The sequence below is a fragment of the Manis pentadactyla genome, chromosome 3, assembly GCF_030020395.1.
Source record: "Manis pentadactyla isolate mManPen7 chromosome 3, mManPen7.hap1, whole genome shotgun sequence".
Classification (NCBI taxonomy): Eukaryota; Metazoa; Chordata; class Mammalia; order Pholidota; family Manidae; genus Manis; species Manis pentadactyla.
In genome coordinates this window covers 183,788,709-183,860,797 of record NC_080021.1, presented here as the reverse complement: position 1 = coordinate 183,860,797, position 72,089 = coordinate 183,788,709, and the positions used below count along the sequence as shown (strand labels likewise).

The 72,089-nt window shown below is 40.5% G+C and overlaps 1 protein-coding gene, 1 long non-coding RNA gene and 1 other non-coding gene across 8 annotated transcripts; 1 reads left to right on the top strand and 2 right to left on the bottom strand.

Annotated features, from left to right (window-relative positions):
* Positions 1-13,163: 13,163 nt before the first annotated feature.
* On the bottom strand, positions 13,164-16,435 carry LOC130683005 (uncharacterized). Its single transcript, XR_008996546.1, has 3 exons — positions 15,885-16,435; positions 15,308-15,738; positions 13,164-13,685 (listed from the first exon to the last, which is right to left on the bottom strand). It is a non-coding gene; the product is annotated as an uncharacterized LOC130683005 (long non-coding RNA).
* A 189-nt stretch (positions 16,436-16,624) lies between these two features.
* On the top strand, positions 16,625-32,652 carry APTX (aprataxin). 6 transcript variants are annotated; one of them, XM_036898088.2, is made up of 9 exons: positions 16,690-16,732; positions 23,156-23,188; positions 23,331-23,467; positions 24,786-24,832; positions 25,066-25,368; positions 25,977-26,036; positions 26,845-27,071; positions 31,529-31,632; positions 32,374-32,652. In XM_036898088.2, exons 3-9 carry the CDS (start codon positions 23,335-23,337, stop codon positions 32,526-32,528), a joined length of 1,029 nt encoding a protein of 342 aa, XP_036753983.1. In that variant the 5' UTR covers positions 16,690-16,732; positions 23,156-23,188; positions 23,331-23,334; the 3' UTR covers positions 32,529-32,652. The 6 variants fall into 6 exon arrangements, with proteins under 6 accessions (XP_036753982.1, XP_036753983.1, XP_057354737.1 ...); XM_036898087.2 differs by lacking the exon at positions 23,156-23,188 and having other exon boundaries at positions 16,625-16,732; XM_057498754.1 differs by lacking the exon at positions 16,690-16,732 and having other exon boundaries at positions 23,170-23,188; positions 23,333-23,467.
* A 33,267-nt stretch (positions 32,653-65,919) lies between these two features.
* Positions 65,920-66,026, bottom strand: LOC118918892 (U6 spliceosomal RNA). The gene has a single exon (XR_005027307.1). It is a non-coding gene; the product is annotated as a U6 spliceosomal RNA (small nuclear RNA).
* Positions 66,027-72,089: the final 6,063 nt, after the last annotated feature.

The window sequence follows — 72,089 nt, the reverse complement described above, 5'->3', positions numbered from 1 at the left end:
AACATCCAAAATATACAAAGAGCTCATGCAACTCAACAAACAAAAAGCAAATACTCCAATTAAAGTATGGGCAGAAGATCTGGACAGTTCTCCAAAGAAGAAACTCAGATGGCCAACAGACACATGAAAAGATGCTCCACATCCCTAATCATCAGAGAAATGCAAATTAAAACCACAATGAGATATCACCTCACACCAGTTACAATGGCCAGCATCCAAAAGACAACAACAAATGTTGGCATGTATGTGGAGAAAGGGTCACCCTCCTACTCTGCTGATGGGAATGTAAATTAGTTCAACTATTGTGGAAGCAGTATGGAGGTTCCTCAAAAAACTAAAAATAGAAATACCATTTGACCCAGGAATTCCACTCCTAGGAATTTACCCTAAGAATGCAGGAGCCCAGTTTGAAAAACACATATGCACCCCTATGTTTATTGCAGCACTATTTACCATAGCCAAGATATAGAAGCAACTTAAGTGTCCATCAGTAGATGAATGGATTAAGAAGATGTGGTACATATACATAATGGCATATTATTCAACCATAAGAAGAAAACAAATCCTACCATTTGCAACAACATGGATGGAGCTAGAGGGTATTATGCTCAGTGAAATAAGCCAGATGGAGAAAGACAAGTATCAAATATTTCACTCATCTGTGGAGTATAAGAACAAAGCAAAAACTGAAGGAACAAAACAGCAGCAGACTCGCAGAACCCAAGAATGGACTAACAGTTACCAAAGGGAAAGGGACTGGGGAGGATGGTGGGAAGGGAGGGATAAGGGGAAAAAGGGGCATTACAATTAGCACACGTAATGTAGGGTGGGAGGCACGGGAAGGCAGTATAGCACAGAGAAGACAAGTAGTGACTCTGTAGCATCTTACTATGCTGATGGACAGTGTCTGTAATGGGGTATGTGGTGGGGACTTGATAATGGGGGAATCTTGTAACTGCAATGTTGCTCATGTAATTGTATATTAATGATACCAAAATCAAACAAAAATTAAAAGAAAAAGAGCAATTCATTCTCTTCAGTCACTCTAAGTTAAAAGTCAACACTTTTATGTAAGGCAAAGACAGAATAGTATCCCTTTTAAAGTGTTAGGCCTTGTAGAGGGCTGAAGGAGTTCATGGAGTATAGCTGGTTACTGTTCCATTCCTCCTCTCCTCCCCTCCTCTCCCTTTCCTTCCTTTCTTCCTTTTCTTTTATTACTCTCTGTCTTTTTTAACCTCAAGGAAGATGTTTGAACTTTTTCATATTGTTGGAAAAATGAAAGGATGTGCAGTAAACATGTTAATTGCTGTCTTTTTGTATATTGTGGAATGCTTCATCCATGAGATCTTGACCTCTTTCTCAAGGTCCTCTGTATGCAGTTTTGTCAGTAGGAGTTTGTATATTGCTAGAACTCTTACTTAAGAAAAGAGAAAAAGTAAGGGAGTTCAAACTGAGGGTATTTAAAAATAATCTGCTGACCCAGCACACTTAATACAATGTGTCAGCAACTATTCTTTATCTCACCCTTTTCTCACACAAGCAGCCACACAACCCAGGGAAAGTCTAAGACTGGGAATCTACCTGCAAGACGAAATGAAGAATTAAGGAAGAAAATACTGCTGGACAGGTATGCAACTGCACTAAATGATTTTTAATATCCTTTCCAAACTGAGACTCTTGATTTAGATAATTTAAACTCCTATTCCTGATCTCATTTGTTTAAATAATCCAGTTAACATTTTGTGCATATACGTCTTCTTGATAAGTATTTCAATTCTTCCCCTCATTTTGTCAGAAATCTTCCAGTTTAAGTTTGATATTCCATCTGAATTTCCTTCTGTGAACATAAATTCTGTTGTAGATATGAATTGTTAAGCCTCATCTTTTTGTCAGAAAAAAAATCAATGAAAGGAAATCCTTGTTTAAGTAGCCTCAATCTGTTGTAAACAATTTTTATGGTATCCCATTACCCATGAGATAATGTTAAGTAGATTTTAACTCTGCAAGATTTTTTTTCACTATTTTGCACTAGGCAACAACTTAATTTTGTTTAACAGTTATTGCATTATGAATAAACTCTATAACATCCTTAACAAAAAAAAAGGACAAGACAAAAGCCAACTCAACCAAAGACCCTTATGCCAGGTCTCCTCTAATGCTCTTGACGATTTATAAGCCCTCTTATGTTCCCAAATCACTGTGTGGACACCCCTCTATCATAGCATTCCTGTAAATGTGTATAATGTATTCAGAGCATTGACAGCAATGTTTTCTTCCAGAAAGGACTCATAGCCATTTCCAAGGATACAAGAAAAACCCCAAAAAACAAAAAAGTCTCACACACACACACCAAAATGCCATAAATTGAAAGTGCATGGAATGAAGAAATAAAAACATGGGTAGAGATAATATGGAGCCTGGGACAAAGCTAAAAGTTCATGTAGGAATGACCTTCACACTTTCTACAGTTGGACCCACGAATTTATCTCTAAGCTTACAGCATCACTGGTCCCACAGTTCACGGTGTTCATTGATTAAAAACAAAATCCAAAAACCCCAAAATAAAAAAAGTGTTACTCTGATGAAGTAAAACTATTCCCTGAACTGAGATCAGATTGGACTGTCTCCCAGGGATGCTCATAAAGTGAACATTGTGTTGTAGGAGCAACAGTGTCCTTGACAGCATCTCTGACAAGTGCCCAGTTCACCAGGATGCCTCTCACAGCCTGGTTGTAGTGCACCGAAAAGTGATTCAGTGAGTTAAAGTAGTGTTTTAACCTGCAGTGCAGCACTGTCTCAGTGCTCATGGCTTCATAATGTTTATCTCCCTCATCTACCAGTTACTGGCAGACAGCAGGTGTCAAGAAGTATTTGTTGAATGAATGTCAAATCGGTAAGACCCAGTGTGAAGACTCCCTCTGGAAAGGGCCACGTGATTACCAAGACTTAAAATCCTGTTGCCCAACTCTGTACTTCTTTTGTAGTTATCAAGCAATACAGTCACGGAATGTTTCTTCTACTTTTGGATTAAACCACCATTTCAACATAGTAATGTTAAATTTCTCATGTTCTCCAAATATGGGAGTGAGGCCAGGGGTGTTTGTATGTGTGTCTATACACTTGCTGGCAGTGGTAGTGGTGGTGTTGGGTCAAGAAAGTACTGTACTCATCAAACTGGGAGGTCAGTTTGCAGGGGACCTTTAGAGTGCTCTTGGCTTAGACCCAGACTTCCATATCCAAGCTGTCCTTCAGAGCATAGGCAAGCATAGATGATGATGTGAGGGTGGGCCTTTGCCATCCGCTTCTGTACTGACCTTCAGGAAGGCTTAGTCACAGGCCACAGCACTGAGCTAGAAGTTATGAAGGGGTCGTTATAGTCCTGTAGGTTAACTGGAGTTGAGTTGAGCTCACAGGTTGTGTTTGAACCCCAATTCAGCAATTTTAGCTGGCAGAGTTACAGGCATAGGAGTAGGGCCTGGTGTATGGGTCTTTGCTCCTGGTGGGTATCACCACCTCTCATTCTTGACTGTCATCATCTTCTTGTAATTGACATTGTGAAGGTGTTTCGTAGCAGGACTTGGTCCCTATTTTTAGCTTTCTACCTATGTAGTCACAATGATGATTTCATCATGATGAAGATGCTCTTTATTTTCTTTTTTTTTTTTTTTAAATAATTATTTTTTATTGAAGGGTAGTTGACGCACAGTATTACATTACATTAGTTTCAAGTGTACAACACAGTGGTAAAACATTTATATACATAATTCTAGGTTCCAGCTATCACCCTACCAAGCTGTTACAATATATTGACTATATTCCTTATGCTATACATTACATCCCGGTTACTTATTTATTTTACCATTGGAAGTCTGTCCTTTTTTTTTTTTTTTTTGTGAGGGCATCTCTCATATTTATTGATCAAATGGTTGTTAAAGACAATAAAATTCTGTATAGGGGAGTCAATGCTCAATGCACAATCGTTAAGCCACCCCAAGCCTAATTTTCGTCAGTCTCCAATCTTCTGAGGAATAACAAACAAGTTCTTACATGGAGAACAAATTCTTACATAATGAATAAGTTACATAGTGAACAGTACAAGGGCAGTCATCACAGAAACTTTCGGTTTTGCTCATGCATTATGAACTATAAACAGTCAGTTCAAATATGAATACTCATTTGGTTTTTATACTTGATTTATATGTGGATACCACATTTCTCTCTTTATTATTATTATTTTTAATAAAATGCTGAAGTGGTAGGTAGATACAAGATAAAGGTAGAAAACATAGTTCAGTGTTGTAAGAGAGCAAATGTAGATGATCAGGTGCGTGCCTGTAGACTATGTGTTAATCCAAGCTAGACCAGGGCAATAAAACATCCACGTATGCAGAAGATTTCTCTCAGAACGGGGGGGTGAGGTTCTAAGCCTCACCTCTGTTGATCCCCAATTTCTCACCTGATGGCCCCCCTGCGACTGTGCCTGTCTTAGGTTGTTCCTCCCTTGAGGAATCTTACCCGTCTCTGGCTAACCAGTCATCTTCCGGGGCCATACAGGGAAATGTGAAGTTGGTAAGTGAGAGGGAAGCCTTATTGTTTGAAAAGGTTAGCTTTTTAATTCTTTGCATATTTATGCCCTGTGGCTTCTATGCCCAGCATTTGTCTTGAGGTATCTTTACCACTTGGAAGAATTATGATACAAGGTAAATTTCATATGAGGCACGAATTCTATTTAAGGGTTGTAATTAGGAAGGAAGAAGAAAAGCTATAGAAGTAGCAGGTGGAAGAAAACATGGGAAGATTGATTCTTTCTTTGACATATCTTCTTGTAGAGTAACTTCAGCATGTATAGGTTTTAAGCTACTACTTAAATTGCACACACACATTAACATAATAGGAGTATAGTTACATAACCAAAGCATATCTGTAATTACCAGCCATCTCCAGTGAAACCAAGAAAACCAGTTAGGCACCTTAGGCATTTGTGAAAACTTATCTATGATATGGTGGAAATTGTCCAACTGAACTTGAACAGTCTGAGAGAAATCAGACAAATTAAAACAACCCATTCCTGGGGACTGTTCACATGCCATATGTTCTTTTAACAGTAAATAGTCTGTAGTTGTAAGACTTTGGAGTGCTACAATTTGCACTTCTCCAAATTCTTGGCTGAGTTCCAACAGTATAGATCCAGTCAAATTTGTTGTTTTACTGTATGCACAGGTCAGCTTAGATATCTCCTTCCTCATTCCCATGGCAAGTCCAGGAACTGGTGGGATGAGTGCATCTACAGCTGTAGCAGTGCGTGGATCTTTGTTGGGGTTTTTTGATGATCATCTTCTGGCATGAGTCTTCCAGAGAGTGCAGATGTTGGAAGTTCTTTTTCATATCGTATCTTAGTTCATTTTCGGGGTAGCCCAATTAGGCTTTGATCCTCTGTATAAACACAAACAGACCCTTTGCCTACACTTTTATATGCCCTTTATACCCTTGTGTAGAACTCGTTGGAGGTTACCACACAGGAACTGCCCTTTTTTTTTCTTTGCTTTGTTTTTGGTATCACTAATCTACACTTACATGACGAATATTATGTTTACTAGGCTCTCCCCTATACCAGGTCTCCCCTATAAACCCCTTTACAGTCACTGTCCATCAGTATAGCAAAATGTTGTAGAATCACTACTTCCCTTCTCTGTGTTGTATAGCCCTCCCTTTTCTCCTACCCCCCCATGCATGTTAATCTTAATACCCCCCTACTTCTCCCCCCCTTATCCCTCCCTACCCACCCATCCTCCCCAGTCCCTTTCCCTTTGGTACCTGTTAGTCCATTCTTGAGTTCTGTGATTCTGCTGCTGTTTTGTTCCTTCAGTTTTTCCTTTGTTCTTATATTCCACAGATAAGTGAAATCATTTGGTATTTCTCTTTCTCCGCTTGCTTGTTTCACTGAGCATAATACCCTCCAGCTCCATCCATGTTGCTGCAAATGACTGGATTTGCCCTTTTCTTATGGCTGAGTAGTATTCCATTGTGTATATGTACCACATCTTCTTTATCCATTCATCTATTGATGGACATTTAGGTTACTTCCAATTCTTGGCTATTGTAAATAGTGCTGCAATAAACATAGGGGTGCATCTGTCTTTCTCAAACTTGATTGCTGCATTCTTAGGGTAAATTCCTAGGAGTGGAATTCCTGGGTCAAATGGTAAGTCTGTTTTGAGCATTTTGATGTACCTCCATACTGCTTTCCACAATGGTTGAACTAACTTACATTCCCACCAGCAGTGTAGGAGGGTTCCCCTTTCTCCACAGCCTCGCCAACATTTGTTGTTGTTTGTCTTTTGGATGGCAGCCATCCTTACTGGTGTGAGGTGATACCTCATTGTAGTTTTAATTTGCATTTCTCTGATAATTAGCGATGTGGAGCATCTTTTCATGTGTCTGTTGGCCATCTGTATTTCTTTTTTGGAGAACTGTCTGTTCAGTTCCTCTGCCCATTTTTTAATTGGGTTATTTGTTTTTTGTTTGTTGAGGCGTGTGAGCTCTTTATATATTCTGGACGTCAAGCCTTTATCGGATGTGTCATTTTCAAATATATTCTCCCATACTGTAGGGATCCTTCTTGTTCTATTGATGGTGTCTTTTGCTGTACAGAAGCTTTTCAGCTTAATATAGTCCCACTTACTCATTTTTGCTGTTGTTTTCCTTGCCCGGGGAGATAGGTTCAAGAAGAGGTCACTCATGTTTATGTCTAAGAGGTTTGTGCCTATGTTTTCTTCCAAGAGTTTAATGGTTTCATGGCTTACATTCAGGTCTTTGATCCATTTTGAGTTTACTTTTGTATATGGGGTTAGACAATGGTCCAGTTTCATTCTCCCACATGTAGCTGTCCAGTTTTGCCAGCACCATCTGTTGAAGAGACTGTCATTTCGCCATTGTATGTCCATGGCTGCTTTATCAAATATTAATTGACCATATATGTCTGGGTTAATGTCTGGATTCTCTAGTCTGTTCCATTGGTCTGTGGCTCTGCTCTTGTGCCAGTACCAAATTGTCTTGATTACTATGGCTTTATAGTAGAGCTTGAAGTTGGGGAGTGAGATCCCCCCTACTTTATTCTTCTTTCTCAGGATTGCTTTGGCTATTCGGGGTCTTTGGTGTTTCCATATGAATTTTTGAATTATTTGTTCCAGTTCATTGAAGAATGTTGCTGGTAGTTTCATAGGGATTGCATCAAATCTGTATATTGCTTTGGGAAGGATGGCCATTTTGACGATATTAATTCTTCCTAGCCACGAGCATGGGATGAGTTTCTATCTGTTAGTGTCCCCTTTAATTTCTCTTAAGAGTGACTTGTAGTTTTCAGAGTATAAGTCTTTCACTTCTTTGGTTAGGTTTATTCCTAGGTATTTTATTTTTTTTTGATGCAATTGTGAATGGAGTTGTTTTCCTGATTTCTCTTTCTGTTGGTTCATTGTTAGTATATAGGAAAGCCACAGATTTCTGTGTGTTGATTTTGTATCCTGCAACTTTGCTGTATTCCGATATCAGTTCTAGTAGTTTTGGGGTGGAGTCTTTAGGGTTTTTTATGTACAGTATCATGTCATCTGCAAATAGTGACAGTTTAACTTCTTCTTTACCAATCTGGATTCCTTGTATTTCTTTATTTTGTCTGATTGCCGTGGCTAGGACCTCCAGTACTATGTTAAATAACAGTGGAGAGAGTGGGCATCCCTGTCTAGTTCCCGATCTCAGAGGAAATGCTTTCAGCTTCTCGCTGTTCAATGTAATGTTGGCTGTGGGTTTATCATAGATGGCCTTTATTATGTTGAGGTACTTGCCCTCTATTCCCATTTTGCTGAGAGTTTTTAACATGAATGGATGTTGAAGTTTGTCAAATGCTTTTTCAGCATCTATGGAGATGATCATGTGGTTTTTGTCTTTCTTTTTGTTGATGTGGTGGACTATGTTGATGGACTTTCGAATGTTGTACCATCCATGCATCCCTGGGATGAATCCCACTTGGTCATGGTGTATGATCCTTTTGATGTATTTTTGAATTCGGTTTGCTAATATTTTGTTGAGTATTTTTGCATCTACGTTCATCCGGGATATTGGTCTGTAGTTTTCTTTTTTGGTGGGGTCTTTGCCTGGTTTTGGTATTAGGGTGATGTTAGCTTCATAGAATGAGTTTGGGAGTATTCCCTCCTCCTCTATTTTTTGGAAAACTTTAAGGAGAATGGGTATTATGTCTTCCCTGTATGTCTGATAAAATTCCGAGGTAAATCCATCTGGCCCGGGGGTTTTGTTCTTTGGTAGTTTTTTGATTACCGCTTCAAGTTCGTTGCTGGTAATTGGTCTGTTTAGATTTTCTGTTTCTTCCTGGGTCAATCTTGGAAGGTTATATTTTTCTAGGAAGTTGTCCATTTCTCCTAGGTTTCCCAGCTTGTTAGCATATAGGTTTTCATAGTATTCTCCAATAATTCTTTGCATTTCCGTGGGGTCCGTCGTGATTTTTCCTTTCTCGTTTCTGATACTGTTGATTTGTGTTGACTCTCTTTTCTTCTTAATAAGTCTGGCTAGGGGCTTATCTATTTTGTTTATTTTTTCGAAGAACCAGCTCTTGGTTTCATTGATTTTTGCTATTGTTTTATTCTTCTCAATTTTATTTATTTCTTCTCTGATCTTTATTATGTCCCTCCTTCTGCTGACCTTAGGCCTCATCTGTTCTTCTTTTTCCAATTTCGATAATTGTGACATTAGACCATTCATTTGGGATTGCTCTTCCTTTTTTAAATATGCTTGGATTGCTATATACTTTCCTCTTAAGACTGCTTTTGCTGTGTCCCACAGAAGTTGGGGCTTAGTGTTGTTGTTGTCATTTGTTTCCATATATTGCTGGATCTCCATTTTGATTTGGTCATTGATCCATTGATTATTTAGGAGCGTGTTGTTAAGCCTCCATGTGTTTGTGAGCCTCTTTGCTTACTTTGTACAGTTTATTTCTAGTTTTATGCCTTTGTGGTCTGAAAAGTTGGTTGGTAGGATTTCAATCTTTTGGAATTTTCTGAGGCTCTTTTTGTGGCCTAGTATGTGGTCTATTCTGGAGAATGTTCCATGTGCACTTGAGAAGAATGTATATCCCGCTGCTTTTGGATGTAGAGTTCTATAGATGTCTATTAGGTCCATCTGCTCTACTGTGTTGTTCAGTGCTTCCATGTCCTTACTTATTTTCTGCCCAGTGGATCTATCCTTTGGGGTGAGTGGTGTGTTGAAGTCTACTTGAATGAATGCATTGCAGTCTATATCCCACTTTAGTTCTGTTAGTATTTGTTTCACATATGCTGGTGCTCCTGTGTTGGGTGCATATATATTTAGAATGGTTATATCCTCTTGTTTGACTGAGCCCTTTATCATTATGTAGTGTCCTTCTTTATCTCTTGTTACTTTCTTTGTTTTGAAGTCTATTTTGTCTGATATTAGTACTGCAACCCCTGCTTTCTTCTCACTGTTGTTTGCTTGAAATATGTTTTTCCATCCCTTGACTTTTAGTCTGTACATGTCTTTGGGTTTGAGGTGAGTTTCTTGTAAGCAGCATATAGATGGGTCTTTGCTTTTTTATCCATTCTGTTACTCTGTGTCTTTTGATTGGTGCATTCAACCCATTAACATTTAGGGTGACTATTGAAAGATATGTACTTATTGCCATTGCAGGCTTTAAATTCGTGGTTACCAAAGGTTCAAGGTTAGCCTCTTTAGTATCTTACAGCCTAACTTAGCTCACTTATTGAGCTGTTATATACACTGTCTGGAGATTCTTTTCTTCTCTCCCTTCTTGTTCCTCCTCCTCGATTCTTCATATGTTGGGTGTTTTGTGCTGTGCTCTTTCTAGGAGTGCTCCCATCTAGAGCAGTCCCTGTAAGATGTTCTGTAGACGTGGTTTGTGGAAAGCAAATTCCCTCAGCTTTTTTTTGTCTGGGAATTGTTTAATCCCACCGTCATATTTGAATGATAGTCATGCTGGATACAGTATCCTTGGTTCAAGGCCCTTCTGTTTCATTGTATTAAATATATCATGCCATTCTCTTCTGGCCTGTAGGGTTTCTGTTGAGAAATCTGACGTTAGCCTGATGGGTTTTCCTTTATAGGTGACCTTTTTCTCTCTAGCTGCCTTTAACACTCTTTCCTTGTCCTTGATCTTTGCCATTTTAATTATTATGTGTCTTGGTGTTGCCCTTCTTGGATCCTTTCTGTTGGGGGTTCTGTGTATTTCCGTGGTCTGTTCGATTACTTCCTCCCCCAGTGTGGGGAAGTTTTCAGCAATTATTTCTTCTAAGATACTTTCCATCTCTTTTCCTCTCTCTTCTTCTTCTGGGACCCCTATAATACGGATATTGTTCCTTTTGGATTGGTCACACAGTTCTCTTAACATTCTTTCATTCCTGGAGATCCTTTTGTCTCTCTCTATGCCAGCTTCTATGCGTTCCTGTTCTCTGATTTCAATTCCATCAATGGCCTCTTGCATTCTATCCATTCTGCTTATAAACCCTTCCAGAGTTTGTTTCATTTCTGCGATCTCCTTTCTGGCATCTGTGATCTCCTTCCGGACTTCATCCCATTTCTCTTGCGTATTTCTCTGCATCTCTGTCAGCATGTTTATGATTCTTATTTTGAATTCTTTTTCAGGAAGACTGGTTAGGTCTGTCTCCTTCTCTGGTGTTGTCTCTGTGATCTTTGTCTGCCTGTAGCTTTGCCTTTTCATGGTGATAGGAATAGTCTGCAGAACTGGGACGAGTGATGGCTGGAAGGACTTCCTTTCTTGGTTTGTGGCCCTCCTCTCCTGGGAGAACAGCGAGCTCTAGTGGCTTGTGCTGCGCAGCTGCGCGCAGACAGGGTTTCTGCTTCCTGCCCGGCTGCTATGGAGTTAATCTCCGCTGTTGCTTTGGGCGTGGCCTGGCTCGGGCAGCTACTCCAAAATGGTGGAGTCGCGTTGGAGCTGGAGCTGCTGGGAGGCTATTTATCTCCGTAAGGGGCCTCCCTGCTCCCTGCAGCCCAGGGGTTAGGGTGCCCAGATATCCCGGATTCCCTACCTCTGGATTAAGTGACCCGCCCTGCCCCTTTAAGACTTCCAAAAAGCACCCGCCAAAACAAAACAACGACCACCAAAAAAAAAAAAAAAAAAAAAAAATTTTTAAATTAAAAAAAAAAGGTGGTCGTTCGTTTTTCTTTATTCTCCGGTGCCAGCCTCAGGCCTCTGCTCACCGGTCTTTCTGCCCTGTTTCCCTAGTATTGGGGTCCCTATCCCTTTAAGACTTCCAAAAAGCGCTCGCCAAAACAAAACAGCAAAAAAGCAAAAAAAAAAAAATGGTCGCGCGCTTTTCTTATGTCCTCTGGCGCCCAGCCTCCAGTGCCCGCTCACTGTTCTTGCTGCCCTGTTTTCCTAGTATCGAGCGCCCTGCACTCTGGCCCGGATGGCGGGGGCTGGGTGCTCGGCAGCCCTGGGCTCCGTCTCCCTCCCGCTCTGCCTGCTCTTCTCCCGCCGGGAGCTGGGGGGAGGAGCGCTCGGCTCCCGCGGGTCCGGGGCTTGTATCTTACCCCCTTCGCGAGGCGCTGGGTTCTCTCAGGTGTGGATGTGGTCTGGATATTGTCCTGTGTCCTCTGGTCTTTATTCTAGGAAGGGTTGTCTTTGTTATATTTTCATAGATATATGCGGTTTTGGGAGGAGATTTCCGCTGCTCTACTTACGCCGCCATCTTCCGCACCTCCCGCTCTTTTATTTTCTGGTTCATAATTTTACCTTGTTCTTGCTTCAATAGCAGTGGCATTGCCAGACCTAAGACAGAAAACTGGGCAAGGAAGTGTAGTGTTTAAGAATATGGATTCTGAAAACTGACTCCTTGGGTTTGAGTCCTCGTCCTGCAACAAGAAATTACTTGTCTTCTGTGCCCCCGTTTCCTCATCTATAAAAGGTTTTGGTGTATATCCAAAACCAGTTAATTAGGGTTATTGTGGAGACTAAATGAGTTAATACATGTAACATACTTAAAATAGTGTCTTCTTGCAGTAAAAGTTTTGTGTTTGCTAATAATAATAATCTTCATAAGAATTAGTATCCTATTCAAACAGAGAAACTAATATAGCTAAAAAATCAATGTAATATTAAGCATTTAGGAAAATATTGATTTTTGCTAACTATTCAAAGTATTTAAAAATATTCATGAGAAACTTGAGCATGTTTCTGTGAATATTACCTTTTTGACATAGGCTTCATGATGAAAAAGGTATATAATTTCTGGTGAAAATTTGAATGATAATCTTTTCAAATTCTTGGCAGTCACACCTGTAACTGGCACACCAGTAGAGAAGTTCTGTTCTATACATCACAGTGTAAGCATGTTAATGATATCCACAGAACTGTATCCTCTGATTTACTTTAAAGTTTTCCACCTGTAATTTATACTTATTTTCAACTCTTGCTTTTAGGAATGGTTAACTTCATCCACTATGTATTGATTTCATGGCTTAACTCTCTCAAGGTTCTACATTTCCAAGCATTTGGGGGATAGGATCGTTACTGTAATCCCAAGTACTGACATTCATACCATTCATGGTTCATGTGAGAACTTTTATTTCAATTCATCAATTCTTATTTGTATAAATCATGGATGTTGTGGTGTTCTCTCCTGAAATTGGACTACATCAAAATTAAAAACATGTTCATCAAAGGGCATGATTGACAGTGGAAAGGCAACCTATGAAATGGGGAAAAAAATACTTGCAAATCATATATCCGGTAAGCGATTAATATCCAGAATAGGAAAAGAGCTACTACAAATCAACAAAACGACCAGATTAAAAAGTGGGTAAAGCACTTGAATAGCCATTTCTCCAAAGAAGATACACAAATGGCCAGCAAACATGGAAGGTTGCTCAAAATAATTAATCATTAGAGAAATCCAAATCAAAGCCATGATGAGATACTACTTCAAGCCCATTAGGATGATTGCTATTAAAAATAAAAAAGCCAAAACCAGAAATAACAAGTGTTGTGTAGGATATGGAGAAATTGGAACCCTGTGTTCTGTTGGTAGGAATCTAAAATGGTTTAGCTTCTATGGGAAACCATAGGTAGTTCCTTAAAATACTAATAATAGAATTATCTTATGACCCAGTGATTTGTTTTTTGGTGTATTTCCAAAAGAATTGAAGGCAGGATCTTTTTTTCCAGGTTGAAATATTTATTTTTGATAGATGCAGTATGAATAGCAAAAGCCCAAACCTCAAAGATTTAGGAAACTGAGTCAGAAGAAGTATAACATACTATTTTTTGAATTCTCATTCAATCAGCAGAGATGGGACACCTTGCACTACACAGAGTATATTTGTCAGAATATATACATACAGTATTTATTACTGTAATTATTATTTAAAAGCAGATGGATAAGAAATAAACTCTTATACAGACTTCTAGTTGATATCACCTTATTTTCTTCCCCTAAATTATAGGTCTTACATGAAAATTTTATTGTTTACTGCCTTTTCTGTGAGGTCTGCTCTTTTCCCCAGATGTAGGCAGTCTGTTGCAGCATTCTTTCCTTTTGCTCTTTCAGGATTAGCTGTATTTGCTATATTTTCATAATATATGTGGTTTTGGCAGGAGGTTTCTGTCTCGTCTCTCACACTGTCACCTTTAAGCCAAACAGGATATTTTTTTAATTATTAAAGTATCATTGATATACAGTCTTAATTGTTTCAAATGTAAAACACAGTGGTTCAAGAGTTACCCATATTTTTAAGTCCTCATCCCCTCTAGTATGGTTACTGTCTATCAACGTAGAGAGATGTTACAGAATCATTAACTATATTCTCCATGCTGTACTACGGTCCCCGTGACCAACTTATATTGTGATTACAAATTATTGTGCCCCTTCATCCCTGTTCCCCCACCCTGCACCCACCCCAACCCCTCCCCTTTGGTAACCACTAATCACTTCTCAGTGCTTATGAGTGTACTGCTATTTTATTCCTGTTTTGCTTTGTTTTTATGTTACAAAATTAAGTGAAATCATATGGTATTTGTCTTTCTCTGCCTGGCTTATTTCACCTAGCATATTACCCTCTAAATCCAGTCATGTTGTTGCAAATGGCAGGATTTCTTTTCTTTTTATGGCTGAATAATATTCCATTGTGTATATGTACCACATCTTCTTTATCGATTCACCTATTGATGGACAATTAGGTTGTGAAGGCAGGATCTTGAAGGATACTTGTACAACCATGTGTATAGCAGTGTTATAATGCCAAAAGGTGGAAGCAATTCACATGTCCACTGAGAGATAAACTGTGGTGTATATATGCACTGGAGTGTTATTCAGTCTTAAAAAGGAACTTTTGACATATTATAAGTGATTGAAACTTGAGGACATTATGCTAAGTGAAATAAGCCATTCACAAGACAAATCCTGCACGGTTTCATTTATATGAGGAATCTAGAGCAGTCAAACTCGTGGAAACTGATTGAAGTAGAATGGTGGCTGTCAGGGGCAGGGGCAGGGGAAATGGGGTGTTGTTTCATTAGTACAGGGTTTCAGTTTTGCAAGACTACAAAGTTCTGGAGATAGATGTCCCTTCGACATGAATATATGCAACACTACTTACTGAACTGTATCCTTAAAAATGGCTAAGATGGCATGTTTTATGTGATGTATATTTTGCTACAATTAGAAGCAATTTTTTATTTGAAAAAAAAAAGGCCCTGAGCAGGCCAACAAAACACATTAATGTACAGTTTGAAGCTTTTGCCTTACCTTAGTGAATCTCAAACTTGAGCATGAATCAGGATAACCTGGCGGGCTTGTTAAAACTGATTGCTGAGTTTCTGAATCAGTAATTTGCATTTCTACAAGTTTCCAGATGTTGTGAGGCTATAGCCACTGATCCAAGGATTCTACTTTGAGGGTTACTACATTAGATAATACTGAAGACTAACTCTCTTAATTTCTATGTATCTGTGTATGATAAATCTCTGGCTCTGGGGTCTGTGAAAGTCTTAAGTTCCTGCCGTACCCTTAGCCATGCATTGTGCTATGTGACCCTGCTTCCTTGGCCAGTAATACACTACAAAGGGCTAGACATAATAGGCTGGGCATGGAAACTCTGCCCAGTTTTGCACAATATGTGGTGAACAATCCAGTTAGAATAATTAATCCAATTTTGAATACAAGACACAAGTAGGCAGGTCAGATGGAAAGAAGCTAAGAGAAGCTTAATTCTGAAGGAACAGCAAAATGAGTCAGGTCAGGAACATTACCTCTTTTTACTTAAGTAGTGTGAATCACATTCCACCATGAGGCTGCTGAGATGCTTCCTGTGCTTACCCACTTCCTGGTGTGACCCTAATATAAACCTGCATCTTCTCACTTAACAAGGGCAAGTCTCTTCTGTGTTTCCTGGGAGATTCTCCCACTTCCTTTTTTTTTTTTTTGGATTTGAAATGTACTCGGTAGCTCCATCTCTACAGTGAGCTTTTAGAACACAGGATTTTTAATAATACCCAATGTTCATTTGTGTTTTATCCATTATTTTTCTTGAATTAAATCATCAGCTTCATAGGATGTTTCATTTGTTGACTCTTGATGTTGCACTTGAGTTGGGAGCTTTGGGTTTTTTATTCGAGCTGCCTTCTCGAGTGGAAGAAGCCTCCAGGTATTGAAGTTCAAGGCCAGTGTCTAATCTTTGAGGCTGTGTAAATAAACAGCAAAGGACACAGACGCTGATGACAAAGGCAAGTTAAGGGCAGTAATTCCCAGTCCAATAGACCACCAATGCTGAGGCTCCACGTGCAGCCGTGTTTGTTGGGGAAGTAGCTGCCTGACTTGCTGCAGTACCTGAGGTTGGCCAAGCTGCAGCGGTAGCACTTTGTTTTGATAGCTCTGATATTTCCACCATATCTTTGAGTCTCTGCTTGCATATGGAAGGAAGCAATGCTCCATCTTGATCAAGAATATGACTCCCAAGTCTCAGTTTATGTTGAGTTTGGGTAAAGTGATAAAATTATGCCTTCACTCATGAGATAGGAATTTTTCTATTTGCCTAAATGCCCTCGAATAATTGCCATACATGACTCTTAGAGAACATCCTGGAATTGCTATACAAATCAGTAAACACATCTCATCTCTCCATCCTGCTTCTCTCCTTGACTGCCTCTCAGCCAGTTAGTTCATTTAGTGAAGACAGTATCCAAAAAAAATTTTTTTTTTTTAGTCGCTGCTAGCCCCTCCGGTCCTTTCTTCCCCGAAAAAGGAGAAAGATTGTAGTTATGAAAGGGGGCAGGAAAACAGTGCCACAGCAGTTACTGTCTACACCGTTAAGAGAAGGGAGTGTGTTTTAGGGAGTGTCAAGAGGCTGCAGAGCTGCCTAGAAACAGCCACAGAGGGGATACCTGCCTGAAATCTCTCCCAACTCAGCCTGAGAAGCGACAGGGAAGCAGCCCAACGGTAGAAAGATGCTGAGCGAGAACGTCCCCACCGGGCTAACTGCCAGGTACCACACTTACGCCACGGCCTAGAGAAGGACCAATTGGGGCGGGCGCTTCCGCATCCGGGCGGTGGGCGAGATCCTCTCAGCCAGTCTTCGGATAGGTACTGGTGACGCGTCTTAAACGTCATCCCGCAGCGCCGGAAGTGGCGCGACGCGGAGGAGTAACGAGAACAGTATCCGTCCCCGCCGACTTGAGGTAAGGTTGTTGTCGGCCTGTCTCTCCTGGCCAGTGTGAAAGCCGAAGGTGTGAGCCTTCGGTCGGTTTCGCTGCTGCCCATGAGTGGTGTGCCTTGAGTAATGCTCTCAACGGTTCCTTTCCCGGCAGGCGTTACTCCATCCTGGGGCTCTCGGCCTCCCACCTTACCACCAGCTTCCCTGGGCCGTGTTTTCGGCGGCTCCTAAACTGGTCACCCCACTTCGCGTTTGTTCACCGTTGCTCCTAATATCAGTACCAATTGGTTGCAACACAAGCAGAGAAAAGATTAGAGAGAGGGCACTGTCCGATCCATGGAGGCTGCTCAGCTTGTCAGGAAAGACATTGTTTTCCCCAGAAACGCTTTCTGAAAGGAATTGTAGGACCTCACAGCGAATTATCAGGCCTTCCAGGAAGGTCAGAAGAAGCAAGGCTTTTTTCCTGCAGACCAGCCATAGCGATTCAACAAAGAAGGGATATAATTTCCATTTGAAATTAATGTGGTCCATGTTCGGAGCCTTTTAGGAATTGGACTTACATTGGGATGTTAGAACACTTGAGACAGGACTGTTCATGTGGGAGAGACAATACAGATTTGTGTCCTTTCATCTTCGTTGCATGGTCGGTGCTGCCAGATGATCTTTTAACATGTCCTCAGACCCTGCTTTCATCTTCCCTTCGCTGTTAACGAGTGATAATAGTGTTGACTGCTTGCTTCTTGCCAGACACTGATCCTTAGGCACTTCCTCATGGCAGTCCTTGTGACAACCCTGTGATATAGAGCAATTATCGTTTTACAGTGGAAGAAGTAAAGGTTTAGGTAAAATAACTGGCCTCAAGTCACAGTGTTGTATAGATGGTGGAGTCAAGATTTGAACTCAAGCAGATGGACTTCAGAGGCCAGGATGTTATCTACTTGTTATATACATATACTGTTCACTAAGCTTGCTCACTCTGTTATCTATTTTATGGAGAAATCCCTTTGGTTATCTGATATGCTTCCCTTCCAATTTTTGCCCCTACTTTCCCTTCTGACAAAGTCTTAGAGATTTACACCCATATTAACCATCCTTTCAGTCTTCGGGGATAAGCTATCTCCTCTGTCAAAGCAAATACCTTTATCTTTGCTTCTTACTTTTCTTTTATGCTTTTTTTCTATGAAACCTTGTTTTCATTTGTTTTTTTCTGCTGATGTGTCCCAGTCGTGTATAAACAAGGTTAGGTTTCTCAGATCACAGGTTACCACCTTCCCAAACTCATTCTCCAAGCCAGAAAGAAAGTGGTGCCCCATCTTCCTTTAGCTGTCATCCAGTAACTCTCTTCACCTTATTCAAACTGTTTTAAAGAGCATCCTAAGTTCTTATTCCATTTCCTCACCTTTCATTCCCTTCTGCCTTCTATCATTTCAGACTTATTCCCTTGAAATTTTGCCCTAAGGTCACCAGTAATTATCAAATCAGACATTTTTTTAGTCATTACTGGATCCCTTTGTTGCTTTTGAAACTTGAAGATACTTCTCACTCCCTACTCCTTTCTTTCCAGGGCAATACACTCAGCTGATCTTTCAACATTTATTGTAGTGCAGAGATGAATAAGACACAGTGCCTTCCTTTAAGGAGCTTATACTCTAGCTGTTTCTCCTTGTGCCTCTCTGAATTTCTTCTGTGGGTAGTCTTTTTCTTCTCCTTAAATATTAGGTGTTTCCAAAGCTTGTGACTTTGGCCCACTGCTCTTTTCATTCTGTTCACACTGACTGAGCACATCAACTGGCTTAGTTTTAACCTACATGGTCCCAAATCAAAGTTGTCAGATCTCTTTTTTGAGTTTCACCTTCGCCTGTGACCACTCTGCCGGATGGTTCTGCCTTCAGGTCCCACAGGCAGTTCAGATTAAGAGGGCTGCAACTGAACTCAACATCTTCCCTGAGATTATTTTTATCACATCCGTCATTAAGTCCTGATGATTTTACCCCCTTAATGCGTCTCATATCTGTGTTTTCTTCTCCATCCTTACTATTGTCCTTCTTTAGGCCTCATCTTTCATGTGAAATATGCTGGCCTTCTAATTGGTTTCCCTGTCTCTATTTCTATTCTTCACAAATCTGTTCTCTATACTACCTACCCTCCTCCAAATGATCTTTGAAAACAAATCTGACAGTGTCAAAGTCTTGCTTAATAATCTTTAAAGATCTGTCTGTTCATTCATCTGATCTTTGCTCTCATTGACTCAGCAAATTTTTAACATTTACTGAACTGCAAAACTATTGGAACTTCTGAAGTTTGAGCTTCTCAGCCAGTCACCCAGAGCTCTGCTTCATCTGGACCTGCCTATGTCAGCCTCTTTCCTGCCTCATGCTTTAGGTTGCAGCAGCACTGTACCATTTCATGTTCCCTGTGCTTGCTCTTTGTGCATTGCCCTTGCTGTTCCCTTTGACTGGAATCTTCTCCCGGGTTCCTTTGCCCACTTGCTCCTAACCTAATTAACCTAGTTACAGGATACAGGATTTATTTTAGGCCCACCTCCTATAGGAAACCTTCCTTGATACCTTTTTTCTCCAAGTCTGGGTTGGGTACTCCAGCTTTGTGCTCCCGTAATATCCTTTGCACAGACCATTATTCTTACCACATTTGTTGTAATTCGTTTTGTGTTTCCTCTACAAGACTGAGGCAGGTTTGATGTATTATGCCTGCATCATATGATACAAGTGACATATAATCTCTTCATTCCCATCAGTAGAATGGCACAAGGTACACAGCATAGTAGGCATGCAGTAATTTTGACAAAAGGTATATGGTGCAGTGATTAGGAGCCCATACTTTGGAATTAATTGGAATTGTAGCTCTGGCACACATTGGCTATGTGACTTAACACATTAATTATCTTCTCTAAGCCTTAAATTTTCTCTTCCTTAGAATGAGGGTTGTGAAGATTAAATGAGATGATGCAAGTCAGACATTTAGCAAGTACTTAGCACATAGTGTGCACTTGACAGAGGTATGCTGAACACAAGGGAATCAAGAAATAGATGGCCAGCCTTAGCTTAGGGCAGTTATCTCCAGAGACCCTTCCTTTGAGTTCCCTGAATGGGTGGGCAATGGTGCAGTCTGTTTACCAGGAGATTATAATCTTATTTGGAGGGTAGAGTCACATCCACATTTAATTTTCAGAGAACTGTGAAAGTAAACCACACCTAATAACAAGATGTAGAGAAGGAAAGACAGCTCAGAAAAGGCCTCTGGGAGGAGGGTGGAACTTGGAAATTGAGAGAGATTTGCGTTTCTAGGTGGGAGGAAAGTGTATTAACCATCACCAGGATGTCACATTAAGAGTAACTTATTTGGTGGCATGACACAGTACATTATACCTGAAGGATGTGTGTGTGTGCGAGGCTGCACTTGCGTGAGTCTGGGGGAAGGGAGGAGTAGGACTGGTTCTATGAAAGGAAGTGGGAGGTGAGCTAAGTAATCTCTGTGGGGTTAGAGTATGAGGTTCTTAACTTCAGGCTGGAGGGATTTGGGATTTGGATTGATCAGGGCTGTGCTGGACATTATGGTAGTCCTCAGCCACGAACAGCTATTTACATTTCGGTTAAAAAAAGTCTAAGAAATTTAGTTCCTCTGTCACACTAGCTGCAGTTCTATTGCTGGATTGGCATGTGGTAGCTGTGTTATTGGACAGTGCATTTTAAAAAAGTTTTGGTATCATTAATCTACAATTACATGAGCAACATTATGGTTACTAGACTCCCCCCATCATCAAGTCCCCACCACATACCCCATTACAGTCACTTGGACAGTGCATATTTATAACACATATTTATAACATAACCTGGACAGCACTGTTCCAGGTTATCTAATTGCTGGTGTTGTGTAGCCTGTCAGCTTATGGGTTCCTTAAGAAATAACCAGAATTCCTTCTGAACAATCCCCACAACTCTGGAAGGAAAATTTATGGAGCTCAGAAATAGAGAATTAGGATCATTCACGTAGATGAGAGGATGGGGTTGCCCAAAGAGAGGAGCAAAGCACTCCACATAAGAAGAGGAGCCAGAAGAGGGGAGAGAGAAGGAAGGGAAGGGAACCTGAATGGGATTATTATCTGATCATTCACTTGCAAATATTTACTGTATTCTTGCTGTATACCAAGTATGTATTAAGTGTGGGGTTTATATTGGTGAGCAAAAATGGGCTTGACTTCTGCTGTTATAGAATTTGCACTTTTACTGGATGGACTATATTGAAGATTCAGGAACACTCATCCTTATGTGCTCTCATATTCTAAAATGCTTCATTCCTACAAGTTGAAACTGAAGGCTGAAATGGGCCTAGCTTTCACAAGGTTAATTGTGTAAGTATTGTGCTATCACTGTGTCAGTTTCTCAAGGAGTAGTAAATAGGAGCATCATAACTTGAGAATTTTGAAGTAGTGAAGTATGTTTGTGTGGGGCAGCAGGCGTAGTTCTTGCTAGTGTGCAACAGCCAGCCATGCTCTCAGCTGCCAATTGGGTTCCTTCCTGTCTCTGCTCTCAAAGTCTGCTCTCTCCATGTTTCTTTTATTTTTACTATGAGTAGTCAGTCACCACTTGACTTATTTCCCATTGCCTAAAGAAGACATACTTCATTTCTCAGTCTATTACAGCTGACTTTTCATGCTCTTACATCAACTCCTTCACAAAGATGTGCTGAGCTGCCTTTTAGACTTCACTTTGGCCCACCCTGTATTAGCAGTGTTCTGATTATTCTTTGACTCTAGACTTCTCCACTTGCCTGCCTACACACAGTTGTTGTTTCCCTTACTGTGCAGCTCAGAACCTGGTGGTTGTCTCCTGTTGATTGTTAAGTCTGAACTTTTCAGCCTAGTGTTCTTTCAACATTTCTGACTTTTTTTTGTGTGTGACTCTGGAGCAGCTCCTCTGGATTGGCCAGGTAAGGTCTGCTTTTTGCCCCTCACCCATGGCTTGTCATTGCTGAAATCTGTGCTGTTATTTGTACTTATTAAATGGAATGTCTTCTCTGCTCATTTTCTTCCTTATCATTCCTGTTGGGACTTGGCTTTTTCAGCTGGGCAGTTTCTGAAGCCTTTCCTGACTGATCTAGTTTCTATGACTGCACCTCCTTAGCACTCATTTGCTCAGTATGTTTTGCATTATCCTATTATTGCAGATGGCAATGAAACTGTGATTGTAAAAAATATGGTTCCTTTTCTCTCCCATTTGGATACAAAGCTTGTGCAGAGGGCTGGTAAGTGCTGTCTTGCCTGCAGAAGACATTTTTCAAAGAGGGTATTAGAGGCTTGAGCATTAGTAAACTCCTGGACTCTAGGGAGGCATCCCAAAGATCTAGTCCTGTCCCTGCCCATAATTCCCTGCACTGTGTCCCTGGGTGATCTCATCCTCTTTTTGCTTCATCTTCTATGATAATTTGGTGCCTCCCAAATATATACATTCAGCCCATTCCTCTCCCTGAGCGTCATACCCATATATCTCAACTTAATCCTTGGATCTTCCACAAGAAACTTAATCTAACTGTGTTTTAATCTGAAATTATCCCTTTTTTACTTACCATTTGTCCCCAGATTATGTCTCCTTGTATATTCCTCCTTTTGGTTAATAGGTATTTCCATATTAGAAATCTTGGTTGGTGTCCCTCTTTACTCCCTTCTCATTCCCCAAATGCAGTGAATAATTAAGTCTATGGTCATGATTTCTTCTGGTTCTTACTCCTTTCCATCCTCTTTGTTCTGCCTTTATTCATGCCTCATCTGTCTCTTGAAATTCTCATCTCTTTCTCTTCTACTGATACTTCAGGGGACAGAAAAGTTGTTTTCAAAAAACACCAGCACCTCCACTATTGCTGTGCAGGTTATATGTTGCACAAAGGTGCTGCATTCACACTTTAGAAATGTATGCTTGTATATTTACCATGACAATTTTCTGGCAAATGGCAGTAAAATGTATTGTTCTAACATCAGTATATCGTTACAGTTAAGTAAGAAACCTTCTAATACTTATAAAGGTGCCTATGGACTAAAGAACATCATCTGTTCTTACGCCTTTAGTTCTCTGCCAGGCAAACCTGTTCTCATTTTTTAAAACCCAGCATAAATGTCCTCTCATGAAGCCTTTTTTGATACTCCCTGCAAGAAGCAGTCATTCCTTCCTTGAGCCAATGCTGTATTTGTTTACTACCTTCTCACAGTGCTTATCACATTATAATAATTAGTGTATGAGTCTTCCTGCCCATTTTTGTACTCCATGCCCCTCAAGGATAGCGACAATGTTTAATCATTCTTTGATCCTCAGCATGTAGCCTAATGTCTGGCGTATAGAGTATATTAATAAACATAACACATATTTGATTGCTTAGTATGATTCAGGCACAGAAGTAAATACTTTACCAACATGATCTTATTTAATCTTCACAACAGCTGCAGGAGTCCAGTCATCAGTACAGTTTACAGGTGAGGAAATTGAGGCTATGGAGGTGAAGTCACTTGCCTCAAGATGAACAGCTGGTAAATGGCACATGTGGTGGTGCTGGGGTGTGGCCCTGGAGTATCTGGTTTAGTTTTTTCAGCAGTTCTCTTCTGTTATGTCTCTTACAGTAATGATGCGGGTGTGCTGGTTGGTGAGGCAGGACAACTGGCACCAGCGAATCAAACTTCCACATTTGGAAATAGTCGTGGTTGGGCGTGGCCCGGAGACTAAGATCACTGACAAGAAATGCTCACGACAGCAAGGTAACTAACTGGTCATAGGCATGTGGAGATTAATATGTTTGGTTTCTTAGGATAGCAATAACCAAAGATAGACATTTTCTGGATGCTGTTGATGGAAAACCTTTTGTCTGCCATAAACAAAATTCAGGAACTAAACTTTTAGCCAATATGAGCCACATTCACTGCATCTGCTGAAGTGGTTACATTCAGTGTTGGGAACAGGCAGGTTCCATCCTGTTACTATGGGTTGAGTCCCACACTCAGCTTTGTACAGGGAGATTCCCCACTGGGCAGTGAGACAATTCAGTTCTGGGATCTTCAGGATGAAACCATGTCTGAGAAGTGATGGGACGGATGGTTCCATCCTTTACATACTGCCTTACCCAAGGGGTGGTATCTAAGACAGTGATATCCAGGTCTTGAAATGTCAATCCTGGGATTTAATGAATGAATTGAAAGTCCTTAGGAAAAAGCCTTACCATGTACCTCATTTTATACCTGTAAACTCTGGACATGCTTACTGCTCCCAGGCCTCCCACCTGTAGCATGTTCCCTATAGCAGGGTTTCCCAAGGCTTGGAGTCTGCAGCACCAATTATGGTTTTTCCTATGAGTTAATCTAAATGGGGAGAAAATCCATGTTTGAGTTGGCTAGGCCTAAGATATAGAAGCAGACACTGTTTCTCACTGTCCCCCCGACAACAGCAACTGTGTGTCAGCCTGACCTCCCTGGAGAGCACCTGTGGCGTCTCTTCTTTGCTACCTGTCTCACCCCAAAAGCTTTGTTCATGTATCTGAATACAGGTGTTTAATGCTACTTCTTCCCACATGTGCTCAGACTGTTTTGTCCCTAAAATCCTCTTTCTAGAATATTCTTGCCACTCCTCCTACCTAAGCCAGCTGAACTTGTTTTCCAAGAATGTATCTTTTGCACTTCTCCACTGAAGGCATCTGATTTATGTAACAGTTTTATATAACAGTGGAAGTCTGATTTAATTCTGGGTCAAGAGCTTGTGAGAGAAGTGGCTCCTTTCCTTGACTGCAGATTCTATGATCCTGAGTGGGCCAAGGACTTTGGAATAAGGAGACTTATCCTGGGGTTCAGTGTAGCTGCCTTATAAGGATATTAGTAGTAGCTAAGGGAGTATATACACTGTTAGACATGCTTGGGAAAAATTTGGAGCCCTAGCAACCGGCGTAACAGGTGATTTTTGCTCATAGGCATTTGAGGAAACCCCTATCAAGGTTCCTCCTGAAGTGAGGCTTCATTATGTGAGAATAGGAGCAAACTGCCTGGTTCTTTGTGGTATTTGGATTTAACTTCTTTCAATCTCTTCCAGTGCAGTTGAAAGCTGAGTGTAACAAAGGATATGTCAAGGTAAAGCAGGTATGTCTGTTTGTAACTTGGGTTTCCATTTTATACTCGATGATTTTCTTAGGCTGTTGATGTTAAAGTGTCTGTGCCAGCCAGTAAAGGCTTCCCTGTCATGTGTGGAAGTGACAGAGTAATGTAAGTAAACATTAAGCATGGTGCGTGGCACATACTGGTTAACACAGCAGTGGCTTCATTACTGATGGTGTTCTTGCTATTATTGTAATTATTTTCTGGTTATTCCATAGGTAGGGGTCAATCCTACCAGCATTGACTCAGTCATAATTGGGAAGGACCAAGAGGTGAAGCTGCAGCCTGGCCAGGTTCTCCACATGGTGAATGAACATTATCCATATATTGTAGAGTTTGAGGAAGAGGCAAAGAACTCTGGCCTGGAAGCACATAAGAAGAGAAGGAGGTCAGGCAGCTGTAATTCTATAGAAAGAGAAGCTGTCCAGGAAACTGGGCCCTGTGCAGGACTGGAACCTGGGAGCTACCCTAGTGAACATGCTGTGCCCCCAAAGAAGGGAAAAGATGCATCTACCAAAAAGGTGAGGGTGGTGTGCTTAATAGATGATATGGAAATTAAATCAGATATAATGACTGCTTTGTACTCAATAAAGCCCAGATGCATGTAAGGGATTACTAATGATGAGAAGGGTTATTAAGCAAGATGAAAAAGTCACTTGTTTGTGTCACCAATCACTTGCATGAATGTCCCTTTATGTACTTTTTCCTTGAATTCTTCAGGTAATCCACTTAAAGATAATGGCAGCATACTTAATATTGAGCTACTGAAATGGGGCAGTCATTGTATATCTGTAGCAGGTTAGAACTGGAACGCTTTTTATAGATCTTGTGATTCACATCCTGATTGCAAAGTGGAAACTCAGGCAGTTAGATGGATTGGGAGAGGGCTAAGAAGATGGGGTTCACAGTTGCATTTCTAGCCTGTCTTGACATGCAGGTCTGAACTTAGGAAGAAAATGAGAATGGCTTGTGGTTATAAAGACAAAAGATTGAGGTGAAGGGGATATAGTTTAATTCTTAAAAACTAACCTTATTTCCAAGTTTAGTTGGACTTTGCTAACATGTGGTTTTAACTAATGCCAAATTTAACTATTGGTGTTTGCAATTTAATTGCCCTTTTTTGTTTTAGGAATCATTGGGCCACTGGAGTCAAGGCTTGAGGATTTCTATGCAGGACCCCAAAGTGCAGGTCAGAATAGAATTTCGGCATTGAAATACATTTTATGTTTTAAATGACCACTCTGTAGAGTTTATAACTACAAATAAAATCAAAGGGGATTGGTTCTTCTGAATGAGATTTGTGAGACCAAGCGGCTTTTCCTGTTGTTAGTAAGTTAGCAACTGTAATTCTTTGGAGAGAAGCTAAGTTCTTCAGATGAATATTCCCCTCTGCCTTGTTCCCCCTAAACTTCCAGGTACTATTAAAAAGTCATGTTAACCTTAGTGTGGTCACTTTCCAGGGAGCATCAGATACTGTATTGTAACTATAGTTACTGCGCTGCCCTGGGACTAACAGTCAGGCATCATTCTGAGAGGAGTCTTTCTTTGAGTTCTGTAATTACATTTTTGGATGACAAGGGGCCAGATCTGCTAGGGCTTCTGGGAACAGGCATGCATGTATCACTTGGTCTGATGTACTAGAGTGGAGAGGGTGCATTTGAATTTATGCCTGCAGGGTTTTTTTAGCAGATCTTTAGGAACAGTTTTGTATTGTGCATCTTCTTTGTATTCTTGTAGTGTGTTGATTAAAAATACAGACTCAGGAGATAACTAGATCTGGGTTGGAATCCTGGATTTCCCAATTAGTAACTGTATGGCTTTATGCAAGACACTAAACTTCCCTGTGTCTCTGTGCTCTCATCCATCAAAATTGGGATATTAAATCCTTTTGCACAAGATTGTAGTGGGAATTAAGTGGGTTATTGACTATGACAGTACCTGGCACAGAGAAGATGCATGGTGGATGTCTGTTTCCTTCTCTTGTGCCCTTCTGCTAGGTGTACAAAGATGAGCAGGTGGTAGTGATTAAGGATAAATACCCCAAGGCTCGTCACCACTGGCTTGTCTTACCATGGGCCTCCATTTCCAGTCTGAAGGCTGTGACCAGGGAACACCTGGAGCTTCTCAAACACATGCACACTGTAGGGGAAAAGATGATTGCTGATTTTGCTGGGTCCAGCAAACTCCGCTTCCGATTGGGCTACCACGCCATTCCCAGCATGAGGTAAGCCTTGTGGGTAGTGCTGGGGCATCCTAGTTCTGTCTAGGTGGACAGATGGATTCAGCCTGAATGTGCTGATAGTCCTGAGGCCTAGGGGAGTAAGGTGGGATGTTTCCAAGGCAGGTGGACTGAAACTCTTGCATTTTTGCCTGACTTGCCTCAAGCCTTAGTTCCTACTTTGCTTGTAATTTGATCACATACACTTCTTTGTTCTCTCAAAGTGTAAACCTACAACGGTCTAACCTATGAACTAGCTGAAGCAGCTTCATTACCCTCAGATGAAGACTGTTCAGTGCCTTTCAGCAAATTTTTCAGAAACATCTTTAACCCCTAATTGATTTGGACCATTGCTCTGAAGGAGACAAACATCACTGACTTCTGTTATGGCAGCTTAGTAGATCTAAGATTTAAAATAAAATTAAAGAAAAGTGTAGAGCCTCTTTTCCTTTGGCTCATACTCAGGATTCAGAAAGGGAATGATTGATTCTTTTTAAAGAATACAAGCAAAGCAGATCTCCACAGTTCTTTTGAGCTAAGCAACAAGATAAGCAGACTAACTGTATTTTAGAGTTTTTAATCCTCATTTTTTTTTTTTTGGTGGTAAAATATACATTATGTAATTATATAAAAATTTTACCATTTTAGCCCTTCTAAGTATATATTTCACAGGCATTAAGTTCATTCACATTGTTATACAATCACTACCACCATCTGTTTCTAGAACTTTTTTCATCTTTCCAAACTATCTCCTATCCCTCCCTCCTCCCAGCCCTTGGCAACCATCATTCTACTTTTTGTTTCTATGAATTTGACTACTCTAGGTACCTCACATAGATGGAATCATACAGTGTCTGTCTTTTTCTGACTGCCTTATATCATTTAGGATGATGTCTTCAAGGTTCATCCATGTTGTAGCCTGTACTAGAATTTCCTTTCTTTCTTTTTTTTTTAAACCACCCAGTATTCTTCACATTTTATTTAGGTGGGTAATTATTACTTAGATTACTGGCTACTTTAATTAAATGAAATTTTTGTGCCAAATTCTTTTCCCGTCAATACTCTCTTTTAAATTGAGGCATAACTTACATGTAATAAAATACATAATAGGTTTATAGTTTGATTAGTTTTGGCAGCTGTATATGCCAGGGAGTTATCACTCTAAGATACAGAAGATTTCTATAATCTTACCGTAGAAAGTTCCCTTGCTCTCCTTTCCAGTTAATCTCCCCCTCAACCATCAAGTATTGTTCTGATTTCTTTCAGCACAGGTTAGTTTTGTCTGCTCTACAACTTCACATAAATGGAAACGTACAATGTATGCCTTTTTTTCTGGCATTTTTTGGTCTACATAATGATTTTGAGATTCATGCATGTTCTTATATGTATATATAATGGACATACTTCATTTTTTTTTTCTTTTACTCTTGGGTAAATACCTAGAAGTGGAATTCCTAGGTCATAGAGTGGGTGTATGTTGTAACTCATTTTAAAAAATACATATTTTTTGTTGTTAAAGCCTTATTCAGAAATTTAGGGTAGGAAGTCACTTGTAATTGTCTTTCCCTAATGCTGCAGAGCCCATGACCAACAGAACCCTTGACTACAGAGCCATTTTCACTTAGTCATCATGGTGTCCTACCTTTCATATAATAAATGCTGGTGTGCTAAGGAAAATGCTGAAATCAAGAGCTATGGCATTTGTGGGTGAGAAGCAAAACGAACAGTGAAGTTGCCACTAGCTTATCTTTTTATGATCACTATGGTAAAATTTTGAATAAACATTGTAGAAAGGAAAAGGTAACATAATTTTTTCAGTTGTAAAAGCAATATATTTTCAATTTAGAAAACATAAATAAGTATGAAGCAGAGCAAAGATCTTCCATAATATCGCCACTAATTAAACTCTAGACCTGATTCAAATTTCACATATTTTCCCTGTAATCAGTTTCTGCTCCAGGATTCATAATCCAGGATCCCTCATTGCATTTATTTGTTTTCTTTCTTTGGTCTCCCTGAATCTATTGCAGTTTTCTCCTCCTTTCCTTGTTTTATGACCTTCACATTTTTGATGAGTTCTGGCTAGTTTTATAGGATGTCTCTGAATTTGAGTTTGCCTGATATTTTTTCATGATTAGATTGATGTTACGCTTTTTTAATTATTTTTTTTGCCAAAATACCACAGAAGTGAGATGTGTCCTCATATCAAGGAGTGCATGATGTGGAGCTGGTTTTTACTCATGATGTTAACCTTGATCACTTTGTTAAGATGGTGTCTACCAGATTTCTCTACTAAAAGTTGCTGCTTTTTCCTTTGTAACTGATGAATATCTTGAATATTTTGAGGCTGTTCTACTATCCTCTTTCTCCTAAACTTTGCCCAGTGATTTTAGCATCTACTGGTAGATCTTACCTGCAGTGGTAATTACTAGGGAGTTTAGCTAATGGTGATCTTATGTTTCCTACATTCCTTCTAATTTATTAATAAGAATTCTTCTGTATGGAAACGCTATCTCTTTCCCCCATTATGTATTTATTCAATTATTTATTAGTATGAACTCATGGATCTGTATAATTTTTTATAGGTCTTAATTCAATCTGTCTAATTATTTTCTTGCTCAAATTGTTCCAGTTTTGGTCATTGAAAGCTCCTTGAGGTTGACTCTTGTATCACTTTGACATGCCTCCAATGTTTTTTGAGAGGTTTGTTATTTTCTGGAACAAAATGTTCTAGGCTAATCTAATTTTTCCTGTTCTAGCCCTGGAATGAACCACTTCTCTCAAGAGCCCTAGTTTCTTTTATTAGAGAATGATATTTACAAATCAAGAGGTGGCCAGTAGGTTTTTATAATGAGAGAAGTAGTGGATTCTAGCATATCATTGTTCCTAGGTCCTCTTAGCAGACAGAGCTAGGAAATACATGCATGAATCTTAACCCACATAGGTACACATACCTCTCTTACATTTCTGGATTTATCTACCTGTATATGTATATGGTAAACCAGAGTCCATGATGATACATCTCATTCCAGTCCAGCTGCACAAGGTTCATTCTTGTCTCCCCCTTTTCTTCATTGTAACTTCTTTCTTTAACAGTGAGAAATCTGGCACTCATTAGGTACAATAAATTCACTTATTTGTTCAGCCCTAGTATACATATATAGTAGTTACAGAATTGCTAACTCATATTCTTGTGAGAATGACATTTACTCACTACAGCAGAGTATTTGTATATAGCTCTTTTTATTTTTACAGTAAGCATCAGTCAGATAATGTTTTCTGAAGTTAGTTATTTTCTTCCTGACCTCCTTCAGTGTGAGTTCCTTATTTATTTGTAATACAGTTAGGTTTATGTGTTACTGCTTGTATTCTATTTTGGGTTCCCATGTACTGGTTGATTTTCATTATTTATTTGGGGAATGTGAAATATTACTGATTCTGAGTCAAAGCTATACAAAAGGCATCTTACTTGGCTTTTAGCAAGTCCAAAAAAGAACTCTTGATTGTCTTTCCTAAACCTGCTTTTCCCCTAAGCTTCTCCATCTCAGTGAGTGGCACCTCCCCAAACTCACATCTAGTCCATTAGTAAGTCCTGTTCATTCTGTTCCAAAATATATTCGAAATTGGATTGCTTCTTGACATCTTACCTACTATAGCTCTAGTCTAAGCTGTGATTATTTCTGGTTTGGACTGCTACAGCTGCCTCTTAACTGGTTCTCTCTCTCTCTCTATCCTTACCCTCTCTATAGTCCTTTCTTCACACAATAGCCATAGTGATTTTTTAGAAGTGTCAATCAGATGATAGCACTCCCCTGCTTAAAATCCTTCAATGGCTAGCCAGTGTAATCAAAATAAAATGCAAACCCTTTGAAGACTTATAAGAGCCTTTATGATCTGGCTCTTACCTAGTCTTTACTTTGGCTCTAACCATTCTGGCCATATTACCTTCTTTCTGTTCCTTGTTTGTACCAAGCTCCTTCTCATTTCAGGGCCTTTGCACTTGGTCTCCCTACTCCCTGAAACACTCTTTCCCCAGATCTTTGCTTGCCTGCTTTCTCAGCTCAGGTCACTGCCTGGGAGAGACCTTCCCTGAGTACTCTAGCTAGTTAAAGAGGCAGCCTTTATCCTTGGTATTCTCTTCTACCTCTCTATGCTATTTCCCTGTTGTGTTTTTTTCTTAGCAGTGTTAATAACTTGAATTACTTTTATTTACTTATTTTTTATTGGCCCTCATTAGAATATTTCTATAAGGGCTGAGGCTTTTCCCATTTTGTTCACTGCTAAATTCCCAGTGCTGGAACAGTGCTTGGCCCTAGCTTGAGCTTTAAATATTCTTAAGTGAATGAATTGAATTAGATGGAAACTCTACTGATATTTTATATACCTATACTTTTAATGTGTCATTTTGATTAAGACACAGTTTTTAATGGATTTAATGGTCAGTTTTTTTCCCTTTCAACTAGCCATGTACACCTTCATGTGATCAGCCAGGATTTTGATTCTCCTTGCCTTAAAAACAAAAAACATTGGAATTCTTTCAATACAGAATACTTCCTAGAATCACAAGGTAAAATTGTTCTTTGGTTTTCACATTTGTTTTATTTTTTCTCAGCTATTATTAAACTTGATTCAGTTGTTTCCTTAAATAATAACCTGGCCTCAAATATCCATGTACAACTTTGTGTTCCTTATAAAGAGAGCCCCATTAAAAGAGGCTGGGTTGTTTGAATGTAGTTTGATTACCATTTTGCCATGAGCAGCCTTCTTGAGGGACTTAGAGAACTGTTACATCAGGGCCAAAAAGGTATTTTGGACTTAAAGGTCATCCTGAGGAACTATTGGAGTTCATGGATGTAAAAGCTCTTAACAGCTTTGTCTCTTCTGCCATCAGCTGGGCAGGAGCTTGGGGGTTGCTTCACATGAGGGATAGTTAACAGGGGAAGGCTGTGTATGTGTGGAAGGAAGTATATACTGTAGAATTTCAGTGTGCTGGGATTTTAATGATGATAGCTATCACTGACTAAGGGCCAGCCAGAGTAAAACACTGTGATAAACCTTTGACATAATAACATGGATTGCTTAGAGTGTATCCTGAAGGAATATAATCATCTTAAAAATAGGTTGCTCAGATTCAGAATCTAGTCAAGATCATTTTACTAATAGCAAGCCTGAATAACCTCCAGTTTACTAGCTTTAGGATACCTGGCATATTTTTATTTGGAGTCAGATTTTCTTTTTTTTTTTTTTTTTTGTATCTTATGTTGGCTTCCCAGAGTAGCTGAGCTGTGAACTTTTTTCTTGCCTGTAGCTGTGATTGAGATGGTACAAGAGGCTGGCAGAGTGACTGTCCGGGATGGGATGCCTGAGTTCTTGAAGCTGCCTCTCTGCTGTCATGAGTGCCATCAGTTGCTGCCTTCCATTCCTCAGCTGAAAGAGCATCTTGGGAAGCACTGGCCAAAGTGATTCTGTGGAGCCTAAACTTCTGCAACAAGTATGGCTGATTGTTTAGAGCAAACTCCTGGCTCCTGTTCTGGATTACTTTGAACTTTTACTTCTTGAATTAAAACATGCAGCTTTTTTTTTTTTTTTAACAAATCTTATTCTGTCTCTGAGTGGTTACAATGTGAGATGACTCAAAATAGTTCAGGAATTAGAAATTTGGGTTTGTTCATTCTGTGGTGAGGGTGGCTGGGACATGCTTGATCCACTATCTCCAGGACCCACATCATGTCTGACTAATGGAAGCAAAGCCATGTTCAAACTGAGCTAACACAGGATATGGAAGCAGAGGGAAGGCTGTATATTTCCTGTTCTTTATAGTTAATCCTCCTTCCCTACAGGCATACGGTACCCTTTCATTAGAACAGCCAGTGGGGTCTCTTGTTTATTGCAAAGGTACTGATTGGTCTTGTTCTCTGATTTTAATCTTTTCTGTAATATTCTTTCTCTTTCCCTCCCTCACTGGGAGACCTAGTTTAGTTTCTTCTGTTCCTTTTATTCCTTTCTATCCAAAACCACCCAAATTCTCCTTTCTCAAGAAGTCTGTGTCATCAGTTCTCCTCTACTCTGAACAAACAGGTGAGGTGAGGGGTTCCTGGCTGGTAAGGAAATACTTAGCCATATGTTCCCTACAGTTCAGCTGTCAAGTTCTCTTGCTGGCCTGCTTGGTGTTCATTTGATGGGGCATCTAGCTTAGGTAATTGAAAACTATCCAGAAGTTCAGCTAACAGTCACAAAGTCAGTTCTGATGCATGAAAAGGTAATTATTGAATGAAAAAATTGCACCGAATCCTATAGCTTACTTTTTCCCTCAGAACAAATTTGGATGGAACAATTGGATCAAATCAGTTTTTGGATAATGTCAGAACTAAATGTAAAGGGAAATCTAAAACATTGTTTTTGATCACATTTTTGATCTGTTGGGAGATGTGACTCTTTTTGCTCTTGAGTATATTAAAAAAAAAGAACACTTGTAACAATCTCTGGAGAGAGGAAACCTCAATCTATAGAGACATTTGACCTCATTGTCTTTCACAAACAAGATGCTACAGTGGTTTCTCAGTGAGTGTGGGTATAGTTGTAATTAATAATAATTAATGATTCTAGCAGCTAACACTTGTTCGTCTCCTCTGTATCTGGCAGTATGCTAAGCACTTTATTTATGTTATCTGATTTACTTGTTTCTGTATGTAAGTTTGGCCCTTTAAAAAGGATGAGGATTTGCAATTTATAAATGGTACTGGGCTCCAAAGTTGGTTTTGGTTCTGCTGCATCAACTCATTTTCTTTATTAGTTGAGGAGTATACGTGCAGTACTAACCAGCAGGGGTCATAGACCCCAGAGGGAACGTGGCTTCATAGCTTCTCCTTTCCCGTTATCAGGTACTTGGCACTGGAATTCTTTTCAAAATCATGAGCATATTGATTAACAATAGACTCTGGATTCAGATTTGGGTCCCACTTCTGGCTTTGGTAATCAGCTGAAGGATCTTGGGCAAGTTACTTATTTTCTCTGAACTTTAGGGTTCCATGTATATATTAAAAAAATGGTTGGCATAGCATATGGCAAAGAGAAGGACTCAAAATTGTGGATGCCTCTGCTTTTATTTGGTGGTGATTGTGAAGAAGAGTTCATTTGATCTATTTTCTTCTCCACATCTGATGCCTTAGATTCCCTAGAAACACTGTTTCTGAAGGTGTATTCTGTGGATGCCTGAGATCAGGATTACCAATTTCCTTTTAAAAAAATGTAAATATCTGGGCTTTACCCCAGGACCACTGAATCATAATCCCCTAGGTTTAGGAATTTATATTATAAAACACATTTAGGATGATATTTATTCATAGTAAAGTTTAAAAACTGCAATATAAGTGAATCCTTGGCTTCACAGTACCTTGCATTTGTGAAGCTTCTGGATTAGGCTCTGCGCTGCTGGGACACACACCCCTTTTCTCCTTGGCTTTCTGGGCCAGTAGTAGGCCTTCCTTTCCTCTGCAGGGTTAGTGTTATTTCAGAATCCAGGGAGCCTTTGGGTATTAGGTGAAGGAGAGTGACTAACTGTAGGGGCCTCTCTTTCTGCAGGGGTTGGGGTGGGGAGGCCCTCTGGCTGTAGCCTTTTCAGGGTCAGGCCTGGAGCTGACGACTACTCCTCTTTAATGGCTCCCAGAAGTCAGACCCGGAAGCTTGCCTGGTATCTCTGATAAACTTAGTTAGCCTTAGGCTCAGAGCATACGTATTTTTCCTCTTCTGGGTCTATTGTGAAATATCCAGGTGAAATGGTCCTTTCAGGGACCAGACCATACTTAGGATGATCATTAAGACTCTCTGCAGGTTCAGGGATACTTCCTGGAGACTGTCACCTGGCAATTAGTCACATACACTGGATATGGCTGGATATCAGAGATTCAGGGCTTGTCTGTGTCAGAACTGGCCTAATTGCCTTTCTGTCCCAGTAATCCCAACTTGGAGACTTCTACAGAGCTACAAAGATTATTCCATAGACTAGATTTAAAAAGATGAGGAAAGCCATGAAGCCCGCTCCCCAGAATAATGTATATATACAAATTTAAATAACATTTATAGGGAGTTTATGAAGCCCCTGAAGTGTTTCCATGGACTCCAACTTAAGAACCTCTGTTCTGGAGAAAAGGGTCATCCCACCATGCACTGGGATTTCAGGATGTGTCTTGGATCACTGGAGGACTAGGGAAACAGATCTCCTCTCTAGGATGTTTTTGGGATGCTCTTCTTTGTTCTTATGGCTACTGTTCAGCCCTTTGGTGTGTGCACATCCTGGGGTCTCTTGGCTGGAGATGGAATTCAGGCCCAGGAGATGCTGGCTACAGTTTGGCCACCACACTCAGGCAGAAATCTGGGGAAATGGGGAAATGCTCAGCAGATTTGAGGGACTTGTGAACCTGGCCGGTAGACTCATCATAAGCTAACTATGTAAGATGTTGAATCTACATTACTTAAGTGAATGTCTAGGGGAAAACAGTGCCAGTTATCTGCACAAATAGATCAGCTGCATCATGACTGTATTTCAGGACCGCAGGAGTGGCAGTATTTCTTGGGTACAGTATGTTAATAGTACTTATCAAAATCAGCTACATATTCAAATGCCTGAGAGTTCCCCTATTGGCAGCTGCTCTCTACCCAAACCTCAAGGAAGGGAATGGTTGGGTGGTTTTGTCTTTTGCCTGTTCTATTTTGCACATTTATTTTGAGACATCTATTTCAGCTTCCTCAGTTTGTAGAAGGCAGCTGGGACTTGCAGGTTTAAGGGGCTTGTTTAGCAATTTAAACCAGTTCTTAGCCTTTATTGAAGTCTTCTCCTTGGTCCCTCCCAGATGATTTTTCAGGCACTTATGTCTTATTTAAGAACAAGGAATGGCATCACTGCTAAGTCTTCTATGTCTTGCTTCATGTACATAATATTTTAATCTAAAGTTAAGAGTAGGAAAAAAAGACTTAGGCTTGTATTTGGAGCTCAGCTCTGTTCCATGTTAGCTGTGTGACACTGGTGTAGTCATTTAACCTCTCTGGCCTCAATTTCATCATCTAGCAAATGGAGCTAAAATATGTACCCACCGATTGACGGAGGATTAAACAAGTATGAGTGTGAAAGGGCCAGGCACTTCAGTGCTCCAGCACTCATCAATCCTAGTCTCTGCCACATTGTGAGCCCATCTGATATGGGATGCCTTAGTGAGTACTCTCTCGAACAAGCCCTTATTTCCTTCTACCTTGGTGTCTCATATTTAAAATCTTGCCTTGGACTAGATTATACTTAAAGTTCCTTACTGTAAGATTCAAGTCTTCAGGTGTCAGCTGGTTAGCTCCTATTGCTTTGTCCTCAAGGTTTCCTTTTTTTCCAAGATCAGAATTGGCAGATGAGCTTTCTAAAGTGCAAGAGACTCTTTGCATCTGTGCTTTAACCTATAAAGTAAGTTTTTAAGGAAGTCTTCATCAGCCTCACTTTATACTCTTTCTGAACCCATGGAGGGACAAAGGGAATAAATGAATCGAGGGTTTTAAATGACATCATTAGAATGTTCTCTTTCCATCTCTTAGTTCTGCTTTCCTGTGTTGATCTTTCTGTGGGGCAGCAAAAATAGCCATGGGCCTCAGAGAGAAAAGGCAATCCTTTTCTCTGACATTCCTGCTGAAGCACAGAAAGATCCTGACCCCTCTGCTTAGGTCATATACTCATCTCTGGACTAATCACTGTGTCTCTTAGGAAGATGGCATACTCTGGCCATCTTGAGCAACAGGACCATCTAGAGGTGGATGGTGGAGGGCCACAGGACTGATGGCCCCAGTAGAATTACATGAACAGGGAGGAGCAGTTTGTATTAGATGTTTACCACTCGTGGACTTACACCTCATCCCAACATGCTGACAGCTCCTGTGGCCCCACGCTATTGTCATAGGATCTAAGACTGAAAAGGAGGCAAACAGTTCTAGACTTCTGGCAGCTATAAGTTGAAAAGTTGACACAACCCACTGCTCCCCACCCCCAGCTTGTAGTGTTTGCCTTGAGTGGTGAAAAAGCTATATCATATATTCAGATTGAATAATTAGTACTGGCCAGAGACCTTTTGCAGAAACTTTTCCAGAAACTATAGGATGTACTCTTACAGCACTGGCTGGATTTGCCAAGGTCCTGGGGCATCTTCATGTTCTGACTCACTGGCAGACTGCCAGCCTTTGCTGCTCTTCCCTTGGCTGCATTCTGAAGATGGGAGGCCAGTGCAGAGGGGAGGGGGTCCTGAGAGGCTTGAGAAGTTGGGATTCTTCCCTACTACTGACAGCATTTCCACCATCACAAGTATTTCCTAGGTTACAAATACCTAGAGAATTTCCCAGTAACTGGGTAAAACTTACTTTTGCTTTCAAGAACTCTTAAAGGGGAAAAATGTTCATGACAGAACAAGGGGAGGAAATAAATAAAATACTAAAATGTGATCCCTCCTGTTGGTTAGGCATTAGGGAAGAGACCTGAAATACTGAGAGGCCCTAATAGACTGAGGCCCCTGTAGGGCACAAGTTCACAACCTTGCAGGGCGGGGACCTTGTTTCTCACCAGATGCCAAGGTTCTCTAGAGCATATGCTACATCGTGTACCCAGCGAAATTCAGCACACTTTACACATAGTAGGGTCCCAGTAAAATTTTGTTGAGTGAAGGAAACCTCGTGTCATACTTTGAAAGCATAAAGAAAACAACTTTCTGTTGGAATTGAATTTAACTGTCAAGTGTGTTGTCAGATGAGGCTGTATCCTTGGTTTTTGGAAACATTCTGATAAACATCCTGCTGCCAGAGTTTATGGGCACAGTATCTCTTATGGATCAGGGTTAGTGGAACATAAATATGTTAATATTTTCCCACCTAACTCCAGTTTATCAAATGTTGCTAACAAACCAAGTGATGAGGTATTATGGGATTTTCCCATACCTTTTCTATGAAGTTTATTTTTGGGGGTTTACTATCTGTGGCCACTAGATGGCAGCCTTTGAACAATAAATTCTTAACTTTTTATAATCCAAATCTTTTTTTGGAAGTTTTACCAAACACCTCTTTCAGAATCAATGTTTCAAAATGAAATATATAAGGCTTTTTTTTTTTCCAAGATAATGCTTATTTGTGTTTAACTGATTTCCTAATTAGGATAGAAGTTTGAGAGAAAAGTAAATTGTAGCCAAGAATACAAAGCAGAGAAGATTGATAAATCAGGGGAGGCTGTTTGGCTTGGAGGTTAAATTGACTGTAAAATTGGCTAGAACCAGGGTTGAGACTTGATTCTGGAATTTATCAAATGAGGGTCTTGAGGCATGTCAAGTGCACGGTAGGCATTAAAAATATGCTAGCTCATTTCCTACCAATTATTAATTTGACCTCAAGGTTCGTAACTCTTGTTCCCAACACATGTATAACTGGGAGTAGCACTAGGAGCAGATACTTCTCCTGGGCATATCCTCAAGAAGTGGCATCATTTTTAAGTTGACATATTGTTGTTGATTCTCTGATGGATTGCTATCAGAGGTACTGTGGAAGAGACAAATGACACATTGAGAAGGTAAAGGGCAATGTGTGCATTTTTCATGGGCCAGCTCTCCTCAAGACCTCCTTCTGATAAAAGAACCTGGCTTTTCATCTGTTCTGCAGCTCTTCCAAGGTTTCTGTCTTCTAAGCATGCAGAGTAAGTGCCCTAACCTCAAACAGTACCAGAATAATAGAGCTGTTGAAAGAACTTGACAAACCTGGGCTCCTGACTGTAAGGCTGGAGGCACCAGGGGAAGGGGTGAGCAAGGCTGGAGGCACCAGGGGAAGGGGTGAGCCTGCTGGACAAGCTCAGGCCTCACCAAACAAGGCAAAGAGACCAACAGGTTCCGGTCTGACAACATTCCAGAGCCTGATCGGATAACACTCCTAACTGGAGCCCTTCCCCCAAGCTAAAAGATTAGTGGTAACTTTCCAGTACCTGGCTAAAGACCAACGAGAGACCCCCACATACCCTAGGTGAGCCAATCCTCGTGCCACTGTACATCTTTGCTCTCCCTCCCCCTGCCTTCTTTAAAAACTTGCTACTTGTCCTGCTGTGTGTGACTTCTCCGGCCTGTGTTTCAGACTGAGGAACATCACCCGGGGATTGTGTTCAAATAAACTACCTAGCCCTTTGTTGCCTCTCTTCGCCTGCTTATTTCGGCTAGAATTTATCTTACATTTAGTGCTGAAATCCCGGGAAGGAGCATGGGTGCGGGGCCTGGACTGGCCACCAGCAGCCCTGCCCCCTCCTTCCCTGACCCGGGAACTCAGCCTGCTCTCCGCTGTGTGGACCATTTTCTGGTGAGTCCCTGAGTTTCTCCCAGTCTGTTTCCCTCCCTAACTCTGTTTTGCCTGGTCCATTCGAAATCATAGCTACGTCCAGGGCCGGGCATCTGGCCCCTGGGCATCCAGCCCACCCTCTGCGGGCATCCGGCCTGCCCCTGGCCCTGCGGTGTGGGAGACGTCCCTCACCCAGGCTCCCAGGACGTCTCCCCTGACTTGGCGCGCTTGGGACACTGGGCGCTCCTCTCAGTGGGATTACTTGGGGAGTGGCACAGACATGGGGAACCAGCCCTCAAAAGCAGAGGCTCAGACCCTGCTGCAGTGTCTCATTTATAATCTGGCTACTCTATATTTGTCCTGGGAAGTTCGCAAATGGAAGTTAGTCTTCCTTTGCTCTCAGGCCTGGCCTCAATATCCCTTGGACAACCAATCTCGCTGGCCCCCTGAGGGAACTTTCGATTTTGGCCTCCTCACCGAGTTAACTAATTATTGCCATGGGAGCGGAAAGTGGAGTGAAATCCCATATGTGCAGGCTTTTTGGATTCTGCGCACCCGCCCAGGTTTGTGTGTTAAGTGTACTCCTTCCCAAGTTTTGTTAGCCCAGGCCTCCGCCAAAGACTGCCGATCTCTACCCCTCCTATTACTGGGAGGCTCTTCTCTGACGGACTCGGTGGAGGATCTCAGCTACCCCCCTTCCTGCTCCTCCAGGCACACTGCGGGGGACAGCTCCCTTCCTCAATGTTTCTCTCCTCCATCTTGTTCCCCTTCTCTTCCAGTTTCTCCACCACCTCATTCTCCTTCTCTTCCGGTTTCTGCACCATTTTGTTCCCCTTCTCTTCTGGTTTCTCCACCACCTCATTCTCCTTTTCTTCTGGTTTCTCTGCCATCTTGTTCTTCTCTTCCGGTTTCTCCACCATCTTGTTCTCCTTCTCTTCTGGTTTCTCCACCATCTTGTTCCCCTTCTCTTCCAGTCATGCAACCATCTTGCTCCACAGGTGCCGACAACACTTCAGATAAATGCAGATAAAACTCCCCCATACTCCAGTCCCCTGCCTTCAAGCTCTGCATTGATTCCCAGGTTGTATCCCCCACTGCCAAGGTCGCCTCCTCCGTCCCCTCCTTCAAACCCGCCACCGTCTTACTCACCACGGCTGGTGCCCAAATGGTCTAGCCCTCCTGTAACCCGCTCTAAGTCACAGCGGTCTCAAGCTCATGTGGTGGCTCCTCTGAGAGAGGGAGTGGGGGCTGAAGGGGTAGTGCAGGTTCACGTTCCCTTTTCCCTGGCAGACTTGTCCCAAGTAAAACAGCGATTGGGGTCCTTTTCCTCCAACCCTGTAATGTTCGCCAAACAGTTTAAATATCTCACTCGAGCTTACAAGCTCACCTGGCACGATGTACATGTAGTCCTCCAATCCACTCTAACCCCAGAAGAATATGACCGTGTCACGGCAGCAGCACAGCACTGTGCCAATGAAGCCCATGCCACAAATGAGCGGGAACCTATGGGCAGAGAAGCTATTCCTCTACAAGAACCCCTGTGGGATTATAATTCTCCCGAGGGTGAAGCATGCCGGGATCACATGGTTCACTACTTATTGGCAGGTATGAACTGAACCGCCCAAATGGCTATCAATTATGATAAGCTTAGAGAAATTACCCAGAAATCTGACGAAAACCCATTAGAATTCCTCAAGCGCCTAAAAGAAACTCTAGGAGCTTTTACTAAAATTGACCCAGCCTCAGCGTTAGGTTCCTCTCTTCTGGCCTTGCATTTTATAACTCAGTCAGATCCTGACATCAGGCGCAAGCTTAAAAAGGCTGAGGATGGTCCCCAGACCCCTCTAGAAGACTTGGTAGATATGGCATTTAAAGTTTTTCATGCTTGAGAGGACGAGAGCGAGATGAGGTCAGCTGCCCGAATGGCAGAACAAACTTGCACCATAACAGCTGCTCTGCGGCTGGCTCGTGGAAATCGTCGGGGTGTCCCTGAAGATAACTCAAACCTCTGGGCCCTTGCTTTTGGTGTGGCGAAGAAGGGCACTGGGCACGGAAGTGCCCCAACCAACCACACAGACCGACCAGTCCGTGCCCCAGCTGTGGTAAGCGAGGTCATTGGAAAGTAGACTGTCCACTCAGGGGTGGTCGTTCTCTGGTGGCAGAGCCCCACAGGGGGTGGACGCCCTCGAAGGACTACCCTTCAGACCTGCTGGGCATCCTTGAAGACTGAAGATGCCTGGACTCGGACATCCCGATCACCCTCACCGAGCCCAGGACCAAAGCTGTGGGTAGCGGGTAAGCCCATCTCCTTCTTAGTGGATACGGGTGCTACCTACTCTGTTGTCCCCTCCTTTAAGGGCCTTTGAACCCTGCCAAGATCTCCGTAGATGGGGTCATGGGAGCCCTCTCCAAGCCTTTAGAGACAGGCCCGGTGGCCTGCACCTTCCAAGGCATCCCGTTTACCCATTCCTTTCTAGTCATGCCTTCCTGTCCTACCCCTCTGTTAGGACGGGATTTGCTCTATAAGTTAGGAGCCTCTATTTCCCTCCCACCTTTTAAATGCTTACAGGATGCCAGAAACTCCCTCATTGCTTTGGTCAGTGAAGGGGAGTTAGACAACAGTACCTGAGTCTCCTGACTTCCTAGACTGCTGTCAGTCCGTCGTGTGGGACATCTCCACCCCTGTGATGGCAACCCACCACATCCCAGTTTTAATAAGCCTTAAAGACCCATCCCGGAGAGGGGCGGAAGATGGCGGCGTGAGTACAGCAGCGGAAATCTCCTCCCAAAACAACATATATCTATGAAAATATAACAAAGACAACCCTTCCTAGAATAAAGACCAGAGGACACAGGACAATATCCAGACCACATCCGCACCTGAGAGAACCCAGCAACTCGCAAAGGGGGTAAGATACAAGCCCCGGCCCCGCGGGAGCCGAGCGCCCATACCCCCAACTCCCGGCGGGAGAAGAATAGGCAGAGCGGGAGGGAGACGGAGCCCAGGGCTGCCGAACACCCAGCCCCAGCCATCCGGGCCAGAGTGCAGGGCCCTGGATACTAGGAAAACAGGGCAGCAAGAACAGTGAGCGGGCACTGGAGGCCGGGTGCCAGAGGACATAAGAAAAGCGCGCGACCATTTTTTTTTTTTTTTTTTTGCTTTTTTGCTGTTTTGTCTTGGCAAGCGCTTTTTGGAAGTCTTAAAGGGATAGGGACCCCAATACTAGGGAAACAGGACAGCAAGACCGGTGAGCAGAGGCCTGAGGCTGGCACCGGAGAATAAAGAAAAACGAGAGACCACCGTTTCTTTTAAAAAAAATTTTTTTTTTTTTTTTTAATTTAAAATTTTTTTTCTTTTTTTTTTTTGGTGGTCGTTGTTTTGTTTTGGCGGGTGCTCTTTGGAAGTCTTAAAGGGGCAGGGCGGGTCACTTAATCCAGAGGTAGGGAATCCGGGATCTCTGGGCACCCTAACCCCTGGGCTGCAGGGAGCAGGGAGGCCCCTTACGGAGATAAATAGCCTCCCAGCAGCTCCTGCTCCAACGCGACTCCACCACTTTGGAGTAGCTGCCCGAGCCAGGCCAGGCCCACAGCAACAGTGGAGATTAACTCCATAGCAGCCGGGCAGGAAGCAGAAACCCTGTCTGCGCGCAGCTACCCAGCACAAGCCACTAGAGGTCGCTGTTCTCCCAGGAGAGGAGGGCCACAAACCAACAAGAAAGGAAGTCCTTCCAGCCGTCACTCGTCCCAGCTCTGCAAACTATTCCTATCACCATGAAAAGGCAAAGCTACAGGCAGACAAAGATCACAGAGACAACACCAGAGAAGGAGACAGACCTAACCAGCCTTCCTGACAAAGAATTCAAAATAAGAATCATAAACATGCTGACAGAGATGCAGAGAAATACGCAAGAGAAATGGGATGAAGTCCGGAGGGAGATCACAGATGCCAGAAAGGAGATCACAGAAATGAAACAAACTCTGGAAGGGTTTATAAGCAGAATGGATAGGATGCAAGAGGCCATTGATGGAATTGAAACCAGAGAACAGGAACGCATAGAAGCTGACATAGAGAGAGACAAAAGGATCTCCAGGAATGAAACAATATTATGAGAACTGTGTGACCAATCCAAAAGGAACAATATCCGTATTATAGGGGTCCCAGAAGAAGAAGAGAGAGGAAAAGAGATGGAAAGTATCTTAGAAGAAATAATTGCTGAAAACTTCCCCACACTGGGGGAAGAAGTAATCGAACAGACCACGGAAATACACAGAACCCCCAACAGAAAGGATCCAAGAAGGGCAACACCAAGACACATAATAATTAAAATGGCAAAGATCAAGGAGAAGGAAAGAGTTTTAAAGGCAGCTAGAGAGAAAAAGGTCACCTATAAAGGGAAACCCATCAGGCTAACGTCAGATTTCTCAACAGAAACCCTACAGGCCAGAAGAGAATGGCATGATATATTTAATACAATGAAACAGAAGGGCCTTGAACCAAGGATACTGTATCCAGCACGACTATCATTCAAATATGATGGTGGGATTAAACAATTCCAAGACAAACAAAAGCTGAGGGAATTTGCTTTCCACAAACCACGTCTACAGAACATCTTACAGGGACTGCTCTAGATGGGAGCACTCCTAGAAAGAGCACAGCACAAAACACCCAACATATGAAGAATCCAGGAGGAGGAACAAGAAAGGAGAGAAGAAAAGAATCTCCAGACAGTGTATATAACAGCTCAATAAGCGAGCTAAGTTAGGCACTAAGATACTAAAGAGGCTAACCTTGAACCTTTGGTAACCAGGAATTGAAAGCCTGCAATGGCAATAAGTACATATCTTTCAATAGTCACCCTAAATGTTAATGGGTTGAATGCACCAATCAAAAGACACAGAGTAACAGAATGGATAAAAAAGCAAGACCCATCTATATGCTGCTTACAAGAAACTCACCTCAAACACAAAGACATGTACAGACTAAAAGTCAAGGGATGGAAAAACATATTTCAAGCAAACAACAGTGAGAAGAAAGCAGGGGTTGCAGTACTAATATCAGACAAAATAGACTTCAAAACAAAGAAAGTAACAAGAGATAAAGAAGGACACTACATAATGATAAAGGGCTCAGTCCAACAAGAGGATATAACCATTCTAAATATATATGCACCCAACACAGGAGCACCAGCATATGTGAAACAAATACTAACAGAACTAAAGGGGGATATAGACTGCAATGCATTCATTCTAGGAGACTTCAACACACCACCCACCCCAAAGGATAGATCCACCAGGCAGAAAATAAGTAAGGACACGGAAGCACTGAACAACACAGTAGAGCAGATGGACCTAATAGACATCTATAGAACTCTACATCCAAAAGCAACAGGATATACATTCTTCTCAAGTGCACATGGAACATTCTCCAGAATAGACCACATACTAGGCCACAAAAAGAGTCTCAGAAAATTCCAAAAGATTGAAATCCTACCAACCAACTTTTCAGACCACAAAGGCATAAAACTAGAAATAAACTGTACAAAGATAGCAAAGAGGCTCACAAACACATGGAGGCTTAACAACACACTCCTAAATAATCAGTGGATCAATGACCAAATCAAAATGGAGATCCAGCAATATATGGAAACAAATGACAACAACAACACTAAGCCCCAACTTCTGTGGGACACAGCAAAAGCAGTCTTAAGAGGAAAGTTTATAGCAATCCAAGCATATTTAAAAAACGAAGAACAATCCCAAATGAATGGTCTAATGTCACAATTATCGAAATTGGAAAAAGAAGAACAGATGAGGCCTAAGGTCAGCAGAAGGAGGGACATAATAAAGATCAGCGAAGAAATAAATAAAATTGAGAAGAATAAAACAATAGCAAAAATCAATGAAACCAAGAGCTGGTTCTTCGAGAAAATAAACAAAATAGATAAGCCTCTAGCAAGACTTATTAAGAAGAAAAGAGAGTCAACACAAATCAACAGTATCAGAAACGAGAAAGGAAAAATCACGACGGACCCCACAGAAATACAAAGAATTATTAGAGAATACTATGAAAACCTATATGCTAACAAGCTGGGAAACCTAGGAGAAATGGACAACTTCCTAGAAAAAGATAACCTTCCAAGACTGACCCAGAAAGAAACAGAAAATCTAAACAGACCAATTACCAGCAACGAAATTGAAGCGGTAATCAAAAAAGTACCAAAGAACAAAACCCCCGGGCCAGATGGATTTACCTTGGAATTTTATCAGACGTACAGGGAAGACATAATACCCATTCTCCTTAGAGTTTTCCAAAAAATAGAGGAGCAGGGGATACTCCCAAACTCATTCTACGAAGCTAACATCACCCTAATACCAAAACCAGGCAAAGACCCCACCAAAAAAGAAAACTACAGACCAATATCCCTGATGAACGTAGATGCAAAAATACTCAACAAAATATTAGTAAACCGAATTCAAAAATACATCAAAAGGATCATACACCATGACCAAGTGGGATTCATCCCAGGGATGCAAGGATGGTACAACATTCGAAAGTCCATGAACATCATCCACCACATCAACAAAAAGAAAGACAAAAACCACATGATCATCTCCATAGATGCTGAAAAAGCATTTGACAACGTTCAACATCCATTCATGATAAAAACTCTCAGCAAAATGGGAATAGAGGGCAAGTACCTCAACATAATAAAGGCCATCTATGATAAACCCACAGCCAACATTATATTGAACAGCGAGATGCTGAAAGCATTTCCTCTGAGATAGGGAACTAGACAGGGATGCCCACTCTCTCCACTGTTATTTAACATAGTACTGAAGGTCCTAGCCACGGCAATCAGACAAAACAAAGAAATACAAGGAATCCAGATTGGTAAAGAAGAAGTTAAACTGTCACTATTTGCAGATGACATGATACTGTACATAAAAAACCCTAAAGACTCCACCCCAAAACTACTAGAACTGATATCAGAATACAGCAAAGTTGCAGGATACAAAATCAACACACAAATCTGTGGCTTTCCTATATACTAACAATGAACCAACAGAAAGAGAAATCAGGTAAACAACTCCATTCACAATTGCATCAAAAAAAAATAAAATACCTAGGAATAAACCTAACCAAAGAAGTGAAAGACTTATACTCTGAAAACTACAAGTCACTCTTAAGAGAAATTAAAGGGGACACTAACAGATGGAAACTCATCCCATGCTCGTGGCTAGGAAGAATTAATATCGTCAAAATGGCCATCCTGCCCAAAGCAATATACAGATTTGATGCAATCCCTATGAAACTACCAGCAACATTCTTCAATGAACTGGAACAAATAATTCAAAAATTCATATGGAAACACCAAAGACCCCGAATAGCCAAAGCAATCCTGAGAAAGAAGAATAAAGTAGGGGGGATCTCACTCCCCAACTTCAAGCTCTACTATAAAGCCATAGTAATCAAGACAATTTGGTACTGGCACAAGAGCAGAGCCACAGACCAATGGAACAGACTAGACAATCCAGACATTAAGCCAGACATATATGGTCAATTAATATTTGATAAAGGAGCCATGGACATACAATGGGGAAATGACAGTCTCTTCAACAGATGGTGCTGGCAAAACTGGACAGCTACATGTAGGAGAATGAAACTGGACCATTGTCTAACCCCATATACAAAAGTAAACTCAAAGTGGATCAAAGAGCTGAATGTAAGTCATGAAACCATTAAACTCTTGGAAGAAAACATAGGCGAAAACCTCTTAGACATAAACATGAGTGACCTCTTCTTGAACATATCTTCCCGGGCAAGGAAAAGAACAGCAAAAATTTGTAAGTGGGACTATATTAAGCTGAAAAGCTTCTGTACAGCAAAAGACACCATCAATAGAACAAAAAGGATCCCTACAGTATGGGAGAATATATTTGAAAATGACATATCCGATAAAGGCTTGACGTCCAGAATATATAAAGAGCTCACATGCCTCAACAAACAAAAATCAAATAACCCAATTAAAAAATGGGCAGAGGAACTGAACAGACAGTTCTCCAAAAAAGAAATACAGATGGCCAACAGACACATGAAAAGATGCTCCACATCGCTAATTATCAGAGAAATGCAAATTAAAACTACAATGAGGTATCACCTCACAGCAGTAAGGATGGCTGCCATCCAAAAGACAAACAACAACAAATGTTGGCGAGGCTGTGGAGAAAGGGGAACCCTCCTACACTGCTGGTGGGAATGTAAGTTAGTTCAACCATTGTGGAAAGCAGTATGGAGGTACATCGAAATTCTCAAAACAGACTTACCATTTGACCCAGGAATTGCACTCCTAGCAATTTACCCTAAGAATGCAGCAATCAAGTATGAGAAAGATCAGTGCACCCCTATGTTTATCGCAGCACTATTTACAATAGCCAAGAATTGGAAGCAACCTAAATGTCCATCGATAGATGAATGGATAAAGAAGACATGGTACATATACACAATGGAATACTACTCAGCCATAAGAAAAGGGCAAATCCAATCATTTACAGCAATATGGATGGAGCTGGAGGGTATTATGCTCAGTGAAACAAGCCAAGCGGAGAAAGAGAAATACCAAATGATTTCACTCATCTGTGGAATATAAGAACAAAGGAAAAAGTGAAGGAACAAAACAGCAGCAGAATCACAGAACTCAAGAATGGACTAACAGGTACCAAAGGGAAAGGGACTGGGGAGGATGGGTGGGTAGGGAGGGATAAGGGGTGGAGAAGTAGGGGGGTATTAAGATTAACATGCATGGGGGGTAGGAGAAAAGGGAGGGCTGTACAACACAGAGAAGGCAAGTAGTGATTCTACAACATTTTGCTATGCTGATGGACAGTGACTGTAAAGGGGTTTATAGGGGAGACCTGGTATAGGGGAGAGCCTAGTAAACATAATATTCGTCATGTAAGTGTAGATTAGTGATACCAAAAACAAAACAAAACAAAACAAAACAAAACAAAAAAGGGCAGTTCCTGTGTGGTAACCTCCAATGAGTTCTACACAAGGGTATAAAGGGCATATAAAAGTGTAGGCAAAGGGTCTGTTTGCATTTATACAGAAGATCAAAGCCTAATTGGGCTACCCCGAATATGAACTAAGATACGACATAAAAGAGAACTTCCAATATCAGCACTCTCTGGAAGACTCATGCCAGAAGATGATCATCAAAAAACCCCAACAAAGATCCACACACTGCTGCAGCTGTAGATGCACTCATCCCACCAGCTCCTGGACTTGCCATGGGAATGAGGGAGATGTCTGGGCTGGCCTGTGCATACAGTAAAACAACAAATTTGACTGGATCTATACTGTTGGAACTCAACCAAGAATTAGGAGAAGTGCAAATTGTAGCACTCCAAAATCTTAAAACTACAGACTATTTACTGTTAAAAGAACATAAGGGATGTGAACATTCTCCAGGAATGGGTTGTTTTAATTTGTCTGATTTTTCTCAGACTGTTCAAGTTCAGTTGAACAATATCCACCATATCATAGATAAGTTTTCACAGATGCCTAAGGTACCTAACTGGTTTTCTTGGTTTCACTGGAGATGGCTGGTAATTACAGATGTGCTTTGGTTATGTAACCATACTCCTATTATGTTAATGTGTGTGTGCAATTTAAGTAGTAACTTAAAACCTATACATGCTGAAGTTACTCTACAAGAAGATATGTCAAAGAAATAATCAATCTTCCCAGGTTTTCTTCTGCCTGCTACTTCTATAGCTTTTCTTCTTCCTTCCTAATTACAACCCTTAAATAGAATTCGTGCCTCATATGAAATTTACCTTGTATCATAATTCTTCCAAGTGGTAAAGATACCTCAAGACAAATGCTGGGCATAGAAGCTACAGGGCATAAATATACAAAGAAATAAAAAGCTAACCATTTCAAACAATAAGGCTTCTCTCTCACTTACCAACTTTACATTTCCCTGTATGGCCCCGGAATGTGACTGGTTAGCCAGAGACGGGTAAGATTCCTCAAGGGAGGAACAACCTAAGACAGACACAGTCGCAGGGGGGCCATCAGGTGAGAAATTGGGGATCAACAGAGGTGAGGCTTAGAACCTCACCCCCCCGTTCTGAGAGAAATCTTCTGCATACGTGGATGTTTTATTGCCCTTGTCTAGCTTGGATTAACACATAGTCTACAGACACAGCTGATCATCTACATTTGCTCTCTTACAACACTGAACTATGTTTTCTACCTTTATCTTGCATCTACCTACCACTTCAGCATTTTATTAAAAATAATAATAATAAAGAGAGAAATGTGGTATCCACATATAAATCAAGTATAAAAACCAAATGAGTATTCATATTTGAACTGTTTATAGTTCATAATGCATGAGCAAAACCAAAAGTTTCTGTGATGACTGCCCTTGTACTGTTCACTATGTAACTTATTCATTATGTAAGAATTTGTTCTCCATGTAAGAACTTGTTTGTTATGCCTCAGAAGATTGGAGACTGACGAAAATTAGGCTTGGGGTGGCTTAACGATTGTGCATTGAGCATTGACTCCCCTATACAGAATTTTATTGTCGTTAACAACCATTTTATTAATAAATATGAGAGATGTCCTCACAAAAAAAAAACAAAGAAAAAACCAAAGGGACAGACTTCCAATGGTAAAATAAATAAGTAACCGGGATGTAATGTATAGCATAAGGAATATAGTGAAGATATTGTAACAGCTTTGTAGGGGGTTATCTGGAACCTAGAATTATGTATATAAATGTTTTATCACTGTTTTGTACACTTGAAACTGATGTAATGTAATACTGTGCATCAACTACCCTTCAATAAAAAATAATCATCCTAAAAAAAAAAAAAAAAAGCACCCCCCCCACGAGCCCCTTGTCAGCCGGAAGTAGCCAGATCGAGTCATCACCCATTAGGACCAAAAGGCTGGAGGCACCAGGGGAAGGGGTGAACCTGCTGGACAAGCTCAGGCCTCACCAAACAAGGCAAAGAGACCAACAGGTTCCGGTCTGACAACATTCCAGAGCCTGATCGGATAACACTCCTAACTGGAGCCCTTCCCCCAAGCTAAAAGATTAGTGGTAACTTTCCAGTACCTGGCTAAAGACCAATGAGAGACCCCAATGTACCCTAGGTGAGCCAATCCTCATGCCACTGTATACCTTTGCTCTCCCTCTCCCTACCTTCTTTAAAAACTTGCTGCCTGCCCTGCTGTGTGTAACTTCCCCGTCCTGTGTTTCAGACTGAGGAACATCACCCGGGGATTGCATTCAAATAAATTCCCTAGCCCTTTGTTGCCTCTCTTCGCCTGCTTATTTCGGCTCGAATTTATCTTACACTGACATTTTGAAGGAGTCACAGATTCTGAATTTGTTGAAAATTATGGACCCTTCCCTCGATGCATTTCCATTCAAGTCAATCATGGATTACTTTAGGCAAAAGTTCTCAGTTGGTGTGTGTGTGTGTTTGTGTATACACATCCCTCAGGACCTGATTATTTTGAACCATCTGGTAGGGCTTTTTTCCAAACCACACAAAAAAAGTCACTCCACTACCAATGGGAGAGCATTTACTGTCCCTGCTGCTTTGGGGCAGACAATGTTTAATCTCCTGCCTTAAGAATCTATTAATCTAGTAAACTCTTTAATCTACTAGCCTTTGATGTCCTACTGAGCGGTTTGGGACACAAATGATTGTTATAACACTAGTGACAAACTCATGTCCTTATTAAACACCAGAAGTGTTTATATTCCTAAATTCATGGCTGGGAGAAAATACACCAAAATATTAATTAGAATCTTTGGATTGCAAAAATGTGGGTGATTGGAATTTTGTTATATCATTGTACAGAATTCTAATTAGTTACAGGGAATATGTTTGGGAATGTGAAAGAAGCCAAGTTTTATTTTTTAAAAAAGTAATAGATCACAAGGGAATGAAATCAGCATTCAGTTGTTAATATTAAAAGCTGATAAAATAAAAAATGGCTAATAATTTTAATAAGTCCTGTCAGTTTTCTAGCCCTCTAGAGACAGAGAGACATCCTGCAAAGCCAAATTCCAAACAACAGGTTCAGTTGGGTCTGAGGATGACACAAAGGAAGGTAATTCATGTTCTGGGCCTCATTTCCTATCACTACATCTCAAAAAGTAGATTTTCTCTGTTTGTCCCCAGCCTCAATCTATCTCTTTCACAGAGACATTATCTACGTTTTGTTCAAGATTGTTTTGCATAGCAGCTTTCTATTTGTATTTACAAATGTCTTTCAGCAACCATTGAGGTCCCCTGATTTCTCTTGTGTATTATGTTGATGTAGCATGTTATATTAAGTTTCAGTATTGAATCATCCTTGAGTTCTGGGAATGAATCCTCTTAGTTTCCAAGGGCTGCTCTTTAATGTTAAGTTAGACTTTAGGAAACGTTTTTGATGGGGGATAAGGTTTATAGACTATTTCATGTGTGAGTGCTATGTGGCCTTGATCCCAGACTTCTGGCATAAAGTGTCAGGAGAGAGGGAGCAAATGGGACCTGAAAATCCTATTTTTCATTTTAATTATATTTTCATTATAACCAGGAGAATGGATAGGATTTTGGCTTACTGGATCAGTTCACAGCGTGTCTTGTGCAGTACAGAAATCAAGTAATGGGAAAGATTTGGGAAAGGCAATATAAAGAAGTCAGAGAAGCTAAACCAATCTATGTGATAAAGATGGAGGGAGGAGAAAGATGAAAAAAATGGTAAGAGGAGAACATTTGGGGGAGACTTGAGGCATGGGAAGTAGGAGCTTTGGAGTCATGGGGAGAACTGGGAAAGAGAGGAGGGGAGTTTGGAGAAGGGTTGCTCTCACTGAATGCGACCTGGATCCTCTTTGGGAGATGAAAGCAAAGATATATTTCATTAAAAACACTTTTTGATTTTTTTCTGTTTTTCTTATTCTGTTTTTCATATATTGCATTTTATGTTTCTGCTTTTTTATTGATTACTTTTGCTAGATGTTTGCTTATATTACAGAGAGCTACTATTTCAGAAAAGTGGTTCTTGGACTTGTTATTACTTTCATGATTGTCTTAAATATTTTGTTTTTGCCTTTATTCTTTTATCTTTATTATTTTTCTAAATTTGTTTAGTCAAATACTAAATTCATATACTTTACTGTTCAAATATCTTTTTATTAATGGTTGAATTTTAAAAATAATGAAAGTATTTATTTAAGACTGAATTTAATTTTGGTTGAATGTGAGACTTTTGGAGACTGCCTTGGTTATTGATAAAAAGAAAATATTTAATCTAATTTCAAGGCCTGAACCATCAGCTTTCCTTGTCTCTATCAGAGAAGGCTTATGTTGAAGATGCGAATGTGGAGGTTGTGTGTTTATCCCTAGAGTAAGGCTTTGTTCCTTTCATGTTTAACAAATGTTTTCTTCTTCCTATTTTCTTATAAATGAATAATTGTATTAAGGTGCTTTTATCTTTCTCTTTTCCCGTGCCAAAAACAGTGAGACAATCTGACCTAGCCAAGGATCTACTATTAGTGTTTTTATACTTGAGTATGATTTTAAGCCTCAATATTGTCTTTTCCAGATAGGAATTTTCATTTTCATTTTCATTTCTATTTGTACAATAAAAAATGTTGTCCCCAGGTAAAGGATTTTGTTTAATGAAGTACAAAAAAGTATCAACACTCTGTCCCCCCAATGGGTCATGCTTTTGATGTTATAAAGGATTTTCTCCTGTGTTATCTTCTAGGGATTTTATGGTTTTGTATTTTACATTGAGGTCTATGATCCATTTTGACTTAATTTTTGTGAAGGGTGTAAGGTCAGTGTCTAGATTCACTTTTTTGTATGCGAATGCCCAGTTAAAGGATTTTAAAGCATTACCTGATAGGAAAAATTTTAAATACGAAGTAAGTATCTCTTTCCTCCCCTCCGAATGTCTTACTTCCCTGATAGTGAGAATCTGATTAAAGAGAAGAATGTCAAGGGAAAAGAATACAACTGGTAGCCAGAGTGGTGTCTACTTTTTGAGAAAGAGATGGGACTCAGTTGTGAAAAGGAGATGAGCATAGAGAGCATCGGCTGCCCAGATGTGTAGGTGAGCAGTGAGGATATGGAAAAGTCTTTGGAGGCAAAAGTAATTCCTATGCTAGGTTTTCCATGAGAAATAGAAACTGCTTCCTTCAAAATGAGATTTTTCCCGCCACTACTGGGGCCTAGGAAGTATGGTCTATTGGGTATAGAGGCACCAAATAAACATACACAGGCTCCCTTTGTGCCAGGAATGATCCCTGGCAGAAATGCGATAAGGTATGTAGCTTTAGTTTTCACGTTGCTTGAGGAACTTACAACTCCAGAGTGGTTATGTCACAGCCGAGGTAGGGGGTGAAGGATAAGACAATCAGAAGAATGAACTCTTCTCTAGCCCACGTGCCTCCTACCATATCCACACATAACATCTCACTTGAACAGGTTACTGAGTAGGCAAATTGAGAATGGCCAAGTCTGGCTGAGCAGAAGGGAGGAACTCTGAAGGCTGGGGCATGTTATTTGGACAACCCCACTTCTTCCCTCAAGCCTGCTTCATAAAAGCACCTGTGCTTCCCAGCTGCATCCTATTCTTTTAACCATGTTAGCAGAGAAAGCTGAAAGTACAGCTGAGAAATGACTAACTGCAGCAAAAACTACAATGGCATTGAGTGAGATGAGGTGGAAAGGGCAGGAAAGCAGAGACCCAGCAGATTTGGCTTTTGGGATTCTCGCTGCTCTGGCTGGCTTTTCTGAGCTTCAGTTTCCTTCACTGTAAAACTGGGCTAAAACCATAAGAAATGAATGAAATTAAGTGCCTAGCATAGGACCTGGCCTAGTAGATTGTTCCCCGTTTTCTAAAATTGAAGTCTAATTCATATACAATATGTTGGTTTCGAGTATACAGCATAGTGATTCAACAGTTATATACTAATTAAATCTTCACCCCAACTAGTGTAGTTACCGTCTGTCAACACAGACAGATGCTACAGAACTACTGACTATATTCTCTATGCTGTACTTTCATCCCTGTGACCAATTTATATTATGATTGAGATTTTGAGCCTCATAGATTTTTATTTCATTTCCTTCCCCTGCTGGGAGGTGGATATAGGAGAAGGTAGACCTGGCAGTTACGGACTGCGTCCCTTGGAAGGGGAGAAGGTAGGTAGGCTGGGGAGGGGCAAGGGGCTGTGGCTGCATCCTGCTGTGAAGCTCTTGCCCACCCACTCACCTCCCACTGAGAGCCGGGCCAGATCTCTGTGCCAAGATGGGAGGAAATTGGTGAAGAGTCCACCTTTTGGGCTCTCCGCGTCCCTAGGCTCATTGCTGGGCATGGGAGGCTGCCTTCCTGGGCTTGACAGAGGAGACAGTGACCTGGAGGGAATCCTGAATTCCAGTTGGCACCCCTCTGTCAGGTGCGCTTAGGAGACTGACTCCCTCAATGTGGCGGGCTGGTCAGGACCTTGCCAGGGATTTGTGCCGGGGATGGGTGTGGGGTCCCAGGGCTTGGGGTCATGGAAGGCCCAGAGAGGCTCCAGCTCCACAGGTGCTGCTCACCACTGGGACCCACTGTGGCACAATCGAGACAACAGGCTATGACTGCTTGGCCTGCTGCTTGGCCCAGGTGAGGGCGATGTGTTGGGCTGCCCACAAGAGAGCAGTTGGCCATGGAACCCATGGGGACTGTGCTTGGAGGCCCAGAGGCTGGACCTTTGGAAGGGGCCCCATCATTTTGCTGCGGCTCCAGAGCTGTCCAGTCCAAAATTGGTTTTTCCACTGCCTCATGGTGAAATACTTGTGCCCTTTCTATCTATCCTCAATGACCAGTCTTGATTTTTCATAGTCTATCATGTTAATCAAAGTGACCCACAGCCTAGATGACAGTCACACTACAAGCTTTGGAGTCATTGGGTTCGAATCCAAAATCTACCACTGAGCAGCTGTGCACACTTGGCAAGTTAACTTCTCTGATCCTTGGATTTCTTATGTTTTTGTATAACAGGGATGCTATAATATGTCTACCTTGTAGGATTACTGTGATAGATGTAGATGGTCACTGAATTACTATGATGATTATGGCAAATAGTTGTTTCCAAAGAAACTTTATTGTAGAAATGGTTAAATCTTTTTATTAATTGGATTTTTTTCTGAGGTAGGGAACTATACAACAATGAACAAATTTCAGAAAAAATTCATTTTGGTAGATGCCAAATACACCTTAGGACCAAGTAAAACATCCTTGATAAAACAAGTAAATTTTAATGCAAAAGCATTTTGAGAATGGAAATAACTTGGCCCCTCCTCCAAAGATAACTTGCAGTAGAAGTTTCTGTATTAATTATTAAACCATTATGTTTTTAAAGTAGAAAGTATTCTGACAGGTGAGGATTTTATTCACAAGATTCATTTCACAAGTATTGGAGCAATAGCCGACTTCAAGATTAAACTCCTAGGTACTTGGCCAGGTGCAGATGGGATTAGATCAACACTCTAACTCATATGTTGTATCTGTTTGGAAAGTAAACATCTTGTATAGTTATGAACATCTGTTATAGTCGCCACACTCTGGGTTCTTTCCTACAGTTTTCTATGTGTTCTGTCCTCACAAAACCTGTGAGATTTTAAACAAACATGACTAATAGTGTAGATGGTCAATAGGGCATCCTCTCTCTTGTGGTTCATTTCTTTCCAGATGGGACTATGCTATACACATAATTGTGTTTTGTACATTATCTACTCCTTTATTTAGAACCTAAAAAGGAGTTATCAAAAAGAAAAGCAGAGGGCCTTTAAAGATAAGCAATGGAGGTGGGTTCTTTGTTCAAGTCACATTTGTAGGCTAGTCTAACAGGACTTTGTATTATAACTGTGTTTCTGAATTGCTTTTAGTTTCTCATCTCTGTATTCATATGTCTTCTGTTCTTGAGAGAAAAACATAGTTTTTGTCTATTTAATGGAATTGCCTAATTGCACAGTCATTTTCAATTATACAAAAGCCAATGTTAAAAATGAGCCAAGGGAAATATGACTTGCAGGCTGGGAAGCAGTAAATGATCTGATATGCAGTTCCTGTGCAATGGTTTAATTTGACATCAACAGGAAAATGATTTTCTGAAGAAAAAATTCTTGTAATTTAACACAATGTATTTATGGAAAGTTCTATTGACAAAATTTAATGTTTTTCTGATTCAACTGGTGCTTAACAAATGGATTACTTTAGCTCTTTCATCTCAATTTATTGTGTGATTCTTTAATCTTAATTTTTATTGAATAGTGAGATAAATAAAATAATTATAGTGAGAGATTTTAGTATGTACATATCAAAATTGGACATCTCCAGGAGGCAAAAAATAAGGGTATTTAGGAATTGAACAATATGATAAATAAACTTGAGTGTGTGTGTATACATGTACTCATGTATATAGAAGAAAGACCTTTACATTCTTTGAATAGAGATGATACACTTTTCTCCCATATATTCACAGAACATTTGAAATAGTTGATCCCAAAGAAACTTTTGATATATCTTTGTAATGTTTCATTTTTTGCAATAATCATGTATTACATTTTTAATGCAAAAAGCACCAAAACAAGGAAAAAAAATTAAGACTTGTTTGCTCTATTTGTAATGGCACTTAGTAGGCAGTCAATGAATGTTGGCGGCACACATAAACAAAAGGATTTTAACATCATTTAGTACCTGTGTATTAGGCACTAGACAGCTGGTATTACCTTATAGTTGTGTGATGTAAAGCCATTTCTGTTAATATATTTTGGTGTATCACAGAGTAAACCATGTGCCTTCAAACATAACTAACAAGTCTGCAGTCACTCCTTTAGCCCACGACAGGAGGCTATACCTGTTCTCTAGCTGCACTGTACAGGATTCTGCTGAAATGGCTTATTTCATACTTTTGGTATACAAGTATTCACTTCCCACACATCAGGTAATAATTTAGAGAGAGAGGGAGGTGTGATGAGGGCACATGGAGTAGTGAAGCTTTCTGACACTCAACATGCTGACTGCACTAGGTTCTTCCCAGCTTTACCAAGAATAATTCTTCTGTTTCCAAACTCTGGCTCTATTGTCTGCCTACTTATGATTATTTTTTACTTGTTATCTGGAATTAGGTTCTTTTTTCACTTAAAAATATTTCTTCCCTCCTTTCAAAATGTTGACATAGTTGAAGGGGTTGGGTTTCCGCTGTAATTGCTGACCTAATTAATTGTAATAAGCACACCTTCCCAAAGCACCACTCACCATAACATGCTCTCATTCTCCAAGACATTTTCAATCAATAAAATGAAGAGCTCATAATCAGGTTAGGCTTTTCACTTGTTTCTTACTAGGCATTGCTTATGATTTGGAAGTGTTTGCTGCCCATAGGCAAAATTAACATCAGTATTAGGGATAGTACATTTTTCTACCCAATAATGTGTTGTGCATCTTAACAGTAGGCAGAATAACAGCACCAGTATGTTTTTCCTTTTTTTTCACTTTTAAAAAAATATCAACCATTGAGAGTGTAGTATGTGCTGGGTACTGTACAAAGCTCTTTAAGTAGGTTATTTAATCTTCACAACAGTCTTATGATGAACTAGGTATGATGAAGGAAGCAAGGCTAAGTGAAGATAAATAATAAAACTAGTAACAAATTCTTCTGGCTCATGGTTCATGCTCTTACCACTGTGCTATACTTCTGTCTATTGCACGATTGTATTCTAGAATTTGCCTTCTTCTAGAAGACCCCCATCTTAAAAGAATCAAGTAAAACTCAAGTACTTTGATCCCTGATTTTAGCCCCCAACTTTCTCATAGCTTCATTTCTACTCTATTTTTCACCACTATCAAGTTTTTCAGTGTCTTGTCCTTCCACTTCCTGCCAGTTTAGTGGCCCTATCTTGGACTTTCTTTTCCTTGGAACTTAAGTTTGATCATCTCAAATATTCTCCCGCACATGCCCCTTTTATTTCTGTCCTACTGCTAAGCCCACTGTACTACATCTTGACCCTGCATCAATGCCACAATTTGTTTCCTTTGCTCCTGTTTTCAGATTAGCCAATCAGTGTTAGAAAAAAATCAGTAGACCTTGTAATAAACCTTGCAGATTAGTACCACCACACATTTATGGCCTTAAACCCTTGCTGGGCTCTCAGCAGTCTTATTCTGTGGCTTGGCAATTTTCAGGTTCCTCCCTCATTGTCTTCAACAACTGTGACATGTCAGTGCCACTGTCCTTAAGTTCTCACTTCCCTTACTATTAGCTGACTGTTTTCTCCTACTTCATCAAAGAAATTGAGGCCATTAATTGCTCAAATTTCCACCCCCCTTGCTGCCATTCATTCTACCCGTGTACTATTCCTGATTTTCTTCCACAAGATAAGGGGTCTCCCTTCCGGTTCAAATCCACCTCATCACCTTGACCATGTCCAAGATGGAAGCATCTGTGTTCTGGCAGCAGAATGGAGGGCATCAAGGATTCACACATTCTGTCTCTTAAGAAGGTTCCTGGAAGTGCCTCCATGACCCTTCTCCTTATATCACCATGGCCAGAATTCAGTCATATGCCACAGGTGACTAAGCTGTAAGGGAGGCTGTGATATATAATCTTTATTTTGGGCAATTATATGCCAAACTAAATTTTTATGATAGAAGCAGCACAGAAAGAATATCGGAGGTACTGAAGTCTCTGCCGATGTTCCTTTGCACCTGAAAAAAATTGTTCCCTTTCTTTTTCTTTTTGACCTGTTGCTTATATTGTAAATATTTAAACATTTAGAACTTTCTGTCTTTTAATTTTGTTTATGGTATCTTTCATATAGAGGTTTAAAGTTATATGACTGAGTCAGGCATTTCTTTTAAGTTCTTTTTCTAGATTTTATATTTTGCTTAAGTAGGCCTTCCTCATCAATCGCTCTTATATTTTCTTGTGGTACATTTATACTTTTTTAAACTTTAACTCTTTATTATATCTGGCATTTAATTTTTGGAGTAGTGAGGTGTGGATCCATTTTTATGTTTTTAATTTTTACCTAATTACTTTATTTAAAAATAGCCTTCATTCTCATTCACCTGAAATGCCACATTTATGGTGAGCTAAATTTTCATACATACACAACTCTGTTATAGACTTCCTATTCCAATTCTATTGAGCTATTACTAAACTCCATACTGTAATTTTCATTACTACAATTTTTAGAAATTCTTTTTTCTTCCTCTCTCTCTTCTTTTTCCTCCTCACTCTAGCTCCTTTCTCTTCCTTACTCCATTTCACCTAGCCAAGTTCACAGGATGTTCCTGTGAAGATGGGGCAAACTGACAAGAGCTTCTGTCTCTATTTCCTTAACTGTAGAATCTTTGTCCCTTTTCTATTCACCACATTCCCATTTCTTTGCTGCTTGTAGTTGAGATTTGTTCTTTGTGCTTCATCTTTTTGGTCCTTTGGACCCGGTATGTATGTAAAATAAAATCTATTTCTCTTCATCATCAGATTAAAAAAATTTCTCAAATCCACATACACTGGGGATAACAGTTTTTACATCATTAAATATGAAGGTATGAAATTTACATTTTACATTAAATTATATATTCAAATTATATTTAATTTCATTAGTTACAAAGACATAGAAGCATCATGAACCCCAATATATGTGGATTCACCTCTTGTACTTGAGGAAGTGTTGTTGTGTGGCTCAGTGTGATGAGTAGGCCCACGTCTCCCTCGGGCTCTTCCTCCCTGGGCTCTTTGGGCTACATTGCTGCCACCCACCTTGACTTTCTCTATGGTGATGGACTATCCGGTAAGTGTTCTTCATTTAATTGGCTCTTCTACAGACCCTCTTCCAGATTAACTTCCTAGTCTACTCATCAGATTCTATTAAAAAACCTCATTAGGATTTTGACTTTGTTCTAAATTTATGAATCAGTGGGAGGGATATTAACCGTCTTAATCATATTGATCATCAGAACAGATTCTGATGACTAGTGGATTTTATGAGTGTGTGTGTATGTGTATAGAATGGTGGTGGTAGGAGGCAAATATGGTGGGGGGCTTTCCTTTGCAGTGTCTTTTCAATAGGAATTTTAGAGGGAAAAGTAAATTTACTTGTTTACTCAGCCATCTTGAACTAGAAGCTCTGATAATTTTCATGAGACCAAACAATCTGTATTAAGAAGGAATCAAGACCAAATAAGCTAATAAAGTGTGATTTACATTCAAGTGTTAATGTCCTCTGAATGCACACTGAAAGGTTGCCATAGTAACAGTCGTTTTCATGAAATGATTTTAGATAATAGATTCTGGAGTTATGTTATGCCTTGTTATTTGCTTTAAGGCATCTTTAGTTCTCTCCACCCCCTGTCTCCTTTGGAGGATAGCAAATTGGAAAAGGACTTGTACCTGATACTGTTCTTTGATTGAAAGCAATAGAAATCAAGTTGACTCATTTAAGCAAAATACATAATTGTTGATAGGGTCAAAGGATGGTTCATACAGTTGAATAAGCTGTGGAAGAGGGGACACTAGAAGGATCAGGAATATGAAACAACTCTGAGAACCTGGGAAGGAGTAATCATAAGCCCCTTCAAGGCAACCAGAATGATGAGTGAGCTCTTACTGTTTTCAGTTTTGTGTCCCTCTGTTTAAGGTCCAAATTCTGGGAAGTTTGTGATATGCCTGGTTTATACGTGCACACACACACACACTCTTTTTTTTTTCTCGTAGAAAAGATTCTTTCAGGGGATTCTCATAGAGGTTTACAACCTCTTTTAAATTATAAATTGTAAACCATAGGTAATAAACTAGGGATGAACAAGAAATGCTAGTTTCAAATGGAGAAGCACATTATGCTTGAATACTTCCATTTTTTTTGTGCAGTTTTCTTAAAACTTGTCTTTCTCTTGGATTTTTCTTTTACCCTTCACATATCTATGTCTCCTACTGTCTTATCTTGTTTTTCTTCATTCCTGAATTTTCATTAGTGAATTTAGTTCATGAGGGTGTTCTGCTTTTTTATGTTCCTTTCCAAGGACTTCCACTGTGATACTGCTCCTAGCTTTTCCTCCCTCCTATGCAATGTCCAAAATGCTACACTTTTTTAGCCCACACTTCCCTCTCTTCCATCTTATATCCTTAGTGTTCTCCTTTAAGACCAGTTAAGTGTGAAAACAGAACTGTTACTGTATTATTTGCTACCACTGAGTTTGTGTTATTTTTGGAAGGTTGCATTTTTGTTTCTAATTCTTCAACCTCCCCTTTGTCCCCATCGTCTGCCATGTGATTTTGTGGTTCCTCTCATTAGAGATGGGGTATATTTTCTGTCTCAAGGAGTGGGCCATGTGATTTTCTTTGACCAATAAAATTTAGTGGGCATGATAGCCAAGGCTTCAAATATGCTCATGTGTTTTGGCTTGCCCTTTTGTGCTTCCACATTGTCATGAACATATCCTGGTTCTCTACTGTTCTCAGAAGAATGACGAAATGTGGAAGAGAGCTGGCCCAACCAACTCACAAACCCACAAGGTGAGGCTGAGCTGCCCCAGGGGACCTGCAGACTTATAAACCTGGAAATAAGTACTTCTTGTTGCATGCCCCTTGGGTTTGGGGTGACCTATTAAGCAGCACTTTTGTGCCAATAGTTAACTGATACATTACTTTTCCAGTGAATGTATTTTCATTTAAACTGGAGTATTCTGGAGTTCATGCCTTTATCTATGTGCATGTTTTATGGTGATTCATGCATGGTAGGGGAAATATGATGGACAGAAGGAGTTTTGTGGGCCCCCCTCAGTATATACTGGGAGGCAAAAACTTACTAAATGTATGTTGCTTTCACATAGTAAATGATCAACATTTTTAGCAGAAAAGTAAAGTAGATTCTGACAAGTCTTTATACACAGTATAGTTATCCAGAATTCTTTCCCAGTTAAGTACATTTTCATTGTAATTCTAGTATAGGATAAAGTGTGGCTCTGGTTATTATAAACTTGACAGGGCTTTGATGGGCTCTTGAAACTCTGCTTAACCTGGTATCTGGCAGATTTCTAGGCAGAAATCTCCCAAGGGGAAATTCATTAACATTTTCCTGGAAATTGCCCTTTCCATAAGGTGGACTTGAGTTCAAAACTCTAGTTTTCGTTGTTGTTTGTTTGGCTTTTAGTCTATAAAAATCAGTGTTTATTAAGGATCCTTGTATTTGGGTGGCAGGCACATTTGTCTTCCATGTCTTCCAGGAGCTTATATTCTGAGAGGACAGCATGAATATTTAAAAACTTTATTGTTTTTTTATGCTTATGTTTCCTCTCCCTTGCTTCTTATAAAATAGTTAAACACATAAATAAATGACATTGTAAGTACTCCCAATTCCTTCAGATTTTTACTATGCATATACAGACATTTATAATTCTTTTACAAAAATGGGATTATAGATAAATGCCATTTTGAAGATTGCTTTTTTCTACCTAACAATATATTATAGACCTCTTTCCTTGTTAGTTGTTACTCTATTTTTGTTATTTCTTACTATTTAATTTTCTTCACAGATAGAACTATTTATAAAATGATTCTTTTTGAGGCATAATGCTATTCTCTTTCATAAGATTGTATCCTAAACCAACATCACTGTTTATTTGCAACTGCTGAAAACAGTAAAAGAAAAAATTTAGAAAGGATATTGGCTAACAGAAGTCAATGCCAGCAGGTAATAGAAATTCACACTCTTTACTCAGGAGTGGGTCTCAGTCTCAGCCAGCTTTTTGATTTTACTTAAGCAATTCTTATACTTTAGTATAAACCCTCAGTAGAAGCAATACATTAGGGAGGAGAGGAACTGGTAGAAGCCTGAATGATGACGGCAGAAGAAGTAGCAGGTGCCATCTACTTTGAGGAAGGATTCAGAAAAAACATTACAAAAGACCTAAGGGTTTAAAAAAGATGAGAAATCCAGAGCCTTTTAGTATAGAGGTAAACAATTAGCAATTCTTCACAAGTTCCTGAAGGCAGTCCCAGGAAAACAGCTGATATTTGTTATGATGGTACTGAGCTGTAGGGAAAGCCTCATTATTGCCTCCTCTGTTGAAATAGGAAAATTGTTACACAGTTAGGGAAAAGTTTTTATCAAAAAATGTTAAATTTAAAAATTAAATGTTTAAAGGACAAGTTCCAGTTATGTGAAGAAGACAGTTGGGCAGCTCCTTCTTCACCTTCTGAGTAAACCCGACTGTCCATTCTTTCAGCCGGGTTTACTCAGAAGGTGAAGAAGGAGCTGCCCAACTGTCTTCTTCACATAACTGGAACATTCTATGTGGGGAAGCAACATAGTCCACTTCCCAGGCTCCCTTACAGTTAGATTGACCATGAGACTGAGTTGTATCTGGGACAGTGGGAGCGTAAGTGAAGGGCACTTCATTCAGCTTTGGCCCATAAACAACATCCTCCTCCCTCTTCTGCCATCTGCTGGTGGGACATCAGTGTTCCAAGCAACCTGGAAAGCTATGTGTTGAACATGGCAGGACCCCCATCAGTCTGGTTCCTGCCCTTTCTCCTTATCCCAGGCTTACTGGGTTTGTAAATAAGCAAGAAAGTCATTTTCATTTTGCTCAGTTATTGAGAAAATGGGGTCTGTCTTTACAACCACAAGCATTATTTTCATTTGTGCAGAGTAACGTAGTCTTACCCCAGGAAACCTGGGAATCTGTGGAGAGAGTTCAACTCCACGTGTTTGTATTTTTTTGTGTGAAGTCTCTTTACCACTAAAACATGGTGGCAGTTGGAACTGGTGATGCCTTTTGGCATAGTTTCTTACCTATCATCCAATGGCAAATGATTAGAATCCTGCAGGAATCCCTGTTCTCTAGGTTTGGGCGTCACAAAGTCACTGGTTTTGACCTTGAATTGGGGTTTCAGGGGTCCTGGGTGGGCTTCAGTTGTACAGCTCTTGAAGTTTCCTGGTAACTGTTCAATTTAAAACTTCCTTTATATCTTATAGCATAGTTCTGTAATTTTTCTATCAATCTATATCTTCTACCTAAGTTTTTCTTAGTGGTTATTCTTTATATGTAAAGAGGGCCTGTTGCTATTGGAGTGAGATTTATATTTTTATCACATTTTTGGCTTATTGATAATATATAAGAAAGTAATTTGGGGTAATTTTTCATAACGTTAGTGTCTTAGTGAATATTCTGATTAGTTCTGATTAGTAGACTATCGTGATAATCTTTTCTCCTTTCTAATAGTTATACTTGGATTTTTTTTATTGTCTTCTCACCCATTTGCCAAAATATTTAAGGAAATTTAAAAAAAACAGCTGTAATGTTAGATATCCTTGTCTTGATCCTAAAATTTATATCTGTATTTGTAAGGAAGTTGATTTCTCATTTTCTGTTTTTCTGTTCAGGGATATGTGAATTTTGTTAAATGAAGGAAATTGTTCCTTAAGTTTAATGTTCTGTAATGGATTGCAGAGCATGGAAATCATCTATACCTAGAAAATGTGTTATTTTCAAATTATATCAACTGGAGTGAGGAAGAAAATCACATATATCCTTTTTTAGAAAGAAAGAAAATTACAAGAACAGAAATAAGATTTTTCCCTTTAAGAACAGAAGTCAGCTTACCAGTAAAGTGCTTGTTAGCTAGATTTTGAAGGTTTAAGGAAAGTCTCTGAGACAAATGTATTTGCTTTGGTTGAACTAACTGTTCTCCAGCTCCTGATGCCCAGAGGAGGAGATTAGAATTTTTCCAGTACTAAAAAATTCCTGTTCCTTTCCTGTAGCACACAATAGGCCCTTTGTTTAATGCACTGTCTCTGATACTTATGAAATATTGTTTAGATAAATTAGATTATTTTAGTAGTAGTTTTATGAAGAGGAATAACGAACTGCCCAAACATTGTTCAGTGTTGTAAATGATTCACAGTAAACCTCTAAGACCTTCCTTAAAGACAAATTGTGATCAACATTTATATAAAAACCTCATTTATTCTATGATAGTAGATTAAAAAAAAAAAGAGAATTCTTGACAGTTTTATTTCCCGAAACTTAAACACAATGTAGTAGGTAATAGGATGAGATAGTTACATAGTCATGGATGATCCCAAATTGCATTGTAAGCCAAACTCATTAAGGCAATGTACAAAATGGAGTTAATAAACTTGGCACATCCTGTGTCGAGATTAGGCACACACTTCTGAGATATGTGCTTCACCCACTTTCCTCAGCCCTATGCTCTTGCCGCCCTGTTCTCTACCACCCTTCCCTCTTGGAGAACCCACTCATGGGGAAGCCACTCAGCTTAATCTCCCGTTGATTAACTTCCTTAACTTCCTAGTTTTCTTGTCTTCCTTTTGCCCTCCCTAGCTCTAAGCTTGAAGGCATTTGAGGCCACTTGCATTTAGCCACAGGAGAATAAAAACATATGAGAAAAAAAGAACTAGAAGATAGGCTAAATGTTTTTTTCTTGTGTAAAAAAGTATGGTATGCTTCATGAATTTGTGTGTCATCCTTGTGTAAGGGCCATGCTAATCTTCCCTCTGTCATTCCAGTTTTAGTATATATGCTACGAAAGTGAGCATGAGGATAGGTTAAATTTAGGAGAAAGTTTTTCAGTGGATATAGGTGGTGGTGTTCAGGACAAGATTAAAAATCCTCTTTTTTTCTGGTGGTGTCCTATGAAGTTCTTCCCAACTCTGTGAGAATACATTTTTTAGCATGATGTGGGCAGGTCCAGGAGCCCCAAGTCAGTGAAGGCTGGGAAAGGCTTGATTCACCCAAACAGCTTCTCTCCCATCATTGAAATTCTTCTCACATATCAGACTGGTTATTTTCTTTTATATTTGCACAAGGCATCTATGGCATGAGTCACAGTAAAAAACTTATCATAAGAATGTGCCAGATTGCAAAATAGATTTCTGTTTCCCCATAATGGCAGATTCAAGGTTTTAAAATCACAGTGATTCAGTAGGCTTAAGAGTATCATTTTTGAAGCCCCATTCTGTTTTTTGTGTGTGCTATGGTGTGTGTGTGTGGAGTATGTGGTGTGTATGTGGTTTGTGGGTATATATGTGTTTGAGGTGTGTATTGTGTGTGGTATGTGTGTGTTTGCTTCTGTGTGATGGTTGCATAGTGTGTGTGCGTGAATAATATTTGGGGTGTGTGTGGTGAAAAGGGATTCTATAGGGAACAGAGAAGCAGAGCTTATTTATTGTTTTAAAAGTAACTCTGCTTTGAGATCAATTGGTAAAGTCTTTTCAAGTGTTTCATTTCCTCAGAAATCATTTGGAAGGTGTTTTCTTAAGCCTATATGTTTCCATTTTAGGAGGAAACTTCAAATATTAGAAACTAGATTAAAGTGATTGCTGCATTACTATAATTTCAGCCAACACTATAGTTTAATTTAACAAACAAAGCCACTTGTATTCAGAGTTATTATACTCAGATCTTCCAGAGGACCCATCTCCTCTACCTCTGAAGTGTAAATCCATTTCCCATGGTCATTTGTAACCTGTCTTTAGAGGTGGTGCTGGAAAAAGTGCCTCATTTTAGCACCTCTCTCCAATGGCCCTGTCTACGTGAGGCAGTGTAGCTTAGAGGCTAAGAATTAGAGCTCTTTAGTTAGAACACTTGGGTCCACATGCTGGCTCCACCAAATGGGCAAGAGCTTAAACTTCCTGAGTTTCCTCATCTGTGAAATGGGGTCATAGTGATGCTTACCTCTCAGGACTGTTGGGGGGCTTATGAGATGATTATGTAAATATAGTGCTTGGAATATAGTAGCAATCAATGAACACACACTTTGCTGTATAGACATTGCCTGTGCCTCTACAGGGATAAGAGAAGGTGGGAGTAGAAGGTGTTAGTGGACCATTGCTTCTAAGATTTATTGTGAATTTATTTTATTTGGCCTGCTTATACCAATTAAGTTTGTGAGTGACCTCTCAAGTCTTTGCATCAGTGTAGCGTGATTTCTTGGTAGGGCTAATAATGCATCACTTAATGAATGCTCACTATGGGTTTTGACGATGTCATTAGTTCTAGGTCTAGACCAATGATAGGGCAAAAGTCCTCTGAGCAAAAGTGCTTTTCCTTACATGTTGAAACTGGCCATCTGTTACCTTTTCTGCAATACGTTAAGTGTTTCAGCATTAGAACTGTACTAAGAGCATGAAGAAAAACTACAAAAACCCTGGCATATTATATAAGTCAGTCTGACTAACACGCGGTTATTTGGCACAATTTTCAGATGTAGCTTCACATTTTGTCCCTGCTATTTCTGGACCCTTATATAGACATTATGTCTGAGCAAAGTGCCCATTAGAAGACTCTGGGTGCTGAAACAGAGGCTGTGGATGTGGGGTGTCTGCTGTGTTCATTGTTCATTCATTTTTGCTTGTCCCTTTTGTTTAATGAGGAGGATCTCAAGGCCTTCTCCTGGGGTGAGGAATGCAAATTGTGGATTCAAGGGGAATATGGGGGTGGGAAGCACCTACAGAAATGAATATTCTTGTACTTGTTCAGCACTGCAACTGCTGTCAAGGAGTTTTGTGACAATGTGGGGTGCCCAGTCAGCTGGAAAGATGGCAGTGGGGACGACTGCTGCATCTGCCATGCTGTAAGTCCGGGGAGAGGAAATCCTGGGGCAAAATATCTCTAAAAACAGAAATCAGTCAAAGGGAGAAATAAAGTTTAAAATCCATTTATTGCTTACAAACTGCAGTCTGGGGCCATTTCTTTCTTTCCTGCTCTAGCAGAAGTAAAACCGGCCCTCTCCTCTCTCCTCTCGGGTACAGAGAAGCCCTCCTTGCCCAGGTAATTACCCATTGATATGGAGATGAACTTTTCTCCACCCCTGAGGAATGATGCAAATGCACTAAAACTGTATTTCTTTCCACCTCTAAACACCTGTTGATATGCAGATGTACTAAAGCCAGGTGAGATATTCTGGAAATATTATAATTTTACCCACAGGCCATCCCTCCAGAAATCTTGCCTTGCTATTTACTCATTCCCCCTCTTCCAACCAAACTAATGACATACAGTAGTAATGGCAATAAAGTCATGATAATCCTCAAGCCAGAGGATTCATCCTATGCAGATTAAATAAATGTACTTTACACCACAGTCTTTCATTAAGCACAAAATATGTTTCTGCACTTGTTTACTCATTCCTAACAATGATGCTAGATTGCTCACAAAACTTTTACCAAACATTAGACAAAGTCAAGCCTCTCTTTAAGCATTTTTTTCTTGACAACAGCAACACAGTCATGATAATTCTCACGCCAGAAGATTCAGCTAGGTTCAAAGTCCCATGCAGATTAAGTCCAAAACTCATCCATTCCAGCCATCTCGTGGCAATTGCAGCCAGGGGGTGCATCTAGGACACAAGGACTGTAGAAGCAAAAAACTGTGATTGTGGGGGGCCACTTTGCTGTTTTTCCAGGAATACACAGGAGGCCAGCTTCCAGGCCTTTTCCCCAAGGTGCCAGAAGAGCCAGCCATCACCAGTCCATGTGTTGAAATGTCCATGGCCACATCTATTTTATTCCTAATTGCTGCACCCATCCTTGCAATACATGTCCAATAAAGTGGGTGCTTTGATTGATCTTAATCACCTACAAAGAGATGCTCTAGGCCCCTCTTGGTGGTTTGCTGATCTGCACATGTTGGGAACTCCTTCTGGGCTCAGCTGATTTCTTCAAAGGTAAATGGCAAGCCCCACTGATGGGCTACAGCCCACATTGTCTTTTGCCCTGTGTGCAACAAATGCTGATATAGCCATTAGGCCATATCAGAGGCAGGCTTTCCTTCTAGGCAGTGCACCTGGGCCAATGCATCTGCTTCATCATTCCCTGGGGATGCCAAAGGCAAATGGCCAGTCACATGATATACGGTAGGTGTCTGTGCCACACCACTCCGTGGCCTTTGGGTCCAGTCTCTCACCCACCCTGTGATGGGATAGGTGGTTATTACCTTGGTTGGCGCTGTTCCAGCAATGGACTCTGTAGCCAGCAAGGTGTGGTACATAGCAGCCAGTTGCTTCTCTATCAAGGTGACCTGGACCTCAGCTCCTTTCCATAGTTGTGACCAGGCTCTGGCTGGCAGCAGGAGCAGCAGCAGCAGTGACAGAAGCAGTAGCCTTAGGCTCAGGCCATGGGTTGGGGTCAGCGCGGCCAGCAGCAGTGGTGGTGCCTCCACAACCACATGAGTATAGACACATGTCCCTCGACATGAGCGCCACTTCTCCCCATCATTTCTATGGGCGGCCCTCCCAAAGGTCGCACCCATTATGACAGATTTCGGGTGTAGAGGAATCCTGCCAACTACATAGGATGTAAGTCTGGGGAGAGGAAATCCAGGGGCAAAATACCTCTAAAAACTGAAATCAGTCAAAGGGAGAAATAAAGTTTAAAATCCATTTATTGCTTACAAACTGCAGTTTGGGGCTGTTTCTCTCTAATGCTCCAGCAAAAGCAAAACTGGCCTTCCTCTCTTGGGTACAGATAAGCCCTCCTTGCTCAGGTAATTACCCATTGATATGGAGATGAACTTCTCTTCACCCCTGAGGAATGATACAAATGCACTAAAGCCATACTTCTTTCCACCTCTAAATGCCTACTGATATGCAGATGTACTTAAAGCCAGGTGAGATATTCTGGAAATATTACAATTTTACCCACACATGCCAACACCCACTCCTGCCCACTGGCCTTTGTGGTTGTGCTGGTCTTTAAGATTGCTGCTGGGCTTTTTGCTGAATGTCAAGAATTGGTGGTGAGGGGGTAGTCCTGCCAGGTTTCTATTAGAACTTACATCTCCTTCTCTTTCTTTTCCCTTGTCTGTCTCTCTGATCTCAGTCTAGGCCCCATAGGTGGATCAAAAGAATGTCTTTAGCATCTCCACCTCTAGGCAGGCCTCAGTCAATTAATGATAAACACTTCTGCCTACCCATCCCTTTAATCCAAATTTATCCCACCTCCTCTCAGTCCCATCCATCTGCCAAGTGTTCTTCATTATTTTTCTGATAAAATTTGGATCATAGCTTTACCTTTCTTCAAGGCGCCTTTCCAGACACCTTCAAACAACTTTATCCTCCTGTTTCATTTTCGCTCCACCAGTTTTTCCAGAAGCATTCTCTTGGATAACATCTCTCCCTTTCTAGGTTTTCCATTTCTGAGTTTTGCATTAGACTTAGCTGTGCCTGTGATGTCCTTCCCATCCAGCTCACCAAGTCAAGTAATCTTTTTTATGCAGATAACTCCTGCTGTCTCACCTATAACAAATCTTTGTCCACTTCTGGAAAAGGAGATGAGAATTTTCTCTAGGCTCTAGCTTATTTACTTGCAACCAAAATGTGGTTATGATATTAATCGATGAATGCAGAAAGCAGTACATTCAGAATGTTTCTGAGCAAATGTAGTAAGTTCTGCTCCTTGATATGTGCTTGAGGGCATATGAAGGGTTATTATATATATGCCTGTTTTCAAGAAGCTTAGTCATGTTAAGAGACAATATTAACATCCATGAATAGATAAAAGAACAAGACAAATATGTATTGCTTTTCATAGTCCACTTACACCAAGGGATTGAGGTGGTTTACAGTAGAAGACTGCTCTACAGAATGTTATAATATAATAATATCAAGAGCCATGTAATAGATAATTGAAAAGGAAACCCAATTTAAGGTAAATCATTGGGCTTGAGTACAATATTTAGAATTGGGCTTCCTGAAAGTTAAGAAAAATGGGAATAAGGATGAATTATATAATTTCCATGTCTCATAAGAGGATACATGTCAGTTTGCAAACACCGAATTTTTGGGGGAAATGTTGGGAGTTTTGAGCAGACAAGGTTTTGTCATCTCTTTAATGTCTACAGTAGAATTAATTTAGATTATTTCCTACTAGCTACTATATGGAGGATAGCCTACAGGAGGCAAGAGTGGAAGCAGGGAGGTAAGTTGCAAAAGCCTGGGTGAGAGATGTGTCATCCAGGATGAAGCTGGTAGAGGTGGTGTTAAGTGTTTAGACTGAAACATCAATAAGACTTGCTGATTGGCAGCATGACGCAAATGAGAGAAAGAGAAACTGAGATTGCTCTAGAGTTTTGGCTTGAGCGAATGGATGAAGTATGGTTCATCTTTTGAAATAGTTAAGACTTGGCATACATAAGCTGGTTTGGAGATCAAAATCAGGAATTCTGTTTTGGACATGTTTAACTTTAGTTACTTATGTGATAACTCAGTTGAGATGTCAAGTGGACAGTTGGATCCATGAATATGGAACTCAGGGAAGTGATATACGTTTGGGTCTCAGCAGCACACTCAAGCTGTGTCTGTTGCTGTTTCCATGGAGCACATAATATAATGGACAGGTTTTCAATGGTGGCTAATACAGAAACATATTTGGGCAGAGGAGCTGTGTACAAAGGAAGGAATGAAAGTATGGGAAAGCCTGAAGTGTCTAGACAAAAGTGAGAAGTTCGGTGTGGCCGATGTGTATGGTGCACAGTGTAGAATGGAGGGAACTGAGACCAGTTGGGCCCAGAGAATGGAGAGGAGCTTGGATTCTTCCTGCAGGCCAGTGGGTCTCCATCACTGATTTTTCCGGAAGGGCGGTGGGACTCCATTCTTAGTGGAC

What these genes read in the sequence shown, in the direction of transcription:
- APTX (XM_057498752.1), top strand. Translation starts at nt 23,320, where the DNA reads ATGTCTCTTACAGTAATGATGCGGGTGTGCTGGTTGGTGAGGCAGGAC. An exon ending in GATATGTCAAGGTAAAGCAG is followed by an intron (nt 24,833 to 25,065) that starts GTATGTCTGTTT and finishes GTTATTCCATAG; the next exon opens with GTAGGGGTCAATCCTACCAG. An exon ending in ATACTTCCTAGAATCACAAG is followed by an intron (nt 31,633 to 32,373) that starts GTAAAATTGTTC and finishes TCTTGCCTGTAG; the next exon opens with CTGTGATTGAGATGGTACAA.